General features: G+C 44.9%; 2 protein-coding genes across 2 annotated transcripts; one reads left to right on the top strand and one right to left on the bottom strand.

Annotated features, from left to right (window-relative positions):
- The first annotated feature begins 28,410 nt into the window (after nt 1–28,410).
- On the top strand, nt 28,411–35,460 carry LOC123053410 (disease resistance protein PIK6-NP). Its single transcript, XM_044476889.1, has 4 exons — nt 28,411–28,666; nt 28,769–29,686; nt 29,822–32,086; nt 35,034–35,460. The coding sequence occupies exons 2-4, from the start codon at nt 28,821–28,823 to the stop codon at nt 35,044–35,046; spliced, it is 3,144 nt and encodes a 1,047-aa protein (XP_044332824.1). The 5' UTR covers nt 28,411–28,666; nt 28,769–28,820; the 3' UTR covers nt 35,047–35,460.
- Nucleotides 35,461–36,555: 1,095 nt separating this feature from the next.
- LOC123053409 (histone H2B.1-like) lies at nt 36,556–37,305 on the bottom strand. Its single transcript, XM_044476887.1, has one exon. It carries the CDS (start codon nt 37,215–37,217, stop codon nt 36,759–36,761), a length of 459 nt encoding a protein of 152 aa, XP_044332822.1. The 5' UTR covers nt 37,218–37,305; the 3' UTR covers nt 36,556–36,758.
- Nucleotides 37,306–72,089: the final 34,784 nt, after the last annotated feature.

Raw genomic sequence — 72,089 nt, 5'->3', positions numbered from 1 at the left:
TTCTGAAAGACTGTGTCTCGGTCATCCGTTTCTCAAACATCATGAAGTGCGAGAAATCCAACGGAGGAGATCGAGTCTTGTGGGGAAAAGTGCACAAACCTCTGCAGAGTGTACAAACTAATCATGGTTAGCCGTGTCCCCGGTTATGGACATCTTGAGTATCTGGTTCTTGGATTATCATGTTGATCTCATCACGTTACTTAAATAATTTTTTGGGTTGTTAATGATTACTTTTAATTGGGGTTGAGAGGGGGTTTACCTTCTCAATATTTTCAACAAACTTTGTAGTTAAATAAAATATATTTCTTTGCAGTAGGGAAAATTTGGCTTTTCGCAAAAACCTTATAACCATAGAGCTTTTCCACCAGCCATATATGCATGTAGTAATAGCCTTTGTTCATCATTTCTCTATGGTGTGAATTTGCCAGTACATTCAATGTACTGACCCTTTGTGGCTGCAACGTCTCATGTTGCAGGATTCTTACGACGAGTAAGTGATACGTTAGGGTTACGATTTCTACGCTCAACTTTGTCGTTGGTGTTGATGGGAATCCACAACCTTGTTACTTCCGCTATTTTGGATTGAGGTAATAGTATTTACGTTACTTTATACATGTGATTTACCTCTATTATAAATCCTCGAGTACTGTGTGTGTCAGCATACCGATCCAGGGATGACACTTAAGCACAGAGACTTGATCCATTCGGGTCGGGTCGCTACAAGATGGTATCAGAGCACATGTTGACTGTAGGACGTGACCCTAGAAACTGGCAAGCCCATAGGGAAAGATTTTCTCTACAACTTTCTTTTCAAAAAGGATATTTTACCTCCCTTCTCTTCTGAGCTTATTCAAATATTCCTTTTTAGTGAGACCATACCCCTTTTCCCTTTTGACCACTCGAAGATTCGACTGATGAGACCACTCCAAGAAGTACAAGATATCGAACAACCACGACCACTACGGAATGAAGGAGATTTTACCGTGCATCTAAATAATGGAACCTACAACGGTTGAAGACTCGGAAGACTAGGAGAATTTGAAGGCCCTGAAGAATTCCCAGATTTTTTTGTGACCTAGGAAGGCTACCCTTATGGAACTTGGCAGATTATGGAAGTTGTCAATACCCGAGATCAGGGTGTATCGGAGAAAGACCGGAGCATGGAGAGTTAAAAACTCAAAGTTCTGTCAAGGAAAACCCTAAGGCAGGAGATATCAACTATGGAGAGATAGCTCATGGAAATGACAAGAGAAGAAACAGGGCTATCCATGATGTTATCGCCTGCTTATGCTATTGTCACCGTGCTGAGTTAAGCATGCATATGCATGGAAGGATTGGATGGTAGAAGGCTGATGGAGCATCTATCAGCAAGATGAAGTTTTAACTTTAGCCGGTGTATCACCAGGATCTATAGTAGTACATCAAGAATGTTAAGATGGATCTCCAGGAAGCAGTATATGATAAGGAAGCGTTTCGTGAAGAACTTAGGACCCCGAAGCTGAAGTAGCCAAACTGGAGGAAGAAAACCTCGAGATACCGGAGATTTCATCAAGAACTGAAGGACAGTAGGATCATGGTTCATGTCGAGGTTGATGAAACCCAGAAGTTTGGAACGCAACTCCAGAAGTATTAAAGGACGTCATGATAGACTTTGCGACAACAGAGATGATCTGGCAAAAGAACTTGAGAAGGACAAGCACGATGGGAAGAAGCCATCAGGGACATGAACAAGACTTGAAGAGTTTTGCGACTTTGAAGATTTATTGACCTTTAGAAGACCAAACCCCCGTTATATACCCACGTTAGATGCGACGATTGTGAGTTGTCATTTGTTTGATGTTTTCCGACAGCCACAATAAAAATCTATCTTTTCAAAACTATTGTTTGCATTGTGTGTATCCCTCTCTATCCCTCTCATCACACCCCAAAACCCATGGACCCAATAGAAGATGAATGGAGATGAGCTTATATTTTCTGGATCGATGAGTCAATTGGAGACGGGCCGATGGATTCAGAACATGGAGGATCACATGGAGAATAACCCTATAGCCGGAAAGGATATGACCCAGCGTACTCTTGAGTGCTTTGAAAGAGGTGCCACTACCTGGTAGAGGATGTACCAAACCATCAATGCATGGCAAGGAGTAACCACTTGGAAGGAATTTAAGTGGACTTTGTTAAAGTCTTGGCTTGTGTCCCAGAAATTGAGGCCTTATGGAAAGGATATGAAGAAACCTTGTGCATACAAGCTTTGTGGAGAAATAGGACACAACCATAAAGAAAATAAGGATGAATACCCTCATAATCGGAGGATTACCAAAGGAGTTAGTCGAGGATCTCAGGGAACTTCGGTTGGAGATTGTTCCCAAAGGTTTTGTTGCAGCAAGGGAAGTTCAGTCTACATTGTTGGGAAAGATCCGTGAAGCTCAGAAGGATGACAAAGAGATTGCTGAGGTAAAAGAGAGGATGAGCAAAGGAAAGGCCAAAGGTTTTCGTAAGGATGAGCACGACACCTTATGGTTCGAGGACCGTGTATATGTGCCCAATAATGCAAAGATCAGGAAGTTAATACTTCAGGAGGCTCATGACTCACCATACTCGATTCGCCCTGGAAACACCAAGATGTATTTGGATTTGAATGAGCGTTTCTGGTGGACTAGTATGAAGAAGGATATTGCAGAGTATGTAGTCGTAGGTGATGTATGCCAGAGAGTAAAGGCAGAGCATCAGAAGCCAGCCGGATTACTACAGCCTATGCCGATACCCGAATGGAAGTGGGATAAGCTTGGCATGGATTTCATTACTGGATTTCCCAGAACCCGATCGGGATATGATTCTATCTGGGTAGTAGTTGATTCGCTTGACCAAAGTGGCTCACGTTATCCCAGTGAAAACCACTTATACAAGTGCGAAATTGGCCAAGATATATTTGACCAGGATCGTATGTCTGCATGGAGTTCCGAGGACCATCGTATCAGATAGAGGAACACAATTTACCTCAAAGTTTTGGAATCAGCTGCACCAGACTTTGGGTACTAGGCTAGAGTTCAGTACAGCCTTTCATTCGCAGACAGATGGATAGACCGAGAGAGTCAATCAGATTCTGGAGGACATGTTGAGAGCGTGTGCGCTAGATTATGGATCTAGTAGGGATGATAATCTACCTTACGCGGAGTTCTCATACAACAACAATTACCAAGCCAGTTTGAAGATGGCCCCTTTTGAAGCTTTGTATGGGAGAAGGAGCCGGACACCGTTGATGTGGGATGAAGTTGGAGATCGTCAGTTGCTTGGACCAAATGTGATCAAGGAGTCAGAAGAGAATGTTAAGTTGATTCGAGATAGACTGAAGGTAGCTCAGTCCAGGCAAAAGAGTTATGCAGACTCAAAAACGCAAGGAGGTAGTCTATGAAATCGAAGACAGAGCATATCTTCGTGTGCCACCTCTGCAAGGAGTTAAACGATTTGGAGTTAAGGGAAAGTTAGCGCCGAGATTTGTAGGACCATACCGAGTTTTGGAGCGTATGGGAGAAGTGGCCAACAAGTTGGAGTCACCCGAAGGACTGTCAGGAGTTCATGATGTGTTTCATGTTTCCCAGTTGAAGAAGTGCCATGCAGAGATGGCCAATATTCCCCTGTAAGGACGCTTGACCCTGGAAAGGATAATGATGTTCCACGAAGTGGAGTATGGACAAAATAAGTACAAGTTTTATCTCGATATGTGGGATATCCCAAGAATATGAAGGGAGGTAGTACTATTGGATATAAAGGAGGTATGATGTTGGAAATAGGGAGCAATTGCAACTCGATGATGAGTCTGAGTAATCACGTCGTAGTTTGGTACCAATAGAAGGAAGAGAGACAGTACCATTGGATGGATTTTAAGTATGCTAGGAAGTTGGATGTTGAGAGAATGATCAGTTGGCCCCAATGATGAGTTCAAGGTTTACAAGTGATGAGATGGGCCATAACCCACAGGCCCCAGGACCTGCCAAGAAGCAAGCACACTCTTGCTGAAGGAAAAACCCTGGAAGAAGTTACGATTTTATCGATAGACGATCTTATAGGAGTTTACGCAAACCTGAGAGTTGTGAAGGAACGATAGATGTTTGTTTGGATTGCAAAATCAATGGATTTATCCGAACTTAGTTCGTCGACAAGAGAAATTCTGCAATGCTTGTGAGGATGACCGAGTGTTAGAATGCGAGATTCGCTAAACCATATACAAGGTAATGATTTGGGTGCGGGGTGGATTGATCACCATACCAACTTACTCTTATTATTCGCCTTGTTATGTGGGATGGTAAATCTGAGTGACTTACCCATAGTAGAGAGACGACGATGAAAACCTTGTTTAAACCTTAGAATGGTATAAGTATTTTCCCTTGTACAAGGCAGTTGTTGCCAATCGTAGGATATACGGTGAGGTTCAACCCAGACCCATTTCCTGCAGGACAAACCATAAATTGTTGACCACCATGAGATATCGATAGTTGTTTAGTATTGGCGCCAGACCTATCAGCTATAAAGACCCAGTCTCGGAATAACCTTACCAAGATGAAAGGACAGAAAATTGAGGAAAAGGTTATGCCGCTACCCAAAGAGCCAGAGAAGAAATTTTCCTGAAAATCTGAGAAGACCGACACTGTCAGGGATAAGGATGGAGTATATGAGTTTTGATGGAACCGTAACCATGCTTTTTAAGGGTGGTAGCACCCTAGTACCCCGGAGATGATCGATGGATTTTGAGAAGACCCCCAAACCTAACCTATTTCTTTCTAGCCTCTCCGAATATCGAGGACGAGATTCATTCTAAGGGTGGTAGGTTTGTAACATCCCAAAATTATAAATTTTGGAATGTTATAATAAATAGATAGTTATGATTGATTGTTTGATTGATTGTGTGAAGTTGAGTGAAATTCGAAACTTTTTGAAAGTTAAATGAGAGGGAATAAAATGACTTTCCCAAACTTTCATTTTTGCATTTATGATCTTCGTGAATTCAAATTCTTTTCAAATACAAAACCCTAGAGAGAAGATGACATGACTTCTTCCATTTAAATAAATGAAAAGGGATTTGAATTTTATTTGGAAATATTTTCAATTCAGAAAACTTTAAGCAACTCAATGATTTTCATGAGAGAAGATAAAATGACTTCTTCAAAACATATGAAATATGAGTTGGAAGTTTAAAAGGATCAAATTTAAAATCCTTTTGAAATTATTTTCAATTTGGAGTTATTTGATTATTATTCAAATTATTTTTCTCCAAAAATAAAATATATGGAAAATAGGGTAACATGATTCCCTACATCAAAAAATTGGACATAAATAAATTTGAAATTATTTTTGTATTTTAAAACGATTTTTTATTGGATTAGGGCAGTAGCACTCTTTGAATTATTTCCAATTTTGTGGATTTTATTTGACTCTAGGAAAATGTGTGTCTCGTAGAAAATCTTTTTCTGAAAATTTTGATATATTATATGCCTATATAAAAATTTATTTTATTTTTATTTATTCAGTTTTTCTTTCTGTTTCTATTTAAAATACAACAATACGTGCGGCCCGTAATTATTTGTCGCTCACATGCGCTGCATAGTGGCATCGGGCGCCCCATCATTTTATTTTTTTCCTCTCTCCTACATGGGCCAGGCCCAGCCGGCCCTATTCCTCCCCATATTTTTTTCCATAGTTTTTTTCTTTTCTTTCTTTTCAATTGCTCAAAAAAAACTGCATTGCGCGCGGCCGGCCGAACCGCCTAAGGCCTTTAGCCCATGCGAGGCGCCTCCCCGTTTCTTTTCTTTTCGTCTATGTTTAGTCCCACATTGCCTAGCCTTTGACCCATAGAGCCTTCAAAAATCATCCGATTCGGGTTAAATCAATATTTTGGTTTGACTAGATTCATTAAATAAAAATATATCTCTCCTCTCCGGCGGGACTTTTGGAAGTTGTCTCCTCACTCCGAAGTCGTCTTTTCTATACCTTATAAAGGTATATTTATTCGTTCTCTGTATTTATACGTTAGACCTAAAATTCTTTTAGCCGTAGCTATTTTTCTTCTGTAAAATAGCTTGGCCCTGATTTTTCAACTAGCCATAACTTTTTACTCGTTCATCCAAATTAGATGAAACCAGCGCCTATAGTTTTTTTTTGTTTTCACCTATCCAGTGAACCTGTCACATCAACTTTTTGAAATTTTCAAATTTCGAAATTTGTTCAGATTCGTATTCAAATTCTTTTGATCATAACTTGAGTTTTATAACTCCGGTTTAGTTGATTCTTTTTGCTATTCGAAGCTCTTGACCTAAACTTTCTGATAAGGCCAAATACACATAATTTTGGTACTGTTAGAAATTGTTTTATGTTGCAAGAGTTATTTGCTTGGTTTTGATGCTTTCCGAATTGTTCTTCGTTCTTTCCGACCTTTTGAGTGATTGCTTATGTGTGGTTACTATTGCTTGCCTATGATAGACTGAACGAAGTGTGACGAGTAGAACCATCAAGAGTTATGAGTGTGAATCACCTTCATCAACATTGCAGGCAAGTTCACACTTTGATCATATCCCTTTCATACCCAGTTTTTATGCATTAGTTTCACCCTCAAACATTGCATGGTTAGGAATTGATAACATGTGGGTATCGGGAAGTAGTTGATGAGGTAGGAACCTATTGCCCTGCATTCAAACCTTGGGAGTTACTATTACGTTATGCTTATATTGCCATGCTATGCTCGTAGACGTGGATTGGGTTTGAGTGTATTCATGACAGATGTGAGTATTGTTAATTAATGGTTCAACTTAAGGTGGCAACTTTAATACACATCTGGGTGGATTGAGGCACCTGGGGAATTCCAGTGATTGCCTGTATTTTTTTGGAAATCCCGGGGTACCGTGTGATTCTCCTATGGACTGCCACCCAGGCTCAAAGGGATCATGAGATTATTCATACTAGAAACTTCCGTGTGCAGCCACAGGCTATTATGGGCTCTAGCATAGTTGATTAAGTCGTGTGAACTCTTACAGTGGTAGACTAGCGGATGTAGGGGAAAGTAGGTGTAACTGTCTACCCATCGTAAGGTGCTAATGCTTCTGAAAGACTGTGTCTCGGTCATCCGTTTTTCAAACATCATGAAGTGCGAGAAATCCAACGGAGGAGATCGAGTCTTGTGGGGAAAAGTGCACAAACCTCTGCAGAGTGTACAAACTAATCATGGTTTGCCGTGTCCCAGGTTATGGACATCTTGAGTATCTGGTTCTTGGATTATCATGTTGATCTCATCAAGTTACTTAAATAATTTGTTGGGTTGTTAATGATTACTTTTAATTGGGATTGGGAGGGGGTTTACCTTCTCAATGTTTTCAACAAACTTTGTAGTTAAATAAAATATATTCCTTTGCAGTAGGGAAAAATTGGTTTTTCGGAAAAACCTTATAACCATAGAGCTTTTCCACCAGCCATATATGCATGTAGTAATAGCCTTTGTTCATCATTTCTCTGTGGTGTGAATTTGCCAGTACATTCAATGTACTGACCCTTTGTGGCTGCAACGTCTCATGTTGCAGGATTCTTACGACGAGTAAGTGATACGTTAGGGTTATGATTTCTACACTCAACTTTGCCGTTGGTGTTGATGGGAATCCACAACCTTGTTACTTCTGCTATTTTGGATTGAGGTAATAGTATTTACGTTACTTTATACATGTGATTTACCTCTGTTATAAATCCTCGAGTACTGTGTGTGTCAGCATACCGATCCAGGGATGACACTTAAGCACAGAGACTTGATCCATTCGGGTCGGGTCGCTACAATACAACTCTTCTTTAAAATTCCATTAAGGAATGTAGTTTTGACATCCATTTGCCAGATTTCATATAATGTGGCAATTTCCTAACATGATTCGGACAGACTTAAGCATCGCTACAAGTGAGAAAATACCATCGTAGTCAACACCTTGAACTTTGTCAAAAACCCTTTTTGACAAGTCTAGCTTTGTAGATAGTAACACTACTATCAGCGTATGTCTTCCTCTTGAAGATCCATTTATTTTCTATGGCTTGCCGATCATCGGGCAAGTCAACCAAAGTCCACACTTTGTTCTCATACATGGATCCCATCTCAGATTTCATGGCCTCAAGCCATTTCGCGGAATCTGGGCTCATCATCGCTTCCTCATAGTTCGTAGGTTCGTCATGGTAAAGTAACATGACCTCCAGAACAGGATTACCATACCACTCTGGTGCGGATCTCACTCTGGTTGACCTACGAGGTTCGGTAGTAACTTGATCTGAAGTTACATGATCATCATCATTAGCTTCCTCACTAATTGGTGTAGGAGCCATAGGAACAAATTTCTGTGATGAACTACTTTCCAATAAGGGAGCAGGTACAGTTACCTCATCAATTTCTACTTTCCTCCCACTCACTTCTTTCGAGAGAAACTCCTTCTCTAGAAAGGATCCATTTTTAGCAACGAATGTCTTGCCTTCGGATCTGTGATAGAAGGAGTACCCAACAGTCTCCTTTGGGTATCCCATGAAGACACATTTCTCCGATTTGGGTTTGAGCTTATCAGGTTGAAGCCTTTTTCACATAAGCATCGCAGCCCCAAACTTTAAGAAACGATAGCTTAGGTTTCTTGCCAAACCATAGTTCATACGGTGTCGTCTCAACGGATTTAGACGGTGCCCTATTTAATGTGAATGTAGCTGTCTCTAATGCATTGCCCCAAAATGATAGTGGTAAATCGGTAAGAGACATCATAGATTGCACTATATCCAATAAAGTACGGTTATGACGTTCGGACACACCATTATGCTGTGGTGTTCCAGGTGGCATGAGTTTGTGAAACTATTCCACATTGTTTTAATTGAAGACCAAACCCGTAACTCAAATATTTGCCTCTGCGATCAGAACGTAGAAACTTTATTTTCTTGTCACGATGATTTTCCACTTCACTCTGAAATTCTTTGAATATTTCAAATGTTTCAGACTTATGTTTCATCAAGTAGATATACCCATATCTGCTCAAATCATCTGTGAAGGTCAAAAAATAATGATACCCGCCGTGAGCCTCAACATTCATCGGGCCACATACATCAGTATGTATGATTTCCAATAAATCGATTGCTCGCTCCATTGTTCCGGAGAACGGAGTCTTAGTCATCTTGCTCATGAGGCATGGTTCGCAAGCATCAAGTGATTCCAAAAGCCGATCAGCATGGAGTTTCTTCATGCGTTTTACACCAATATGACCTAAACGGCAGTGCCACAAAAAAAGTTGCACTATCATTATTAACTTTGCATCTTTTGGCTTCAATATTATGAATATGTGTATCACTACGATCGAGATCCAACAAACCATTTTCATTGGGTGTATGACCATAGAAGGTTTTATTCATGTAAACAGAACAACAATTATTCTCTGACTTTAAATGAATAACCGTATTGCAATAAACATGATCAAATCATATTCATGCTTAACGCAAACACCAAATAACTTTTATTTAGGTTCAACACTAATCCCGAAAGTATAGGGAGTGTGCGATGATGATCATATCAATCTTGGAACCACTTCCAACACACATCGTCACTTCACCCTTAACTAGTCTTTGTTCATTCTGCAACTCCTGTTTCGAGTTACTAATCTTAGCAGCTGAACTAGTATCAAATACTGAGGGTTTGCTATAAACACTAGTAAAGTACACATTAGTAACATGTATATCAAATATACCTTTGTTCACTTTGCCATCCTTCTTATCCGCCAAATACTTGGGGCAGTTCTGCTTCTAGTGACCAGTCCCTTTGCAGTAGAAGTACTTAGTCTCAGGCTTAAGTCCAGATTTGGGCTTCTTCACTTGAGCAGCAACTTGCTTGTCGTTCTTCTTGAAGTTCCCCTTCTTCCCTTTGCCCTTTTCTTGAAACTAGTGGTCTTGTCAACCATCAACACTTGATGCTTTTCTTGATTTCTACCTTCGTCGATTTCAGCATCACGAAGAGCTTGGGAATCGTTTTTGTTATCCCTTGCCTATTATAGTTCATCACGAAATTCTATTAACTTGGTGATAGTGACTAGAGAACTCTGTCAATCACTATCTTATCTGGAAGGTTAACTCCCACTTGATTCAAGTGATTGTAGTATTCAGACATTCTGAGCACATGCTCACTAGCTGAACAATTCTCCTCCATCTTGTAGGCAAAGTGCTTGTCAAAGGTATCATACCTTTCGACATGGGCATGAGTCTGAAATACTAATTTCAACTCTTGGAACATCTCATATGCTCTGTGGCGTTCAAAATGTTTTTGAAGCCCCGATTCTAAGCCGTAAAGCATGGTGCACTAAACTATCAAGTAGTCATCATATCGAGCTTGTCAAACGTTCATAACGTCTGCATCTGCTCCTGCAATCGGTCTGTCACCTAGCGGTGCATCAAGACATAATTCTTCTGTGCAGCAATGAGGATAATCCTCATATCACGGATCCAATCCGCTACTAACATCTTTCAACTTAGTTTTCTCTAGGAACATATCAAAAATAAAATAGGGGAGCTAAACGCGAGCTATTGATCTACAACATAGATATGCTAATACTACCAGGACTAAGTTCATGATAAATTAAAGTTCAATTAATCATATTACTTAAGAACTCCCACTTAGATAGACATCCCTCTAATCATCTAAGTGATCACGTGATCCAAATCAACTAAACCATGTCCGATCATCACGTGAGATGGAGTAGTTTTCAATGGTGAACATCACTATGTTGATCATATCTACTATATGATTCACGCTCGACCTTTCGGTCTCAGTGTTCCGAGGCTATATCTGCATATGCTAGGCTCGTCAAGTTTAACCCGAGTATTCTGCGTGTGCAAAACTGGCTTGCAACCGTTGTATGTGAACGTAGAGCTTATCACACCCGATCATCACGTGGTGTCTCGGCACGACGAACTTTCGCAACGGTGCATACTCAGGGAGAACACTTGTACCTTGAAATTTAGTGAGAGATCATCTTATAATGCTACCGTCGATCTAAGCAAAATAAGATGCATAAAGGATAAACATCACATGCAATCAATATAAGTGATATGATATGGCCATCATCATCTTGTGCCTTTGATCTCCATCTCCAAAGCACCGTCATGATCACCATCATCACCGGCGCGACACCTTGATCTCCATCATAGCATCGTTGTTGTCTCGCCAACTATTGTTTCTACGACTATCGCTACCGCTTAGTGATAAAGTAAAAACAATTACAGGGCGATTGCATTGCATACAATAAAGCAACAACCATATGGCTCCTGCCAGTTGCCGATAACTCTGTTACAAAACATGATCATCTCATACAATAAAATATAGCATCATGCCTTGACCATATCACATCACAACATGCCCTGCAAAAACAAGTTAGACGTCCTCTACTTTGTTGTTGCAAGTTTTACGTGGCTGCTACGGGCTGAGCAAGTACCGTTCTTACCTATGCATCAAAACCACAATGATATTTCGTCAAGTTAGTGTTGTTTTAACCTTCCACAAGGACCGGGCGTAGTCACACTCGGTTCAACTAAAGTTGGAGAAACTGACACCCGCCAGCCACCTGTGTGCAAAGCACGGCTGTAGAACCAGTCTCGTGTAAGCGTACGCATAATGTCGGTCCGGGCAGCTTCATCCAACAATACCGCCGAACCAAAGTATGACATGCTGGTAAGCAGTATGACTTGTATCGCCCACAACTCACTTGTGTTCTACTCGTGCATATAACATCTACACATAAACCTGGCTCGGATGCCACTGTTGGGGAACGTAGTAATTTGAAAAAAAATCCTGCGCACACGCAAGATCATGGTGATGCATAGCAATGAGAGGGGAGAGTGTTGTCCACGTACCCTCGTAGACCGTAAGCGGAAGCATTATGACAACGCGGTTGATGTAGTCGTGCATCTTCACGATCGACCGATCCTCAGTACCTAACGTACGGCACCTCCGTGTTCAGCACACGTTTAGCTCGGTGACGTCCCGCGAACTCACGATCCAGTAGAGCTCGAAGGAGAGTTTTGTCAGCACGACGGCGTGATGACGATGTTGATGAAGTTACCGATGCAGGGCTTCGCCTAAGCACCGCTACGATATGACCGAGGTGGATTATGGTGGAGGGGGGCACCGCACACGGATAAGAGATCAATGATCAATTGTTGTGTCTCCAAGGGGTGCCTCCCTCCCCGTATATAAAGGAGTAGAAGAGGGGGAGGGCTGGCCCTCTCTAGGGCGCGCCATAGGGGAGTCCTACTCCCACGAGGAGTAGGATTCCCCCCTTCCAAGTTGGAGTAGGAGAGGTAGGAAAGAGGAGGGAGAGAAGAACGAAAGGGGGGCCGGCCCCCTCACCCAATTCGGATTGGGCTTGGGGGGCGTGCCCCCTCCTATGCTTCCTCCTCCTCTATGCCACTAAGGCCCAATAAGGCCCATACACTTACCGGGGGGTTCCGGTAACCTCCCGGTACTCCGGTAAATTCCCGAATTCACCCGGAACCATTCCGATGTCCAAATATAGTCTTCCAATATATCGATCTTTACTTCTCGAACATTTCGAGATTCCTCGTCATGTCCCTGATCTCATCCGGGACTCCGAACAACCTTCGGTACATCAAAACACATAAACTCATAATACCGATCGTCACCGAACGTTAAGCGTGCGGACCCTACGGGTTCGAGAACTATGTAGACATGACCGAGACACGTCTCCGGTCAATAACCAATAGCGGAACCTGGATGCTCGTATTGGCTCCTACATATTCTACGAAGATCTTTATCGGTCAAACCGCATAACAACATACGGTGTTCCCTCTGTCATCAGTATGTTACTTGCCCGAGATTCGATCGTCGGTATCTCAATACCTAGTTCAATCTCGTTATCGGCAAGTCTCTTTACTCGTTCCGTAATGCATCATCCCGTAACTAACTCATTAGTCACATTGCTTGCAAGGCTTTATAGTGATGTGCATTACCGAGAGGGCCCAGAGATACCTCTCCGACAATCGGAGTGACAAATCCTAATCTCGATCTATGTCAACTCAACAAACACCATCGGAGACACCTGTAGAGCACCTTTATAATCACCCAGTTATGTTGTGATGTTTGGTAGCACACAAAGTGTTCCTCCGGTATTCGGGAGTTGCATAATCTCATAGTCATAGGAACATGTATAAGTCATGAAGAAAGCAATAGCAACATACTAAACGATCAAGTGCTAAGCTAACGGAATGGGTCAAGTCAATCACATCATTCTCTAATGTTGTGATCCTATTAATCAAATGACAACTCATGTCTATGGCTAGGAAACTTAACCATCTTTGATTCAACGAGCTAGTCAAGTAGAGGCATACTAGTGACACTCTGTTTGTCTATGTATTCACACATGTATCATGTTTCCGGTTAATAAAATTCTAGCATGAATAATAAACATTTATCATGAATTAAGGAAATAAATAATAACTTTATTATTGCCTCTAGGGCATATTTCCTTCACAAGGCATCCCCAAGGTAATATTCAAGGATGATCCAAGCAACTAAGCTTGGGGATGCCCCGGAAGGCATCCCCTCTTTCGTCTCCAACAATATCGGTAACCTTACTTGAGGCTATATTTTTATTCGTCACATGATATGAGTTTTGCTTGGAGCGTTATTTTCTTTTGTTAGGATTTGCTTGCTGTTACTTAGAATAATTTTTTGCATCTTTATTTTCAATAAAAATGTCAAGGATAGCCTTCACCATGCTTATTTTGCAAGTATACGAGTTGCTATTTGAAAACAGAAAGTTTATCGCTGTTGCAAAATTTCCCTAGAAAAGTCAGAATATGATAAAATGTTGAAACTTTTTGCACAGGAAGCTCTGATAAATTTTCTACAGTGTGGTAAAATTTAATAATATTTGGAGTTAGGGAAGTATTGATACTCTTGCATTCTTTACAGACTGTACTGTTTTGGCAGATTGCTATTATGTTTGCATTGTTTGCATATGTTGGCTTGTTTAATGATTCTTTTTTAGGATAGGAGTATTAAATATGCATATTCATTTAGTATGCAATGTTGAATAATTTTTTTTGTGATTTGCTACAGTAGAGAATGATAAGGTTTTGCATTGATTTATACTAACTTATCTCACAAGTTCTTGTTGAGTTTTGTGTGGATGAAGTTTTTGACATTTAGGAAAACCGTGATATGAGAGGAATGAAGAAGACACAAGATCTCAAGTTTGGGGATGCCCAAGGCATCCCAAGTTAATATTCCAATAAGTCTCAAGCATCTAAGCTTGGGGATGCCCCGGTAGGCATCCCACCTTTCTTCTTCAACGATTATCGGTTAGTATCGGTTGAGACTAAGTTTTTGCTCCTTCACATGATGTGCGATATTCTTGGAATGTCATTTTGTTTTGTTTTGCTTGCTGTTTTTAATAAAATACTTAGATCTGAAATTTTGAATTAAGAGAGAGTCCTCAAATAGCTACCCATTTACATAACTACTCGTTTGATCTTCACTCATATCTTTTTTGGAGTAGCTTGTCATTTACTCTTGTGCTTCACTTATATCCTATGAGTAAATTGTTGAACAAATTGAATGTAATGAAGTTGAAATTATATGTTCATATCATGCCTAGTGTAGCTTCACATTGGGTTTAGAAAGTGAAATCTTTTGAGGCTTGACAATCACAATATTGGTCATAGAAGCAATTCTTGAATGATTAGTAGAAGGAAGAGAACTTTCCCATGCAAATACACTATCTTGGAAATCTTTTGTGATTGTGAGCCCCCATCAAAATATTATATGCAAAAATTGTTGACGTTGGACAAGGAATACAACGTAATGATTTATGTTTGTTCATATTCACATAGAAGTTATATTGTCATAGATCCTTCAACATGTGGTGCTTCCCCCCCCCCCCCATCTTTGCTAGCCAAAAACTCCGCACCAAGTAGAGATAATACTTGTGCATCCAAAACCCCTTAAAACCCAAATCTTATTTTCACGAGTCCACCATACCTACCTAAGGATTGAGTAAGATCCTTCAAGTAAGTTGTCATCGGTGCAATAAGGCAATAAAAATTGCTTCTAGAAGTGTGAGATCATTTAGTGTAACAGAAAATTGAGCGTTGTTCAAACTTGTGATGCTAAAGAATAAAAGCGACATACTGCATAATAAAGGTTGCCATCACAAGGGGCAATATAATGTGACGTTCTTTTGCACTAAGGGGTTGAGCATACAAACAAATAAGCGCATGGCAACCTCTGCTTCCCTCTGCGAAGGGCCTATCTTTTACTTTATGTATTTACTTTTATGCAAGAGTCAAATTTTTTCTCTCTATTCCTTTTTATTTTTCTCCTTTGGCAAGAATCATGTGGTGAGGAAAAGATCTAGGCACATATGTCCAGTTGAATATGGGTAACATGAGTTATTATTGTTGACATCACCCTTGAGGTGAATACGTTGGGAGGCAAAACTATAAGCCCCTATCTTTCTATGTGTCCGGCTGAAACGTTTTGCTCATGTGTATGCGGTGAGTGTTAGCAATCATAGAAGACTATATGATTGTTGAGTTTGTGGAGCTCTTACTTAGACTCTGTTGAATAAGGTGAATTGCAATTGCTTGGTGACTAAGAATATAGGTTGTTGAGTTTCAAGAGAATTCGTTGTTTGAACCTTAACATGTGAATTGGTTGCTACTTTGTCATGATGAGTTTTATAAGAAAGAATTGTTGTTATGATGCTAGGAAAAGTGATTTAAATTATCATTGATCAAACTTATGCACTTTGCTAGCATTCACACTTCATAAATTATTTCTTTTATCATTTACCTACTCGAGGACGAGTAGGAATTAAGCTTGGGGATGCTGATACGTCTCCAACATATCTATAATTTATGAAGTATTCATGCTAATATATTATCATTCTTGGATATTTTACAATCATTTTATAGCAACTTTATATCATTTTTGGGACTAACCTATTGACCCAGTGCCCAATGCCGGTTGCTGTTTTTTGCTTGTTTTTTACATCGCAGAAAATCAATATCAAACGGAGTCCAAACACCGCAAAAAATTTTGTGGATTTTTTATGGACCAGAAGACATCCAAAGGGCTAGAGCAGCACCTGGGGGGTGCCCCGAGGGGGGCACGCCTGGGGGCCCAGGCGCGCCCAAGTGGGTTGTGCCCACCTCGGTGGCCTCCCGCACCCGTTCTGAAAGAACATGCGGTGCCCCCATGTTTGGTTTTGGTAATTGATGACAATCTCTATGGACTAATGGTTGCCTTGAGTTATATTTGAAGGGTTTGTCCATAGGCTTTTCTTGGAGTCCATTTGTTGGTTTCAAGGAGAGTTTGTGATGACCAAGGTGCTATTAAGGAATTATCCAAAGATTGGTCTTGTGAGGGTTGAACTTATTGCAAGCATGTCTTGAAGAAGAAGAGTGTGTGATCATTCATGTTTACCTTCAAGACATCATCCAAATGAAGAGTGTTGGAAAGATTCAAGGTTGATCAAGACTAAGTCAAAGAGTGAATCAAGTTGATCAACACACAAAGCGTAGAAGATGTACCAACAGGGATCAAGTGATCCCATGGTATGGTAAGCATTGTCCATTACGCTTTGTGTACTAACCCATGGTCTACTTGAGAGTTTGTTGTGGGGTTAGGTTTGTTTCCATGGGCTTGCATCAAGAGAAATATATTATACAACCCATGGAGGATGACATCAAGTGGTGATCATCATCAAGATTGCGGTTTGCAAGTTCAAGTGGAGCATCACAAAGAGATCAAGTGCTTGAAGCTTTCTGTCCATTGTGGTGATAATGGCCTTGTGAAGATATGCCGAAGAGTGGCTCACCCATAGTGGAGTATGGGGGAGCAATCTACTAGTCTTCAGCGAGCCAACACAATCAAGAAAGGTGGTCCAGCTTGAGGGAGTCAAGATCGTCATCATCCAGCTCAAGTGGATTATGTGCAAGTCAAAGGTTTGCCCTTGATAGGTTTTCTATTTTACCGGTCTCATGGTAGTTGTGGGAGACCGGGTTATAGGATCGATTGCCGTACTATCAAGGGGGGCTCTCGATGAGTAGCCTGATCGTATCGTTCGTAGAGAGCTCGAACCATTGCACCCTTGCATCATCTTTATTGGTTCTTGTTTGGTTCTTCTCCTTATGAGTTTTGGAGCTTATGGTCATCTTGATGACAATCTCGAGTTCATCGAAAACGGAGTTCACTCATGCATCCTCTATGATGTTTTCGATGTTGGAGGTTATGTCGGTTCTTCTCTGATGGAGTGTTCACTCCTCTATATCCTAGCCATACCTCGCTGTGTTGGTGCTACTCGTCTTCCTCTATCCAACAAGCTTGAGTTTGCTCAATTCGGAGCTCATTTGCAGAAGTTATGGCAGTTCAGGGTTTTCTTGTTGCTCCAGCGGTAGTACCGCTGGTACTACCACCCTGCTGTGGTCTCGATTTTTCATGTCGGGTTTCCGTAAAGGACCACGCAGAGGAGCGGCAGTAGGGCGCGGTAGTACCGCTTCTACTGCCGCCCCAACTGCTACTCTGCACTCTGCCCTCCTCTACTTCCCAGCGGCTATAGGGAGCAGTAGTACTGCCTATAAGCGGTAGTACCACCCTCAGGGCGGTAGTACCGCAGTAGTGCATCTACTCCTCTTTCCTCTGTCCTGGTTGCCCTATGCCTGCTTGCCATAGCGGTAGTACCGCTGTGGCAGCGGTAGTACCGCCCAGATGCTTTGAGCTCGTGTTCTTCCCCCATTGTTGACCTTCTTCGAGCTTGCTATCTCTCAATCCCTCCATGGATTCTTGCTAGTTTTGGGGGGAAAAGAGAGAGGAGATCTAGATCCACATTTCCACCAATCACTTTCTCCTCTAGGTGAGGGGAACCCCTTGGATCTAGATCTTGGAGTTCTTGGTGTTCTCCTTCCGTTCTTCCTCTCATTTCCCACCCTAGCATTAGTTGCTTTGGTGGGATTCGGGAGAGAAGAACTTGGGCACTCTGTGTGCCCTTGCCATTGCATTTGGTGCATCAGTTTGAGTTCTCCACGGTGATACGTGGAGGTTACAAGTTGAGAAGCTTATTACTCTTGGGTGCTTGGTACCCTTGAGCTTGTTCCTCTTGGGTGCTTGGGCGCCCTAGACGGTTGAGGTCACCTTGGAGCCATATTCCATTGTGGTGAAGCTTCGTGGTGTCGTTGGGGAGATAGCCCCAACCTTTGTGGTGCTCGGAGCTCAATCATTGTGGTGTAAAGCTCCGGGCAAGCGTCGGGGTCTCCAATTAGGTTGTGGAGATCGCCCCGAGCAATTTGACGGGTTCCGGTGACCGCCCCCAAGGTTTGCCAAAGTGTACGGGTTCGGTGACCGCCCCCAAGGGTTGCCATTTGTACGGGTTCGGTGACCGCCCTCAAGGGTCCCTTAGTGGAATCACGGCATCTTGCATTGTGCGAGGGCGTGAGGAGATTACGGTGACCCTAGTGGCTTCTTGGGGAGCATTGTGCCTCCACACCGCTCCAAACGGAGATTAGCATCCGCAAGGGTGTGAACTTCGGGATACATTATCGTCTCCGCGTGCCTCGGTTATCTCTTACCCGAGCCCTTTACTTATGCACTTTACTTTGTGATAGCCATATTGTTTCTTATCATATATCTTGCTATCACCTAGTTGTTTATCTTGCTTAGCATAAGTTGTTGGTGCACATAGGTGAGCCTAGTTATTGTAGGTTTTGTGCTTGTCAAATTAACCGCTAGGTTTATTCCGCATTTGTTCAACCCTAAACCGTAATTATTTTAAAGCGCCTATTCACCCCCCCCCCCCTCTAGGCGACATCCACGGTCTTTCACCTTCTTCGCGCTATAAATTCCCAAATATTCCAACAACCCTTGGGGTAACCCTAGATCGGAAGTTCCGCCGCCGGAAGCCTCTGTAGCCACCGAAAACCAATCGGAAGCCCATTCCGGCACCTGCCGGAGGGGGAAATCATCACCGGTGGCCATCTTCATCATCCCGGCGGCCACCACGCTGAGGAGGGAGTAGTCCACCCTCGGGGTTTAGGGTTTGTACCACTAGCTATGTGTTTAATCTCTCTATCTCTCGTGTTCTTGAGATGTCACTATCTTGATGTATCGCGGGCTTTGTTAATATAGTCGGATCATATGGTGTTTTCCCCTCTCTATCTTGTTGTGACGAATTGAGTTTTCCCTTTGAGATTTCGTTGTTATCGGATTGAATACTTTTATGGATTTGAGAACACTTGATATATGTCTTGCAGTTGAATACTCGTGGTGACAATGGGGTATCATATTGATTCACTTGATATATGTTTTGGCACTCAACTCGTGGATTCCCTAGGTGACATTGGGGTAATCTATGCATAGGGGTTGATGCATGTTCTTGTCTTTGTTTCTCCGGTAGAAATCTTGTTTGAAGTTCTTTGTGTTGGATTGAGTATTATGAATATGAATTTTCTTTGGTGTTATTTTAGTACAAACTCTAGAATAGATCGAACGGAAAGCTTTGTGTTATTTTAGTATGAACTCTTGAATAGATCAAACGGAAAGAATAGCTTTGAGGTGGTTTCGTACCCTACAAACAATTTATTCTTATGTTCTCCGCTAGATAGAAACTTTGGAGTGATTCTTCATCGCACTTTGAGGGATGGTTATATGATCCAATTATATTAGCATTGTTGAGAGATTGCACTAGCAAAAGTACGGACCCTAGGCCTTGTTTCTAAGCATTGCAATACCGTTTTTGTGCCCGTTTACTATTTGCTACCTTGCTGTTTTTATTTATTCAGATTATAAAAATACATTTCTACCACCCATATTACACTTTTATCACCATCTCTTCGCCGAACTAGTGCACCTATACAATTTGCTATTGTATTGGGTGTGTTGGGGACACAAGAGATTTCTTGTATTTGGTTGCAGGGTTGTTTGAGAGAGACCATCTTCATCCTACGCCTCTCATGGATTGATAAACCTTAGGTCATCCACTTGAGGGAAAATTGCTACTGTCCTACAAAACTCTGCGCTTGGAGGCCCAACACGAGTCTACAAGAATAAAGTTACGTAGTACACATCAATGCGGTCCTGTCGCTGGGGCCTAGGGTTGTTGGTGCTGGGCCGCGGGCCGAATCGGCACCCAGTGGGCTGGGGACCATGGTGGCGGGAGACGGCCCGTTGGTTGAAGGGGAGCCCAGTAGGGTAGGTCAGTTGGTGGGAGGTGTGGCCCGGGCGAGCGAGGGGCATGCTAGGCCTGGCCCATCTACCCCACTGATCAGGCCAGCGCCCGGCTATAAGTGGGTGAAGAGGGGCAGCCTGGAGCCCTGGTTAGGGTTTCCCGCAGCAGCTAGGGACGTGCGGCACTGGGCTCACTCAGCACGCCACTTCCAGATCTCTCCCCCTCCCTCTCCTCTCCTCATCTCGTACGCGGCGGCGATGATGGGGGCTCGGGGGGCAGAGAAGCGTCCGATGGAGGCGGCGGATCTGGAGGCAGAGCGCAAGTGGGAACGCGAGCTGCGCGACAAGCGAAGAGGGCGATGCGAGGCAGGTACGGCAACAGAGATGAGCGGGAGGCGCGGGGTGCGTCTCAGGATCAGATGGGCGCGAGGGGGATTCGGGTACTCCTCCCTCATGGTGGATCCAGCAACAAGAAAGGAAGAAGAAGAAGAAGGCGGTCCAGCGGCGGCGCGAGCTTGAGCGCAAGGAGGTGGAGCATCCCTATTGTGGTGGGGGGCATGGGGATCCCCTTGCCAAGAAGCCGAGGGCGATGGCGGAGCCGCTCGCGGTGGCTTACCCGTCCTTTTCCAAAGGGACGGCGGGCGAACCCATTCCAGTGGAAGATGTGCCGGAAACCAAGTGCTTCAAGTGTGGCCTTCTTGGACACTTCTAATCCAAGTGGACCTTCAAGCCTCTATGCGTCTTGTGCAAGGAGGAGGGCCATGCCTCCGCCAACTGCCCGACGCGCGGCTGGGCGCTGATGTCTACAATGGCAAATTGTATAGGTGCACTAGTTCGGCGAAGCGATGGTGATAAAAGTGTAATATTGATGGTAGAAATATATTTTTATAATCTGAATAAATAAAAACAACAAGGTAGCAAATAGTAAACGGGCACAAAAACGGTATTGCAATGCTTGAAAACAAGGGCTCGGGTCCGTACTTTCGCTAGTGCAATCTCTCAACATTGCTAATATAATTGGATCATATAACCATCCCTCAAAGTGTAATGAAGAATCACTCCAAAGTTCCTATCTAGCGGAGAACATAAGACGAAATTGTTTGTAGGGTACGAAACCACCTCAAAGCTGTTCTTTCCGTTCGATCTATTCAAGAGTTCGTACTAAAATAACACAAAGCTATTCTTTCCGTTCGATCTATCCTAGAGTTCGTACTAAAATAACACCAAAGCAAATTCAGATTTGTAATATTCAATCCAACACAAAGAACTTCAAAGAGTACCCCAAGATTTCTACCGGAGAAACAAAGACAAGAACGTGCATCAACCCCTATGCATAGATTACCCCAATGTCACCTCGGGAATCCGCGAGTTGAGTGCCAAAACATATATCAAGTGAATCAATACGATACCCCATTGTCACCACGAGTATTCAATTGCAATACATATATCAAGTGTTCTCAAATCCATAAAAGTATTCAATCCGATAACAACGAAATCTCAAAGGGAAAAACTCAATTCATCACAACAAGATAGTGAGGGGAAAACACCATATGATCCGACTATATTAACAAAGCCCGCGATACATCAAGACCGTGACATCTCAAGAACACGAGAGAGAGAGAGAGATTAAACACATAGCTACTGGTACAAACCCTCAGCCCCGAGAGTGGACTACTCCCTCCTCATCATGGTGGCCGCGGGGATGATGGAGATGGCCACCGGTGATGATTCCCCCCTCCGGCAGGGTGCTGGAACGGGGTCTAGATTGGATCTCGTGGATATAGAGGCCTTGCAGCGGCGGAACTTCTGATCTAGGGCTACCCCCAAGGGTTTTGGAATATTTGTGAATTTATAGGGCGAAGAGGGGGTGCGGGAGGCCACCGAGGTGGGCACAACCCACCTGGGCGCGCCTGGGGGCCCAGGCGCGCCCTGGTGGGTTGTGCCCCCCTCGGGGCACCCCCCCCCCCCCAGGTGCTGCTCTGGCCCATCCTGGGTGTTTTGGTCCATAAAAATTCTCCAAAAAGTTTCGTGGTGTTTGGACTCCGTTTGATATTGATTTCCTGCGATGTAAAAAAACAAGCAAAAAACAGCAACTGGCACTGGGCACTGGGTCAATAGGTTAGTCCCAAAAATGATATAAAGTTGCTATAAAATGATTGTAAAACATCCAAGAATGATAATAAAACAGCATGAATACTTCATAAATTATAGATACGTTGGAGACGTATCAGGCGCCCAAGTTGCAGATTATGGGCAGCGCCATCTCGGGGGAGGGATTTTTCTGCCTGGAATTTGTGGAGGATTCGGAAGAGGAGAGGCCTGTGGATCAGAAGGTGGAGAACGCGGCCATCCTCTCAGCGGAGTTGGGCAAGCTTAACCTGCAGGTCCTCCAACAGGAACTCAAGCATATCGTCGCAGGTGAGTGGGATTGGCAGGTGATTCAAGTGGGAGATGATGATTTTCTGGTGGTGTTCCCCTCGGCTGATCTTCTGCACATGGCCAAGTTGAGTGGAAAACTCTTTCTTCTTATCCACGACATCACTGCTAGGGTGCGTGACATGTGGCATGAGAAGATCCAGCCGATGGTCGTGACGGAAACGTGGGTGAAGTTGCATGGCATCCCTCAGAAGCATCGTAGAGAGGATCGCATCAAGGAAGGTTTCAAGATGCTGGGGCGGACGATTGTGGTCGACGAGCTTTCACTCATTCTGTTGGGGCCGGTAAGAATGAAGATTGCTTGCAAAGCGCCTGAGAAGTTAAATGGCACGGTCTAAGTGTGGTTCAATCATGAAGGTTACCAGGTCAAGGTGGAGGTTGAGCGCCCGCTTCACCGTGGGGGAAGGGGTGGGGCTGGTGGTGCTGGTGCGTCTAACGCCCCCTCCTCCTCCCTCCAACCCGGCCTCCCATTGTGGCCCTGGCAAGCTGAGCGGTGCTGTGGGTAGCAAAGCGAAACTGGGTGAGGATGGCCATGGCGCTAAGCAGGATGTGGAGATGGGAGTTAAAGGGGAGGAGCTGGAAGACAGTATGCAGGACACATCCATTGATACTGAAACTTGGGACAAGCTGGGGGGCGTTAGAAGGACGTGTGATGGTGGTGGCGACCCAGGACACAGCAGTGAGCGTTCCTGCCCTGGCGCGCGACCTGGCAGGGGCCTTCGACGAGTACGGCTCCAACCTAGCGCTGCAGGTCACTGTCCCTACACGAATCCAGGAGCCGGTGGCGATGAAAGGTGTCCGTCGCAAAGTGGGGAGGGCCCCAAACCCCTCTTCTCCGGTGGCTACGGCAGCTGATGCTGGCTCCATGCTTAATGAAGCTGTCATCACGCCGGCTTCGGGCAAGCGTAGCTCCGGGAGCTCGGGCAGGCAGCCCAAGAAGACGGCGGGCAGGAAGCCGGGGCCCAAGAGCTCGACTCATGCGGTTCTCAGCACGGCGGCGGCTCTGCGTGGCAAGCTGTGGACGGAGCTGGCGGTGGTGGACGTGAGATACAAGGCCAAGCGGTCCAAGGCGACACCAGTGGTGTAGCGGGAGCCGAGCGCTAGGGCGAAGGCCAAGCTGGGAGACCTGTCTTCCACGGAGAGCGCCAAGCTTCGCGTCGCTGACAAGAATGTGGACGTTTTAGGTAACCCACTCCCCTCTTTCAGGATCCTTAATGCTTTCTCGGACGATCATCTAGCGTCAATTTTGAGCGATAGTGGGGTTGCGGTGGCGGCTAGTACTGATGATATTGTCACGCTAGTACGTGCGCACGAGGAGGCGCAAGCTGCTTTAGCCGCGGCTGCTGCGAGATGTATAGCGGCGAGCGCGGCGACCACGAGCCCAGGGGGGCAGATGGTGGTATCTAGGCCCGAGAGGGAGGCAGAGGCGAGGGAGGCCTCTGACATCCCCACTTCCAGCCGTGGCCCGGCAAGGAAGCGAGTGCCAAAAGCGATGAGCTCCTGTGGAGTTCGCCTCCGTAATCGGATTTTATAATGAGATACATTTTCTAGAATATCCGGGGCTGCGGACACGTAGGGCGGCGTATGCAGCTTAGGGAGTACATGGCCAAGGAGCGATTAGACGTTGTTGCGCTGCAAGAGACTATTAAAGCGGACTTTACCTTTCGCGATTTACTTGCTTTAGATCCTCTGCAAGGTTTTGATTGGCGCTGGGTTCCTTCTTCTGGTCACTCGGGTGGCCTTCTCATGGGATGTAAGCATGATGTATGTGATGTAATTCTCTGGGAATGTGGAGTGTTTTCCCTTGTGGCTACGGTGCGGCACCACGCTTCGGGGCTCATTGGGTGATTGTGTGCGTCTGCGGCCCAGCGGATCACTCGCGATCCGCTGATTTTCTGGAAGAGCTCACCACGCTGGTAGGGGCCAAGCGGGCAGCCAACCTCCCAGTGATAGTGGGAGGCGACTTCAACTTGATCTGCTCGGGACCGGACAAGAATAATGCAAATGTGGACTGGTCAAGGGTGACTATGTTTAACACAGCGATTGCGGCGGCGGCCTTGCGCGAGGCCGCCCGTATGGGTGCGAGATTTACATGGACGAATAAGCAGCTATGTCATGTCCGTTGTGTGCTTGACAGGGTGTTCTTTACGCCGGAGTGGGAAGTGTTGTTTCCCTTGTACTCTTTGGTGGCGGAGACTAGGATAGGCTCAGACCACATCCCCCTCATCTTTTCCTCAGGGGAGGAATCAATACGGTGGGGTAGTAGGTTTTTCTTTGAAACGACATGATTTGAAACAGAGGGTTTCGAGCTCATGCTTAAGGAGCGCTGGGCACTCATCTCGCCGCATGTAGGACCCCAGCGGGGCCCAACCGAGTTCTGGACTGCGGCGGTGGCCAAGATGCATGCTTTCCTCAGGGGTTGGGGGGCAAATCACGGTAGCGAATCCAAAAAGGAGAGAGCTAGGCTGGGTGAGGAGATCGCGATCTTAGACCTCGTTGCTGATGTGAGACCGTTCTCCGAGCTTGAATGGGCACATAGGTATGCGTTAGAAAACCAAGTGCTTAGTATCTTGAGAGCGGAAGAGGAGTACTAGCGCCGTAGGGGCGGCGTGAAGTGGGTGACTAAGGGAGATGCGAACATGGGCTACTTTCATGCGTACGCAAATGGGCGGAAACGGAAGAGTTCTATTTTGTTCCTTAACTCCGATGATGGTATCTTGGTTACCTAGAATGAGATCGTGAGACACATTTATGATTTCTTTATTGGGCTGTTGGGAACGGCCGAGGAGAAAAAGTTGTGTCTTCGGGAGGATTTGTGGGATCCTTCCGAGCGCGTGTCCCAGGTAGAGAACGACGGGCTCGCCCTGTCCTTCCTCCCGGAGGAAGTGGATCGGGTGTTGACTTCCATGAAAACGGACACAGCTCCAAGGCCCGACGGGTGGCCCGTAGAGTTCTTTAAGAAATTTTGGCCGTGCTTTAAGCATGTGTTCCACGCGATAGTAAACGGTTTTGCGCTTGGTCAAGTTGACCTCTCCTGCCTTAACTATGGGGCGATTAGCCTTATTCCTAAAGTTAAAGGCGCAGACAACATCAAGCAGTTCAGGCCTATTATGCTTATCAACGTGCCATTTAAACTATGTGCCAAAGCGTACACCACCCGGTTGGCTCTAGTAGCTCAACGGGTGATCCAGAGGAGTCAGACCGCTTTTCTCAAGGGACGCAATATTTTGGAGGGCCCAATTGCACTCCTTGAGATTATGCACGAGCTGAAACGTACCAAGGGGAAAGGGGTTTTGCTCAAACTCGACTTTGAGAAGGCCTATGACCGTGTGAACTGGGAGTTCGTGCGGGAGGTGCTTCTCAAGAAGGGGTTCGAGGCGGGCTTTGTGCACCGTATAATGCACCTGGTCAGTTGTGGGCAGACCGCGGTGACGATCAACAAAGAGATGGGTAAGTTCTTTCATAATAAACGCGGGCTTCGCCAAGGAGACCCAAGCTCTCCGCCGATCTTCAACTTCATGGCGGATGCGCTAACGGCTATGATTACTAAAGCTAGAGTGGCGGGTCACGTTAAAGGGCTGGTGCCACACCTCATCCCGGGGGGTGACGCATCTGCAATATGTAGACGATACGATGCTGCTGTTCAAGCCGGACAACCATAGCATAGCATCTATCAAGCTGCTGCTCCTTGCCTTTGAGATTCTATCGACGCTGAAAATTAACTTTCTCAAGAGTGAAGTTATTACTATGGGTTTGGACTAGCAAGAGAGTCTGCGGATTGCTAATTTACTTAATTGCAAGCTTGGGAGCTTCCCGATTAAGTACCTAGGGCTCCCAGTCACGCACCAGAAAATCTCTATTTCTGAATGGGAGCCTCTATATGGCAAAGTGGCTAACAGAGTTAGCCCGTGGTGAGGGGGATTCATGTCGTCGGCAGCTAGATTGATCATGACCAACTCTAGCCTTTCCTCCCTCCCACTTTTCACAATGGGGATGTTCCTATTAGCGGATGGGGTCCATGTGAAGCTCGACACACCCCGTTTCAAGTTCTTTTGGGAAGGAGCTGGAACGAAGAGGAAATACCATTTGGTCAAGTGGGCGGCGGTGTGTAGACCCAAGAAATTTGGTGGTCTAGGGATCACTAATTCAAAGCTTATGAATGTTGCCTTAATGACCAAATGGTGGTGGAAGCTAGCCAATAACGAGTCCAGTCTATGGGCGGACCTGCTTCGTGCGAAGTACTTCCTGGACGGTAACGTGTTCAACGCCAAGCCCTCGGGATCGTCGTTCTGGAACGTTATCCAGGCGGTGCGTCCGGCGTTTGTGTTAGGCGCGAGTTTTGAGGTAAAGAACGGCATGTCAACGTGATTCTAGTTAGACAAATGGCTTGATGATAGGCCCCTTTGGCAAGTTTTCCCGCAGCTATACAATGTGGCCTCGGATACCAACGTTTTGGTGGGGGACGTCATGCGTTCTGCTCCACCGGCGATTCACTTCTTGCGGCCTCTAGTGGCAACAGAAGCGGCGAGTTGGGACTCGCTGCAGGCCCAGACCGCTCATCGCCAACTCAGCTTGGGAGCGGATAAGGTGTCCTGGGACTTGTCTGCGTCCCAAAAATTGTCGGTCAAGTCTATGTATAGCAAACTCACTGAGGGAAACACGCTAGACATAGCTAGGGGGCTATGGAAGGCGGGGCTCCCGCTCAAGATTAAAATCTTCCTCTGGCAAATGTTTCGAAATCGTCTCCCGACGGCCGATAACGTCGCCAAGCGCAACGGCCCGTCTGATGGGTCATGTGTAGTGTGTGAGCTGCATGAGGATGCGAACCATGATGTCTTCTAGTGCGCGTTACATAAGTTTGCATGGTGTGCCATGAGGGAAGTGTTCCAACAAAATTGGAACCCTAGATCGGGAGCGGATCTTTTGGCGGTGTTGCAGTCGCAACACGGGGCCAACGCTAGGGTGTTATGGCGATGTGTGGGAGCATTGCTTTGGTCCCTTTGCACGATCAAAAATAAAATGACAATTGAGAAAAAGTTTCATGCTCACCCGGCTGACGTGATATTCAAATGCCATCTCTTTCTTCAGATGTGGACACCTGTGGGGAAACAACGCGATACTGAGCTCATGAAGATCACGATGGAGAAGATCGGCAACAGTATCTCGCGACTCCGGCAAGCGGCTTGAGCTGTTTCATGTCTCTTTTGGCTTTGACGGATGGAGGTGACCTGCTGCGTTGGTTCTTTTATGGTCGCTTCGGTTGGGGCCGTGTTATGCTTATGGCCGGTGAGGCCTAACTTGAACTTGATTTGATTTGGCTGTAAGATGTTTGAACCTTGTGATGCTGCCAGGTGGCTTTATTAATTTAAAATCGAACGTTTCTAGCGTCTTCGTTCAAAAAAGGGGAGAGCTGCATAGAAAAGATAATAAGAGAAAAAAGGCGTCGTATAGAGTGTGTGGGCTAGAAAAACTTACAACTGCACGGCTTCCCTGGTCGTTCGATCCAGCTGGATTACGTGGCCCGCGCGCGACCGGCGGTCGTATGTAAACGTTTCCCTTGCCTTTTAGATACAGTTTTGCTAAAACTCATCTAGATGAGATATAATTTGGTCTCATTCATATTTTATAGCTATTGGATGTGATGCTATAAGATGCGTGTGTGCTGACGTGGGTTGTATCGTGAATGAGACCAAATTATGTCTCATCTAGATGAGTTCTAGGGATACAGGGAGGGACCTGAAAGGTTTTGACTTCATGCTCCTTTTCACTCGCCAACTGAGCGCCGTGGTCGTTCCTACGCACCCCTCGAATATCCACCGTTCCATACCCACCAATTCTAGCAGATCCAGATCCAGATCCGGTATCACCATCTCCATCTACGGATTCATCTACCACCGCGCTGCACGAGAAAAAGGTTCTGCTCTGCCTGGACTGCCGACGGGCAGCAGTTCGTCCTCCCTTAAACACGCACAGGCCAAGATGGTGGAGTGAAACTTCCATTAGAGCTGCCAAGTACGGCGAGTTTTCTCTTCCTTTTTTCTTTCAATTCTCGACTTTGTAGACCTCAGTTATAGACTTTTTACCAATCGCACTGCACTTGCACCTCATATGCAGAAAGATCTACTATTCCCTGTTACTATTTGTCCCAAGCAAAGAGTCTGCTACGATGGATCTCATCGTTGGCGCCTCGAGCAACGCCGTGAAATCCCTCGTCGGCAAGCTCGGGAGCCTACTCGCCCAGGAGTACACCCTGATCCAGGGCGTCCGCGACGACATCCAGTACATCAACGATGAGCTGGCCAGTATGCAGGCTTTCCTCAACAGGACCAAGCGTGCTGGCAGCCACGACGAGCAGCGGCAGGACTGGATGAAGCAGGTGCGCGAGGTGTCCTACGACATTGAGGACTGCGTCGACGACGTCAACCACCGGCTCGGCCACGAGCCCCGAGGGAACGGCAAGCTGATGTACATCCGGAAGAAGTGGTATTTCCTCACGACGATGTACGTGCGCCGGTGCATCGCCGCCGAGATCGGCAACCTCAAGGTTCGGGCGCAGCAGGTCAGCGACCGGCGCACGAGGTACGGGGTGGACAACCTTAGGGGAAGTAGCAGTGAGCCCGTGGTAGCTGACGCTCCTACAGACCGTGTAGCTCCGCCTCCCGAACTCATTGGCACGAAGCAACCGGTGGGCGTGGAAGATGCCATGAACGAACTCGGGGGATGGTTTAAAGCAGAGCAGCGCACCACTCAGCAGAGCACTGAGAAGCGGTTCCTTGCCATTTTTGGGTTTGGTGGCCTTGGGAAGACCACGCTCGCCATGGAGTTGTACCGCAGGTTTGGAGATGATTTTGACTGCAGAGCGTCGGTGCAGGCCTCGCAGAAGTTCAATCTTTTGATGATTCTGAGGAGCCTTGTCAAGCAGTTCCATGAGCAGCAGGCCGGTGCTTCTCTGAATGACCCCCTTGAGGGAATTGAGGAATGGGGAGAAAAAGATCTCAGAAAGAAGCTCGTTCACCAACTGAAAGATAAGAGGTACTACTCGTATACTTCTGCTCTTGTTATACTAGTACTTACTTTACGTGCACAAGTCAGTCCATTATACTAGTATTTAATTGTGATGTTGCTATTGCAAATACTTACTTTGTTTTTCAACAATTCTTGAATTAGGTACCTTGTCTTGATAGATGACATATGGTCTGTATCAGCATGGGAAAACATTAATGATTCTTTGCCTGAAAGAGTGAAATGTGGGAGTGTAGTGGTGACAACAAGGTTTAAATCTGTAGCTGTTGCCTGCTGCCGTCGAAATGGTCGCTTGTATGACCACAAGCCACTTCTTGAAGAAAATTCCTACAAATTATTCCGCCAAATTGTCTCAAGTGCTCCTGATAATGCATCTAAAGCTTCATTATATGGTCAAATTCTCTCCGGCACTCCTGATAATCCAACTAAAGCTCCATCAGGTGATCACATTGTCACCTCTGCTTCTGATAGTCCAACTGAAGCTGCATCACATGGTATAATTATCTCGGGTGCTGTTGGTAATAATCCAACTAAAGCAGTAGCACATGGTCAAATTATGTCTGGTACTTCTGACAATCCCATTGGAGATGCTCAAGCTCTTTTAAAAAAATGTGGAGGTTTGCCTTTGGCCATAATTGTCGTAGCAGGGCTCGTGGCTAGTAAACTGAGATCAGGCACTAGCTCGAAGCCAATAGATAACTACTTAGCTGAAGTGGACAAGGCTTTGAGTGGAGGGTTGGAAACTCATCTCAGTACGGAAGGAGTGACAAAAGTACTTGACCAATGCTACAATGATTTGCCGGCTGATCTCAAGACCTGTTTATTGTACTTGAGCATGTTTCCAAAGGGCAGCTTTGTTAGCAGAAAGCGTTTGATTAGAAGATGGATAGGAGAAGGCTTTATCATTCAAAAGCATGGGAAGACTATTGAGGAAGTTGCTGAAGATTACTTCAACGAACTAATTAGCAGAAACTTGATTCGGGCAGTCGACAACAGCAGTAATGGCAAGGTCAAGACCTATCAAATTCATGACATGGTTCTTGAGTATATTGTTTCCAAGTCCAGCGACGAGAATTTCATCACTGTAGTGGGTGGTCACTGGCAGACACCATTTCCAAGCTACAAGGTGCGCCGACTCTCTATTCACAGAAGTGCCCGGGAAGAAAAAGAAACTGTGGAGAGGATGAAATTGTCACATGTCCGATCATTGACAGCATTCGACAGCTTTAAAGCACTGCATTCTTGTTTGCTGAAGTTTCAGATACTGCAAGTGCTGGATCTTGAATCTTGTAGAGATTTATCGTCCCATCAGCTCCAGAAAATATGCAAAATGCACCAGTTGAAGTACTTGAGCTTGCGTCGGACAGACATTGAGGAGATTCCAGCTGAAATAGGGAAGCTGGAATATTTGGAGGTATTTGACATAAGGGAGACAGAAGTAAGTGAACTGCCTCAGTCAGTTGGGGGGCTAAAGCGGATGACCCATCTGCTTGCTGGCAATAAAAGCAAGCGGAAAGCACTGATAATGACAGAAGAGATCACAAAGATGACAGCCCTTAAAACGCTATCTGGTATGGGGATATGTGGAACCACAACTGCAGGCATGGTCAGATTCACCAGGAAGACAACGGCTACTGGCTTATTCAAATCGGCTAGCCGCGGCTCATGTAAGCAAGTGCTCCAAGCCTTAGAGAAGCTCACAAACCTGAAGAAACTCAGCCTTTACATACTTGGGAAGCTGGAAGAAGAAGATGAGATACTATTGCTCTCTGCCATTGAGCACCTGAGCAGTTGCTCGCTCAAATTTCTTGCAGTTGATGATGGCTTCACTGGCTTTCTTGAGGAATCACTCAGTTCTTCAAAAGCACCGCCAGAGCACCTGCACACCCTGGAGCTTTGCGGCAATTTATTTGAAGTGCCCAAGTGGATCGTTAGTATGCATGGCCTTGAGAAACTAACTTTGTCCTTAACTTCACTGAGGACAGATACTTTGATGCTTCTAAGTGAATTGCCTGAGCTATTCTCTCTCACTTTCTCTCTAGATGCAGCAAAGTCCAAGAATGGAAGTGCTCTTGAAATTCTGCATAAGAATACAATGAATTCAGGAGGAGAGATATTTGTGCCGGATGGTGGTTTCGGCAAGCTTAAGCTACTGCGCTTATTGGCACCATTTCTGCCACCTTTGAGTTTTGTGGAAGGTGCCATGCCAACGCTCCAGAGGCTTGAACTGAGGTTCAGAACTGCGTATGGTGTTCATGGCCTGGAAAATCTTGCAAGTCTCCGTCAGATATTTCTTGCAGTCAGCAGCAAGGCCCCTAAGGCGGCCGAGGAGAAAAAGCGATTGGCGAACAAGATTGAGAAGAATCCCCCTACTGTGATTGTCGACGAGTACAACGAATCATCAATGGAGTAAGAGATTGTCTGGTCTAGCTATTCTTAATACTTAGTATCTTTGTATTGTACGGATATATATAACTTAGCAATAAAGATAGTTCCGTGTACGGTGTACCAACCGATGATGCAGAGGCCTGGGTTTCTCGCTTTATACCATCAAGCCTGGTGATAAGCGCGTGTCTATATTGTGTCGTGGCATTCTTGCTCCGCATTGCTGGTGCTCTTAGAGCATCTCCATCGGATGATGTAAAACAACCGTCGTGCCAAAAAAACTGCTGTTTGAGGGCATTTTGAGCCAAAAAAAACATATCCCACAAATGCCCTATCTCTATTTGTTGCCAAAATAATTTGCAAATGCCCTAAATTTTTGTTACAAGTGGTGTATATTTGCAACACCATTAGAGCATCTACAGCCGGACTTGACAAATTCGGTCCCTCAAATGCCTGCAGACCCGCATGCACTAACTGGTCATCCTCAAATTGCGTCATCCACGTCCACGTATCTCATATCTGATCCTCTATATCCATACTAAATCATGCAACGTCGATAAAAACTACGTAGATCATGAGCGGACATAGAAACGGACATACAAGTGCACAATCTGTTCCCCAAACGATCACAGTCGGATCTTCAAAAGATCGTCACAGTTCACATAATGCACATAACACGACGGACAAGTTTAAACTACATCTAAAACCTTGAATTTAAAGTGGGGAAGGCAGATCTTCACCACTTCCTAGTTGGCCCTTTCCCCTTCTGGTCGCCAGCGCAACTATAAGCGTCGGCGTCTGGTGGAGGATCGTCTGAGTCGTCGGACGAGGCGTCGTGGTCGTCGCCGTCAGAGGTGTTGGAGAGGAGGATGAGCCCTTTGAGCCGCCGAGCGGCGCTGTCCTACTGCCTCTTGAGCTTCGCTAGTTCAACCGCCTCCGACGCTGCCACCGTCGCGTCGCGCTCAGACTGCTCAATGGCAATTCAGAGCGCCTTGTCCTTCTTCCGGCGGAGCCGCCAAGCGTCTGTCTCCGTCGTCATAACCGACCGGCGGTAGACCCAAGCGAGGAGTCGCTCGTCCTCGTCGGGCTCTGCTTGCATCCCACGGCGGCGCACGGACTGCTCCGCCGTGTCCCTCTCCCTTGTCTGCTACCTCTCGCGGCGGGCGGTGCGCGCCTCCGATTCCGGCGTGCACGTCCGGGCCGGCGGGGCGGACACAAGCACCCACAGCTGCCCATGTGGGGGTGCAGCAGCTGGATGGGGCAGGGGACAGCGTGGGGAGGCGCGGGCTGTGCAGCCCTCGCGGAGCTCTACGCGGGCCGGGAGGGGCCTACACCGGCTAGGGAGCAGCGGCGACGCTACAGATCCAGAGCTGCCTCCGGTGTCCACCTTGGCCTGCTCCAAGGCAATACGGAGGGCCAGCTCCTCATCGACGTCAACGTCGGAGTCGGAGCGGCTGCCAGAGCTCGACATGGTCGACATATTGGATCAGAGTCAGAGAGGAGAGAGGGGAGGACAGAGTGAGAGAGGAGAGCAAGTGAGCTAGGGTTTCGAGCGAGGAGACAGATTGGGGTTTTTGTGGGACACTGGTGGGGTTAGTGGTGGGCCCGGCCTGTCAGGAGGACGTGCCCGGGCCACCCCATATCCGTCGGCTGGATATGGGGGGCACCGGACAGCCCGGGCGTTTGAGGGTGGTTCGAGGCGTCTGGTGGGGTCATTTTTTTTGTGACCGGTCCGCCCGCCCGGGCATTTGAGACGGGTTTGGGGCACCTGGTTGTAGATGCTCTTAGTGTTGCCCCAAAACAAAAACGGTTGTGGTGGGAACCCAACCGCCAGTGTAATCTTTCACCGCTGCCATGCCGCCTCACCCTGCCTCCGCAACGGCCGATTCAAGCCGCCGCCACAACTACTTCATCGACCACCGTGAACCCCACCACCCCTCGGCGACCTCCGTCACTGAGCCCCGACCCCGTCGAGCTTGTAACACGTTCGTCCCATCCCGCTGACGTCGACCTCCCCATCCCACCACTCGGCACCGTTCGCCGCAACCGCCCATGCCCGTTGAGCTCGCAACGCGGACGGCCTATCCCGCTACCGTCCCCGTGCACCATGCCGCTGTCCCTGAGAACCTCGTCATCGTCCCCGAGCTCCGTCAGCCCGGGCGTTTAAGGCGTCCGTCTGGGTCGAAATTTCATGATCGGTCAATGACCGGGCGGGCCGCCCGGGCGTTTGAGGAGGGTTTGGGGCGCCTGGTTGTAGATGCTCTAATCATCTGCTTCTGCTTTCTTACTTTTTGCTAGTTGTGCAGCAATGTAAGTTGTCTACTTATTGAACTCACTGCTCTCTTAATCTAGCAGTTCACATATTTTACATTACATGGAAATTTAATTTTATTCATTACGGTTTGAGTGCATGCAATAAAAAAAAGTATATGTCGTGTTTGAGTGCATTACGGTTTGTTCACATATTGGGTTCTCTTATTTAATGTTGCAAACCCAACTTGCATACCTTATCTAGTTTCCTGGTGGGCATATCTGTGAATACTATTTTCTTGCATGCATTTCCAGCTTCAAGTTTGCTGTTGTACTCTGTACTTGCTGAGCAATGAGTTGAGCACTGAACTATTTCAACAAAAGATGTGCATAAGTAACTACTATAAGAGAGGGAGGATAGATTGCTCTATCCCATATACCTATGAACAGCGGACTAAGTAACAAGCATGGAGTTCCAAAACGAAGAATTTTGTGAGTAGGCAAGCAGATTATTGTTATCATCCGGGTTTTTTTTTAATTTGTACCTGCATTCTTCTGGTTTGTGCTCTCATCTTGAAATTTAACACCATTGTGCCCCTTATTTTGTGAGTATGACTTATTTTTCATCAGAATTGTAAATGTTTCCTGTTAGCACATGGGAATGAAAGTTGCCAACACGTTTTGTATTCGATATATCCTGATGCATATTCACTTTTGGCAGGGTATATCAGTAACTGATGTCTATTCCAGTGACGGTCATGGCAAGGAGAACGAAGATGAGAGGCCGACATTGGCTTTATTTATTTAAAGCCGGGCGCCGCTTGTGCCTGTTTTTCTGAAAAAAGAGCATCTAGCATTAATCATAAATTTGTGGGGCACTCCTTGTTATTGCATCTGTTTCGTTCTGAGATCCTGTAACATGTACAAGGAGACTCTTGTTCCCTTGGACAAATATCCTGAACCATTGTTCGCGCACCGATTCGGCCTCTTCCTCTATCACTTGCTTGTCAGCAGAGCACTTTCAGGTTTCTAGTTCTTAAGAGACATCCAGCGCACAATGCTGCTTGGCCCTAGAGATCCAACAGGGGCAGTGGCCTTGACTTAAACAGAAACGATGGTGTAAATTTCTGAACATATTTTAAGCAGTTTACCAAGTTTAAAATTTTGAGATGCACCACCAGTCTGCATGTTGGCTTCCTGTGCTGATGTTGGTCTAGTTCTCGTGATATGCACTTGATATCGTGAATGATTAATTTGCCAACATTTGTCCAGACTCTGAGATTTAAACTGCCGTTCGTCATCCTGTGGCACGATGCGGTAGATCGGCACAACCTCCTTCTGAAACCCTGAGGAATCTACAGTTATCTAGTGGTAGGAAGTGACCTGAAATTGAGTGGGTTGTGTCAGGATTTTTATTTTTATTTTATTTTTTTTGCTTTTTCATCATGGGAAAGTCGAATCCTTCAATTCAGTGCAGATATTTCTCATTCAATTTCAAGTCCAAAACACACAAACACAGTAGCCAGTTGACAATTATTACCACGTGATACCGCCAAGAAACTACTAGAGCCCAGAAGACCATTGCTTCACCAAAAGTGCACAAAAATCAGACTTGTAACTTGTAGTCAATAAACAGGGAGGCAGGCAAGTAGTCCAGATCTCCGCTGTTGTTCAGGAAACAACTGACGATAAGCAATGAACATCAACTCTAGAGCTTACGTTTTAATCTAGTGAAACATTGACTTCACGCAAAGTTAATCAAGATAGGATGACTAGTTGACTGATACTATTTGCTTAAGGACACAATTGACCTCTACACATTCACAAACCAGAAGAGAGCATTTCCACAGAGCAGTTACGATTAGAACACATCTGGGTGATTTAGGAATCTGAAACATCATTTACGATTAGAACACATCTGGGTGATTTAGGAATCTGAAACATTGAGTACCAAGGCAATGCCAGGAGTACCATAACAAGAACAAGCCAATGGCAAACAAATCAGACGGTTTGTTCCTATTCATCAGCACCTCAATTATGACAGCGCCAGTGGCCAGCAGTGGACAGTAACGAGGCAATTAAGACCGACATGTAAAACACTGGGTTCTGCACAAACTGAAGAAACAAAAACCTGAAAACACCGGGCAGGAATTTTAAGCAAAACTTCATGTTTGAGACGTATAAAAAAACTAGAACATCTATTAGTAAACCACCGCGGAAATCGGTAAATAGAACCAACAACGTTTCCGAAATCTTCATTTGCCAATTGAAGCGGACATAATTCAGTTCTTGCAGGTGGCCGACGAGCCAACAAAGCATTTACAATGATTCGGCAATTTTCATCCAAAAGTAGGACTACTATTACTTGCAGATAACCAGAGTCCACGGACAAGCACTAAGCCAACAGTATAGAACTACATTTGCTACTAGATACAGGCGACGCAGTCTAAGAGGAGGTGAACTTGGTGACGGCCTTGGTGCCCTCAGAGACGGCGTGCTTGGCGAGTTCCCCGGGGAGGACGAGGCGGACGGAGGTCTGGATCTCCCGGGAGGTGATGGTGGGCTTCTTGTTGTAGCGGGCGAGCTTGGCGGCCTCCCCGGCGAGCTTCTCGAAGATGTCGTTGATGAAGGAGTTCATGATGGACATGGCCTTGGAGGAGATGCCGATGTCGGGGTGCACCTGCTTGAGCACCTTGAAGATGTAGATCTTGTAGGTCTCGACGCTCTTCTTGCTCTTCTTCTTGCCCTTCTTCTCGCCGCCTTCCTTGGAGGCGGTCTTGCCCGCCGGCAGCCGCTTCTCGGCCTTGGGCTTCTTCGCCGCCGGGGCCTTCTCGGCCTTCTCCGCCGCGGGCTCCTCCTCTGCGGGCTTCTTCGCCGCCGGCTTCTTCTCCGCCTTGGGGGCCATCGCTGCTTCGGGAGGGGGAGAAAAGTGGGTGGGTTGCTTCGCCGCCGGAAGGTGTTGGGACTTGGAGATGGAGGAGATGTGGGGGAAAGCAGAACGGGGGTGATGGGCTTATAGAGGTGGAGAGGCGAGCGCTGATTGGTGGAGGGGTGCGTGTCCCGGATCGGTGATGTTGAACGGTCAGATGCGTTCGGCGCTATTGGACGTGGACGTCCGGGATGCGTTTCGGCGCGGATCGCGGGCGTGGGGCGCGGTAGTGCCATTTTGGAAAGAGCGGGACCGGGAAGACGAGAAGAGCGGGTCAATTTTGGAGCGCCGGGACGGTGAGAATGTTTTCCGATTTCGCGCTTTAGAGAGAGATCCATTTCGCGGTTAATTTTGGCACTGGGACGGTGGGACCCATGGCTGTATCCGGGAGTATAAATTAAAAAAAAAGAGCAACTCTAACGGGGCGACCCATTTCGTCCATCGGCGTCCTTTTGGGTCGGCGCAGACACAAAAGTCGGTCCAACGCGCTGACCCAAACGGACGCGCGTCCGCTTGGCGTCCGCCTGCCGACCCATTCTCGACCCATTTTTTAGTTGCATTTGCGTCGGCGCGGACACGAGACGGACGCGTGTGCGCCTTCTCCTCCTCCCGGGCCCGCTGATCTTCGAGGGTGGTGCGTCGGCCGCTGGCTACAATCCCGACGAGACACAAAGCCAGGACGGCCGAGGGGCGTTCACGCCGGCCGCTGGCTACGATCCCGATCAGGCGGCCTTCATGCGTGATCAGGTCGGCATGGACCTGGATGGCTTCCTACTTGACCATGAGTTCCGGACGACTACGGGCAAGAGGAAGAGGACGAGTGCGACATCGAAGGGGAGCCTTTGTTCAAGGACGAGCTCGCCAACCAAGCCGCCGGGCCGAAGCCGAAGCGCAAGAGCAAGCGGACCAGGGCATACACGGCGGCCGAGGACAAGCTTCTTTGCGAGTGTTGGAGAGACATTGAGCAAGACCCCAAGACGGGCGCCGAACAAAAGCATTCAACTTTTTGGATTCGTGTCCACCGTGAGTTTCATGAGCGCAAGAAGATTCTGCCTTACCAAATAGTGAGCACGCGCGGGTGGGTGTCCATTTCGAAGCGATGGAGGGTGATCCAACAAGAGTGCAACAAGTTTTGTGCCACTCTTGAGAGCGTCAAGGCCCGCCCCGTGAGCGGCATCAACATGCAAGACATGGTATGCTAGCAAGCCGCCCTCTTTTGTGTCTTCAAGTTTATGCTTGCGTGTTCTTTTGCATACCATTTACCAATATACTTGCATAAAATATATTTGTAGGCATTTCATGCTTTGGAGGCATTCAAGGTCCAACATAATGGCAAGTGCTTCAACCACTCCCATTGCTTTAGGGTCATCAAAGACGAGGAGAAGTTCAAGGCGCAATATGCTGCCCTCAAGTCGCATGGGAGGAAGCAAGCCGTGGAGGAGGTTGGGGACGGTGAGAAGGCACGGCCGCGGGGGAAGACCAACTCCAAGAAGGAGGACAAGAGGGATGCGGCATCGAACGCCTTGATCACAAGCGTGGAGGGCATGATGAACAAGAAGGACTCAAGGGAGAAGGAGCGTCGGCGTTACAAAGAAGAGCAAATGAACGCCTTCATGGAGATCCAAATGAGGAGGCTTGAGATGGACGCGGAGAAGCAAGCGAAGATGCTTGAGATGGAGGCGGAGAAGCAAGCCAAGATGCTAGAGATCGGGGCCGCCAACGCCAAGACCAAGACGAAAGAAGTGGCTCTCGCGAGCATGATGACCGGGGTGGAGATCATGAAGGTGGATCTCAACACCGTGTCGCCAAGGAAGAGGCCGTGGTTCGAGAAGATGCGGGCCGACATGCTCAAGTTCAATGACAAGTGATCTCGTGGCGGCGAGCGCCATCCTTTTTTTGTATGCCGGCAGGCGTGCTGGCATGACCACAGGGGCTGCGATGGCGTGGTCGAACTCAAGTCCCACCTCTTTTGTGTGCTGGCATGTGTGCCGGACGCTGGCGAGTGCGCCAACATGAACTATATGGTGATATTTTTTGAAGCCGACATTGTATGCCGGCGCTGGCATGGTGCCGGCATGAGACATGGCTGCTGGCATGATCGATGGTCGCGGGCCTTTTTTAAAAATTGAATGCGGACATGAAATGGGTCGGCGCGTTGGTCGCACTGCCGAGCTAAATCTAAAACAGGGCGGACGCTGGGCGGGCGGCCGACCCAAACAGACAAATGCGCCGTCCGTTCGGGTCGCCCCGTTGGAGTTGCTCTAACATAGTTAACTGGGAATGAAAACTCCAATGTGGATCACCTAATGAACATCATCAGATATTCACAGACACAATCGGAAGTATGCATGGATAATGAACGGGGCAGAGGCCATTCAACCGGAGTCATCAAATGTTCGTCCTTGCCATCCTCTCCATTTGACAAAAAAATTACATTAAAAGCAATTCAATCATACATTTAAATAGTTGCAAACAAAATGCAACTACTATGAAAAGCAACCTGTGGTCGCTAACATAATACTAGTAGTATGTCCGTGTATTGCTACGGGCGACAACATAAGTAATATGAATGAAAAGAGATGATGAAGTGACATGGATTGGGTCAACGGAATACAGAACTCGATGACATACATACCTCTTGAAATGTGGGAATATGATTGAATAAATATTCAATATGCTTGGGAGTGAAGAATTATAATAAAGTAAAAAAACAGAACCATATATAGTAGATGAACGGAAGAGTGGCCATATAGGCATGTCAATGCAACAAGGAGGTAATTTTTAAAAATAATATAGATATATATAACTACTATTCATCCAAAGAAACTTTGCAAACATATGGTGTGCATATGGGATGTAGAAATCCTACATAATTCAATTCTTGGTCAGAATTAGAAAGGAGCCACGTGAACAACTATTACTTTCAAGAGCAAACCTACGTGTTCTGGTTACTAAACAAACACCTAGATAGTATGGTTACCAGTCAAACTAGTTATTTTAGGTATGTTGATGAAAGTTGTGAATTCCTCATGAGACAGGCAATATTTACCACATTGCACAACAAAAGACCCAATAAATGTGAATGCTCAGAATGTAGAGAACCCGCAATGGAGGCAGTAGAGCATAGACCCCTTAATCATGATCTTGCTCCTTGGCCCCAAAGAAGTTCATATAGTGGTAGCAGAAATTCCTAAAACAGATTTGATTGATGCTCATCACCAACCATCATCCTTTTTTTGAGAGGCACCAACCATCATCCTCATAGCAATCCTGGCCCTTGCGTATAATCCTGCAATGAGCAAAGCAGGATCTCACGTCGGCTGTTGCATCCTCTTATCCAACGCCAACATCTGATGTCCACATTGCAAAAGCTTTCCCGTCACGTTTCCTCTTGCAAGGTCCAGCAGAACCACCTCAACAAAAATCCTCCCAGCCATCACGGTGTGTTAACGAGTACCCACCACCACAAATGGATGTCCCAATCCACCCCTCCCCCCTTATCAAAGTAATAAAAGGGTTATAGGCCTGCACCTTGTGCGCACAGCTTGTTTTTTGAAAGGCCGCACAACACTATTGATGTTTTCTAGCCCTCCTATGTTGTATCAAGTAAGAAAAATAAGTAGTGCAACCTAGCAATAGCCATATAATATGTGTAGGTATTACAAAAGAAAATGCCACATCTCAAGTGCAATCTCCCTCTATTGTGTCAAGTATAAGGCATTTTAGTCCAATCAGGAAATGGAATTATGTATCATAGGAATTCTTCAGTTATAATTCACTCTTTGTTTTTTGTAGCTGCACAACTCTTAATTGTCAACAAACTACAAATAAGCAAACAAACAAACACACGACCATTGACTAGTAGTAAACAAAGCGTCCAGGTGAAAATGGCATCGACCCCATATTTCTTTCCTTTTTCTGGTAAATGCATCAGAACTTTGTATCACTATCCTCTTTGAGTGAAAATGGCATCTTGATGTTAATAAAAAATGACTACAACCCAAGTGAGTGATGCTCTGGTATTGTATGAACAAAATTAAAAAGTATATTCCAATATAGCCGTTGAAGGAAAAGTATATTGCCCAGTTGAGATCACTAGCATTTTAGGAAGTGTTAGTAATTAAAGACCATATTGGAAGAAATAATAAGATATACTTGAATCATGATTCTACCTAGAATTCTAAGTCAAACTAAAATGACCTTAAAAACGATTAAAGGCAAAACACAATGACTAACTTAAAGTGGCTAGCGAAAGATGGGATAAACTGGAATGGGGAATAGGGGATCAACACCCTACACATGCTCTTGCTCTAAATTTAGCTTCTCGAAGCGTAGATTCTCATGAGTTCTTAGGAGCTCTCTATGATCTTCTTGCGTTGTTTCATTAACTAACTTAAGAGTGTCTGGTTCTTTAGTTAAGAGCTCAATCTCTCTCATAGCATTGTCATCCGTCTCGTCTTGTCCATCTTGATTACTAGCAAGTTCATTATAGCTAACATCACTAGTTTTATCATTGAGCAAGTCATCCTCACCTAGCAAAATCATCTTCGTCGCTATTAAAGTCAATGAATTCGGGGTGTGATACCTTGGGGACTTTAGCCATGAAGCATCTTCCAATTTCCTTCATTTGGTGAATCAAATAGGTCATAGGAGTTGGAGGATACGAGAGCTAGTCCGGCAACACCTTCATCTTGACTATAGTCGGAGTTGGAGTGATAGCTTCTCCCAGATTGGCTGTTGGTTTCGGAACCGGAAACCCATTCACCAACATGAGCTTGATGTCTTCCCCTTTAGTAGCTCTTGGTTGACTTATCTTTCCTCTCTGAATCCTTACTTCCCTGAGAAGGTCTTTGTTCATAAGGATCATCCCTACTCATTCTCTCTCTACGAGGTGATTAATCTCTTATACTCCTTCTAGATGACTCGTCTATTTTCTTGATAGGTGTCGTACACTCATTGGAGAAGTGTCCGGGTCTTCCACAATTGTAGCATTTATGGTCACGACTTGAAGATCTTTGCTCGTAGTGTCTTTGAGTTGGAGCTTCTCTCTTTGCCTCTATTCTTGTATAACTTGTTGAAGTTCTTGACCATTATGTTTATCTCTTCATTGGATATGATCTTGTCACTTGATGTTGTGGGAGAATCACTTGAAGCTTTGTAAGCGCCACTTGACTTGTTGTGGAGCTCCTTTTTGTCCTCGAGATACATCTCATGACCAACAATCTTTCCAATGACTTCTGTGGGCTTGAGATCTTTGTAATTTTGCATTATTTGGATCAATGTGCACACGGTATCATACTTTCCATCCAAGGCTCTAAGGATCTTCTTGATGATGAATTTGTCAGTCATCTCTTCACTTCCTAAGCCGACAATCTCATTTGTGATGAGAGCGAGCCTAGAGTACATTTCGACGACTCCTTCACCATCCTTCATCTTGAACATGTGAAGTTGACTTTGAAGCACATCCAACTTGGATTCCTCGATGGACTCAATACCTTCGTGCATATCAACCAAAGTGTCCCAAATTTCCTTTGCATTCTCGAAGCGGCTAATCTTGTTGAACTCCTTGCGACACAAACCGTTGAAAAGGATGTCACATGCTTGAGCATTGTATTGTAACATCTTCAACTCTTCCATGGTTGCTTCATGATCCGGTTCTTTTCCATCCTCAAAGAATTCACCTTGCAAGCCAACACAATCAACAACCCAAACAACAGGGTTATGACCAAGAATGTGCATTTTCATCTTATGCTTTGAACTAGCAAAGTTTGTGCCATCGAAATATGGACCTCTAAAGTGGTAATTTCCCTCACTAGATGTCATACTCTTCTAGGTTGTGAAACCAATGCAATGGAGGCCAATGCTCTGTTACCACTTGTAGGATCTAATGTAGGTCTAGAGGGGGTGATTATACTACTTGAAAAAAATAAAAACCTCACATTTTCCCAATTTTAGTTGTAGGCGAGTTTTAGCACTTCTACCAAGTCAAGCAACACCCTACACATGCAAATCTAAGAGTTGAGCAGCGGAAAGGAAAGACTTTGCATATGAACATAAAGGAGGGGATCAGAGAAATCAAACGCAATGAAGACACGGTGATTTTTGGTGTGGTTTCGATAGGTGGTGCTATCGTACGTCCATGTTGATGGAGACTTCAACCTACGGAGGGTAACCAGTGTGTGAGTCCACGGAGGGCTCCACCCACGAAGGGTCCACGAAGAAGCAACCTTGTCTATTCCACCATGGCTTGTGTTGATATTTTGAAAGGCATGGTTATTTGTTGGTATACTTGAGAATTTATATCTTTATGTCAAACTAGAGACCATTGCCTTAAATCATTCGAATCTCAATATTCATGCCACAAAAGAAAGAATACATGATGAATATGATAGGTACCATTCCACATCAAAAAATTGTTTTTAATTGCTACTTTATCTAGCTTTATATGAAAGAGTTGTTGTTATAATGCTAGGAAAAGTGATTGAAATTATCATTGATCAAATTTATGTACTATGCTATCATTCACACTTCATAAATTATTTCTTTTATCATTTACCTACTCGAGGACGAGCATGAATTAAGCTTGGGGATGTTGATATGTCTCCAACGTATCTATAATTTATGAAGTATTCATGCTATATTTACATGAGTTTTATATGGTGTTGGTGCACTTTTATATTATTTTTATGGACTAACTTATTGATCTAGTGCCCAGTGCCAGTTCATGTTTTTTGCTTTTTTTGTTTCGCATAATTAACATACCAAACGAAGTCCAAACATGATAAAAATTTACGGAGATGTATTTAGGAATATATGTGATTTTTGGGAGGAAGAATCAACGCAAGACTATGCTCGAGGGCCCCACAAGGCACCAGGGCACGCCCAGGTGTGTTGTGGTCACCTCGTAGGTCGGTTGATGCCCCTCTTTCATCGCAAGAAAGAGAATATTTGGATAAAAATCCCCTCAAATTTCAGGCCAATCGGAGTTATGGAACTCCGGGAATTTAAGAAACGGTTTTCGGCCAGAAATAGAGTCGTAGAAACAGAAGACAACACAAAGATCCAATCTAGGGCAGAGCATCCTCTCCCCCCTGGAGGGCCAAGGAAGAAGAAGACGGAGGGCCCCTTGCCCCTATCCTCCGATGGCGCCGGAACACCGTCGGGACATCTCCTCCATCACCATCACCACCAACTTCTCCTTCGTTCTCATGGTGATGTGTGAGTAGTTCACCCTCGAGGCTAGGGGTATGTACAAGTAGCTATGTGTTTGATCTGTCCCTTTTGTGTTCTTGATTTGGCATGATCTTGATGTACCGCGAGCGTTGTTAATATAGTTGGATCATATGGCGTTTCCCCCTCTCTATCTTGTTGCTAAGAATTGAGTTTTTACCTTTGAGGTTTCACCATTATCGGATTGAATACTTTTATGGATTTGAGAACACTTGCATATGAATACCCGTGGTGACAATGGGGTATTATATTGATTCACTTGATGTATGTTTTCACACTCAACTCACGGATTCCTGAGGTGACATTGGGGTAATGTATGCATAGGGGTTGATGCACGTTCTCGTCCTACTTTCTTTGGTAGAAATTTTTGGGCACTCTTTGAAGTACTTTAAGTGTTGGATTGAATATTATGAATCTGAAGTTGTTTAATGCGTATCGTATAATTGACTCACGGATATTTGTGGTGACACTGGAGTATATAGGTGACATTAGAGTTGGTTGATGCGTATCATATGGTGTTATTTTAGTGCGAACTCTAGGGCCGTTCGTGACACTTATAGGAATAGCTCAATAGATTGATCGAAAAGGATAACTTTGAGGTGGTTTCGTTCCCTACAAACAATTTCATCTTATGCTCTCCGCTAGATAAGAACTTTGGAGTGACTCTTTGTTGCACGTCGAGGGATTGCCATATGATTTAATTATGTTAGCACTGTTGAGAGATTGCACTAGCGAAAGTATGAACCCTAGGCCTTGTTTTTAAGCATTGTAATACCGTTTATGCTCATTTTTATTGTTTGCTACCTTGCTGTTTTTATCTATTCAGATTATAGCAATATATTTCTACTATCCACACTACAGTTGTATCATCATCTCTTCGCCAAACTAGTGCACCTATACAATTTGCCATTGTATTGGGTGTGTTTGGGACACAAGAGATTTCTTGTATTTGGTTGCAGGGTTGTTTGAGAGAGACCATCTTCATCCTACGCCTCCCACAGATTGATAAACCTTAGGTCATCCGCTTGAGGGTAAATTGCTACTGTCCTAAAAAACTCTGCGCTTGGAGGCCCAACACGGGTCTACAAGAATAAGTTGTGTAGTAGACATCAAGCTCTTTTCTCGCGTCGTTGCCGGGGAGGTGAGTGCTTGAAGGTATATCTTTAGATCTTGCAATTGAATCTTTTAGTTTCTTGTTTTATCACTAGTTTGGTTTTTAAAAGAGAACTACAAAAAATGGTATTGAGGTTTCCTCATATTATTCATCTTTATAATGTCTTTCTTAAAAATGATGTATCAAAAAATTGTGCTCAATTGATAGAAGAAGAATTCAATAAAATGTTCGACATAAAATCTTTGAATGATGAGCATGATTGCAATGTTGCTAGTATGAATTATTTGAATATGCATGATGCTAATGATATGCAAAGCCATAAGCTTGGGAATGCTATGTTTGATGAAGATGATATTTTTAGTCCCCCAAGTTTTGATGAGAACATTTATTATGATGAAATCATGCCTCCTATTTATGATGATTATATTGATGAAAGTGGGTTTGGAAGAGTGTCAACTCTAGGTAGTATTGATCCCACTATTTTGGAGGGTGTTGAATCTTATTAAAGTATTGATAAAAGTGGATTTGATGAGGTCATAACTTTATTTAGTGATGAATCCACTACTTTGGACGAGGTTTCAATTGATTATTATGAGAAGAACGTTGCTATCTATGATGATTATTGTGATGACACTTGTGATATAAAGAATAATGATAACCATGAAACTTGTCATCATGATTTTAATGTTCAATTTGATTATGTCAATCAAGTACCTCATGATAGTTACTTTGTTCAGTTTGCTCCCACTACTATTAATGAGAATAAATTTGCTTATGTGGAGAGTAATAAATTTCTATGCTCGTGGATCATGAAAAGAATGCTTTATGTGATAGTTATATTGTTGAATTCATTCATGACGCTACTAAAAATTATTATGAGAGAGGAACATATGATTTTACATATCTCAATAATATCAAGTTTCCTCTTTATGTGTTGAAAGTTTTGAAGTCATGCTTGTTTTGCCTTCCTATGCTAGTTGATTCTTGCTCCCATAATTTGTTTGATCAAAAAATCCCTATGCATAGGAAGTGTGTTAGACTTAAATGTGCTATTCATATGTTTCATGATGCCCCCGTTATGTTTCAACTCTTCAATTTTATGCGAGCATCATTGGAATCATCATGCCTAGCTAAAAAGGAATTAAAGAAAAGTGATTGTTGGGAGAAACCCAACATTTACCCCTAATATTTCTTGTGTGCTCACATGATTAAGCTATTGTAGTAATCATGTTTTATAGCTTTTGTTTCAATAAGGTTCCAAGTAAAGCCTTTGGGATAATGTGGATGATAGTTGACTTAATTCTGTGCAAAAACAAAAACTTTTGCGCCCAGTTTTGGAATTACCATAATTCACTGGGATGTGATAAAATTCTGAAAATATTACACATGATTTATAGATAAATTTCCTACATTTTCCTAATTTTCCAAAAAAATTGGAGTTACAGAAGTGTGCTCATTGGTCAGATCATTACAGGCTATTCTGTTTTTGACAGATTCTGTTTTCAATGCATAGTATGCTTGTTTTATAGTTTCTATGGTTTATATTGGTGAATATAAATTGTGGAAATGATATAGTATAGTAGGAATTATGTGAGAATAATTATGAATCTTGTCTTGACAGTACCAAAGTGAATGATTTATCCATTATCATACTAACCCATCTCACGAAGTTCCGTTAAGTTTTGTGTCATTGAAGTTTTCAAGTTTTGGGTGAGATATCGATATGAGGAGAATGAAGAGGGGAAAGACCATAATATTTGGGATTACCAAGGCATACCAAGGTAATAATAAAGGAAGATCCAAGCAACTATGCTTGGGGATGCCCCGGAAGGCATCCCCTCTTCCGTCTTCAACATTATCGGTAACCTCATTTGGGACTATATTTTTATTCGTCAGATAATATGTGTTTTGCTTGGAGCATCATTTTTTTGTTGATATTTGCTTGATGTTATTTAGAATAATGTTTTGTATATTTTATTTCAATAAAGTGTCAAGGATAGCCTTCACCATGCTTAGTTTCAAGTATACGAGTTGCTGTTTCAAAATCGAAATTGCACGCTATTGCATGGATTCTCTACAAAAGTCAGAATGTGATAAAAGCTTGAAATTTTGACACAATAAGATATGATAAATTTTCTACAGTGTGGTAAATATTCAGATTTTTTTATTTAAATAAGTATGGATCCTTCTTCATCCTTTACAAACTGTTCTATTTAGAGAGATTGCTGTTATGATTGCATTGTTTGCGTATGTTTGCTTGTTTAATGATTCTATTTGAGGATAGGAGTATTAGATATGCAGAGGCATTTAGTATGCAATGTTTAATTATAATTTTTAGCAATTTGTTACAGTAGGTAATAATAAGGTTTTGCATGGATTTATACTAACTTATCTCACGAGTTCTTGTTGAGTTTTGTGTGGATGAAGTTCTTAAGATTTAAGGAAACCGTGATATGAAGGAATTAAGGAGACACAAGAGCTCAAGCTTGGGGATTCCCAAGGCATACCAAGTTAATATTTCAAGAAGTCTCAAGCATCTAAGCTTGGGGATGCCCCGGTAGGCATCCCACTTTTCTTCATCAACAATTATCGGCTAGTCTCGGTTGAGCCTAAGTTTTTTGCTTCTTCACATGAGATGAGCTATTCTTGGAATGTCATTTTATTTTGTTTTCTTTGTTGTTTGAATAAAACACTTCAGATTTGAAATTTTTAAATGAGAGTCCTCACAATCACATAACTACCTATGTACTTACTACTCATTTGGTCTTCACTTATATCTTTTTGGAGTAGTTTGTCGAACACTCTCATGCTTCACTTATATTATTTTGAGAGTTGATAATAGTGATGAAACTTTGTACAAGCTATGAAATTGATCCTAATATGATGGATATTCAAGAAGGATATAATAAAAACTTTCATGTAGATCACCGAATATGATAAGTTTGATTCCTTGCAATGGTTTTGCGATATAAAGATGATAATATGTGAGTTATATTCATGAGTAATTGTGGTTTAGTAAGAATATTGGTGTTAAGGTTTGTGATTCCCTATGCATGCACGTAAAGTCAATAGTTATGCAACAAAGTTATATCCTACTTATGGTGCATTATTCAGTGTTAGTTATGTTCAATGCATGTTTATGACCGTTTTCGTTTTCTGGTTGGTCGCTCCTCAATCTATTTGCTAGCCTCCATTTGTACTAAGCACGAATGCTACTTGTGCATCCAATTCCTTAAACCTAAAGTTGTGCCATATGAGTCCACCATACCTACCTATATGCGGTATTTACATGTCGTTCCAAGTAAATTTGCATGTGCCAACTCTAATCATTAAAAATAATTTTCTATTCTATGTGCCCATACCGCTCATGAAGCGGCAGGGGGTGGCCAATATCTCCCATGTTAGGCGGGTTATTCTCACGATGAGTGTTTATTCACTTGTCATTGCACGAGAAAGCGACAGGTAATAGGGATGCCCAGTCCCATAATGAAAAAATAATAATAATAAATCCTTGGAAAGTTGAAAGTTTGGAAGGCACCCGTGGATACGGCTAGCTATGGATTGTGAAAGGATGGTGGAAAGGAAATGAACTTTATTTTCTGTTTGGGAAGCACCTATAATATGTCTAGCATGGAAGATTTTGGGAACTCCCGGTCGTGATGTTGACAGGAAAAGCATGCCTCTCAAAATAAATTTATCTCTATTTTAAGCTTTGAGGTGTGGCACCTCTACAAATCTCTGCTTCCCTCTGCGAAGGGCCTATCTATTTTACTTTTATGCAATTTTTATTTTATTTTGAGTCTTCACCTTCTCTTATGAGCACCAACTGGAGAGCACTATTGTCATACTTGTGCATTGGGTGTAGCTAATATTGAGTGTCTTTCATGAATCGATCAATGATTGAGCATGACGGGCTAGGGATAACTTTCTTTACCGTTGATATTTGAAAGGCATGATTATTTGTTGGTACACTTGAGTATTCATATCTTTATGTCAAACTATAGACTATTGCCTTGAATCATTCAAATCTCAATATTCATGCCATAAAAGAAAGAATACATGATGAATATGATAGGTAGCATTCCACATCAAAATTTCTGTTTTTAATTGCTACTTTATCATGATGAGCTTTATGTGAAAGAGTTGTTGTTATAATGCTAGGAAAAGTGATTGAAATTATCATTGATCAAATTTATGCACTATGCTAGCATTCACACTTCATAAATTATTTCTTTTATCATCTACCTACTCGAGGACGAGCAGGAATGAAGCTTGGGGATGCTGATATGTCTCCAACGTATCTATAATTTATGAAGTATTCATGCTATATTTACATGAGTTTTATATGGTTTTGGTGCACTTTTATATTATTTTTATGGACTAACTTATTGATCTAGTGCCCAATGCCCATTCTTCTTTTTTGCATGTTTTTTGTTTCACAAAATTACCATACCAAACAAAGTCCAAACGCGATAAAAATTTACGAAGACTTATTTTGGAATATATGTGATTTTTGGGAGGAAGAATCAACGCAAGACTATGTTCGAGGGCCCCACAAGGCACCAGGGCGCGCCCAGGTGTATTGTGGGCACCCCGTAGGTTGGTTGATGCCCTTCTTTCGCCGCAAGAATGAGAATATTCGGATAAAAATCCCCTCAAAATTTTAGCCCAATCAGAGTTAAGGATCTCCGGGAATTTAAGAAACGGTTTTCGGCCAGAAACAGGGTCGCACAAACAAAAGACAACAGAGATATCCAATCTAGGGGAGAGTTCTCTCTCCCCTGGGAGGGCCAAGGAAGAATAAGAAGTAGGGCCCCCCTACCCCTCTCCTCCGGTGGCGCCGGAACGCCGCCGGGGACATCTCCTCCATCACCATCACCACCAACTTCTCCTTCGTTCTCATGGTGATGTGTGAGTAGTTCACCCTCGAGGCTAGGGGTATGTACAAGTAGCTATGTGTTTGATCTCTCTCTCTCTCTCTCTCGTGTTCTTAATTTGGCACAATCTTGATGTACCGCGAGCTTTCTTAATATAGTTCGATCATATGGTGTTTCCCCCTCTATCTTGTTGCGATGAATTGAGTTTTTACCTTCGAGGTTTCAGTATTATCCATTGAATACTTTTATGGATTTGAGAACACTTGATGTATGTATTGCATATGAATACCCGTGGTGACAATGGGGTATTATATTGATTCACTTAATGTATGTTTTGTCACTCAACTCGCGGATTCCTAAGGTGACATTGGGGTAATCTATGCAAAGGGGTTGATGCATGTTTTTGTCCTACTTTCTCAGGTATAAATTTTGGGGCACTCTTTGAAGTTATTTGTGTTGGATTGAATATTATAAATCTGAAGTTGTTTGATGCGTATCGTATAATTGACTCACGGATACTAATACGTCTCCATCGTATCTACTTTTCCAAACACTTTTGCCCTTGTTTTGGACTCTAACTTGCATGATTTGAATGGAACTAACCCAGACTGACGTTGTTTTCAGCAGAATTGCCATGGTGTTATTTTTGTGCAGAAATAAAAGTTCTCGGAATGACCTGAAACTTCACGGAGAATAGTTTTGGAATAAATAAAAAATACCGGCAAAAGAATCAACGCCAGGGGGCCCACACCCTGTCCACGAGGGTGGGGGCGCGCCCCCTGCCTCGTGGGCCCCCTGAAGCTCCACCGACGTCAACTCCAACTCTATATATTCACGTTCGGGGAGAAAAAAATCAGAGAGAAGGATTCATCATGTTTTACGATATGGAGCCGCCGCCAAGCCCTAATCTCTCTCGGGAGGGCTGATCTGGAGTCCGTTCGGGGCTCCGGAGAGGGGAATCCGTTGCCGTCGTCATCATCAACCTTCCTCCATCACCAATTTCATGATGCTCACTGCCGTGCATGAGTAATTCCATCGTAGGCTTGCTAGACGGTGATGGGTTGGATGAGATTTTTCACGTAATCGAGTTAGTTTTGTTAGGGTTTGATCCCTAGTATCCATTATGTTCTGAGATTGATGTTGCTATGACTTTTGCTATGCTTAATGCTTGTCACTAGGGCCCGAGTGCCATGAATTCAGATCTGAACATATTATGTTTCCATGAATATATGTGAGTTCTTGATCCTATCTTGCAAGTCAATAGTCACCTAGTATGTGTTATGATCCGGCAACCCCGAAGTGAAAATAATCGGGACCACTCCCGGTGATGACCGTAGTTTGAGGAGTTCATGTATTCACTAAGTGCTAATGCTTTGGTCCGGTACTCTATGAAAGGGAGGCCTTAATATCCCTTAGTTTCCAATAGGACCTCGCTGCCACGGGAGGGTAGGACAAAAGATGTCATGCAAGTTCTTTTCCATAAGCACGTATGACTATATTCGGAATACATGCCTACATTACATTGATGAACTGGAGCTAGTTCCGTGTCACCCTATGTTATAACTGTTGCATGAGGAATCGCATCCGACATAATTATCCATCACTGATCCAATTCCTACGAGCTTTTCACATATTGATCTTTGCTTAGTTACTTTTCCGTTGCCACTGTTACGATTACGACAAAACTGCTATTGTTACTTTTGCCACCGTTACCGTTAGTCCCATACTACTTTGCTACTAAATACTTTGCTGTAGGTATTAAGTTTTCCAGGTGTGGTTGAATTGAAAACTCAACTGCTAATACTAGAGAATATTCTTTGGCTCCCCTTGCGTCGAATCAATAAATTTGGGTTGAATACTCTACCCTCGAAAACTATTGCGATCCCCTATACTTGTGGGTTATCAAGACTATTTTCTGGCGCCGTTGCCGGGGAGCATAGCTCTATTCCTTGAGTCACTTGGGATTTATATTTGTTGATTACTATGAGGAACTTAAAAGACAAAAAAACCAAGATTTATCCCTCAACTACGAGGGGAGGTAAGGAATTGTCATCTAGCTCTGCACTTGATTCACCTTCTATTTTGAGTAAACTTGCGACACCTAAACCTACTCCTGTTATTGATTCTGATATGTCGCATGTTATTGATGATGCCACTTCTGCTTTGCATGATACTTATGATGAAACTACTTCTATTCTTGATAATACTATGCCATTAGGTGAATTTCTTGATGAACAACTTGCTAGGGCTAGAGAGAATGAAATTATTGAAACTGATAATATTGATGAAAGTGATGATGGAGATTCTCCCCCTAGATATGAATTGCCTGATGTACCTGAGAGTTATGTTATTGATGAAGAAACTGCTAGAGACTTTTTTGCTTGCAAAGATAGATATGATCTTAAGCTGAAAGAAAAATCTCTGAATGCTAGAATGAAATATGACCCTGCTTTTGCTACTTCACCTATCTGTATCGCTGATAAGGATTATGATTTCTCTGTCGATCCTGAGTTAATTACTTTGGTTGAATCTGATGCTTTCTATGGCTATGAATCTGAAACTGTTGTGGCACATCTTACTAAATTAAATGATATAGCCACCCTATTCACTCATGAGGAAAAAAATTCATTACTACTATATCCTTCAGTTATTTTCGTTCTCATTAAAGGGTGATGCTAAAGTATGGTTTAATTCTCTTACTCCTGGTTGTGTGCGTAGTCCCCAGGATATGATTTATTACTTCTCTGCTAAATATTTTCCCACTCATAAGAAACAAGCTGCCTTAAGGGAAATATATAATTTTGTGCAAATTGAAGAAGAGAGTCTCCCACAAGCTTGGGGGAGGCTTCTCTGATTACTTAATGCTTTGCCTGATCATCCTCTCAAGAAAAATGAAATACTTGATATCTTTTATAATGGACTAACCGATGCTTCCAGAGACCACCTAGATAGTTGTGCTGGTTGTGTTTTCAGGGAAAGAACTGTTGATCAAGCTGAATTGCTACTGAATAATATGTTGAGTAATGATAATAATTGGACACTGCCTGAACCAACTCCGAAGAAAAGGGGTATTCTATTTCTCAGTCCTGAAGATATGCAAGAGGCAAAGAAATCTATGAAAGAAATGGGTATTAAAGCTGAAGATGTCAAGAATTTACCACCTATTGAAGAAATACATGGTCTTGATAACCCGACACAGGTAGTAAAGGTAAATTCTCTCTAAGGTTTGTTGAAGGTGATATTCCTCGTTATAAGTCTGCTAGCCAATGCTTGGATGAGTTTGATAATTTTATTGTTAAACAAGAAAACTTCAATGCTTATATTGGTAGACAACTGAAACGTAATGCTTATATGATTGAACACTTGAGTGATTATATGTCTAGAGTTAAAGGTGACCTTAAACTTATTAGTAAACATGCTTCAATGGTTACCACTCAAGTAGAACAAGTGCTTAAATCTCAGAATGATTTGCTCAATGAATTAAATAATAAGAAAAATGATAATGCTGTTAGAGTTGTGACTAGAGGGGGTAAAATGACTCAAGAACCTTTGTATCCCGAGGGCCACCCTAAGATAATTGAGCAAGATTCTCAGAGAACTAATGTTGATGCACCTAGTCCTTCTAAAAATAAGAAAAAGAAAAATGATAGAACTTTGCATGCTTCTAGTGAACCTGTTGTTGACACACCTGAGAATCCCAATGATATTTCTATTTCTGATGCTGAAACACAATCTGATAATGAACATGAACCTAGTGATAATGTTAATGATGATGTTCATGTTGATGCTCAACCTAGCAATAGCAATGATGTAGAGATTGAACCTGCTGTTGATCTTCATAACCCACAATCAAAGAATCAACGTTATGATAAGAGATACTTCGTTGCTAGGAAGCACGGTAAAGAAAGAGAACCATGGGTTCAGAAACCCACGCCTTTTCCTCGGAAACCATCCAAGAAAAAGGATGATGAGGATTTTGAGCGCTTTGCTGAAATGATTAGACCTATCTTTTTGCATATGCGTTTGACTGATATGCTTAAAATGAATCCTTATGCCAAGCATATGAAAGATATCGTTACAAATAAAAGAAAGATATCGGAAGCTGAAATTTCCACCTTGCTTGCTAATTATACTTTTAAGGGTGGAATACCAAATAAACTAGGAGATCCGGGAGTACCAACTATACCATGCTCCATTAAAAGAAACTATGTTAAAACTGCTTTATCTGATCTTGGAGCCGGTGTTAGTGTTATGCCTCTCTCTTTATATCGTAGACTTGATTTGAATAAATTGACACCTACTGAAATATCTTTGCAAATGGCCGATAAATCAACTGCTATACATGTCGTCATTTGTGAGGATGTGCCTGTTGTGGTTGCAAACGTTACTATTTTAACGGACTTTGTTATTCTTGATATTCTAGAGGACGATAGTATGTCGATTATCCTTGGTAGACCCTTTTTGAATACTGCAGGGGCTGTTATTGATTGCAACAAAGGCAATGTCACTTTTCATGTTAATGGTAATGAGCATACGATACACTTTCCGAGGAAACAACCTCAAGTCCACAATATCAATTCTATTGGAAAAATTCCAACGATTACTATTGGAGGTTTCAAATCCCCTCTCCCTACTGTCAAGAACAAATATGATATTCTTATTGTTGGGGACGTGCATATCCCCGTTGAGGTAACCTAGTGCTATTCGAAAATTCTCCTGTTTCATGCGATTCGAAATGAGTTTGTTAACAAGACTTGATCAACCTTGTTAGTGGATTCCTTTTGATGAGCATGAGATGGATGAAGTTAGAAAGCACAACTTTCTGTACCCTCCTTTTACTTTCTGTTATTTAGATTAAATAAAGGAAAATTAGCACTTTCTGTCTATTTTCTGAATTATCCTTGCAATAAAAAAATACCCCAAAAATAAAAGTTCTCCAAATGTCCCGAAAATGAAATATGATTTTTTGTGGAATATTTAAGAATATCTGGCACTAAGAACACATCAGAGGGGGCCACCACCTGGCCACGAGGGTCCAGGGCGCGCCCCCTGCCTCGTGGACCCCACGTGGACCCCCTCCACTTATTCCAGCACCCACTCACTTTGTCTTCCTCCAGAAAAAAAACCCTCCCATAGCTCAAACCCGTGTTCTAGCTCATTTTGCTGCCATTTTCGATCTCCTTGCTCAAAGCTTCATTCATAAAACTGTTTTAGGGGATTGTCCTTCGATATGTGACTCCTCCAATGGTCCAATTAGTTTTTGTTCTAGTGCTTTATTTATTGCAAATTTTTGCTGCTTAGGTGACCCTGTTCTTGAGCTTGCATGTCAAATATATATTGTCCCAAGTAGTTTTAATGCATGATATTGTTGCTGCTTAGGTGACCCTGTTCTTGAGCTTGCATGTCAAATTTTTGTCTCTAGGCACTTGTGGGAGTAGTTGCTATCAATTTTGTTTAGTTTTGTTCACTTTTATTTTGAGTCACTAAAAATTTCAGAAGGAGAAAATGTTGAAGAGATTGTTGAGAGGCTCCTCAAGTCGGAGTTCGAAGGGAAAGGAGAATGAAGAGAATGAAAAGCCCAAGTACAACCTTCCTCACACCGCGGAGGTTCGGCCGTGTGAATGGCCTTGTGATCCATTCTTGAAGGCCGCCGGAATTTACGATGATTTTTATTACTTGGCTGAGAATGCAGGCCTCATCGACTTCCTCCACGACTAGCTCGAACAGTATCTCCTACTCACTAATATTTTTGTGCAAAATTTTCATTTCCATGCTAGGAGATCACCACCTTCGGTAGATTTTTATTTATATGATGAGTTTAAGGAGATGTCACTCTATGATTTTTGTGCGGTTTGCAAGTTGCCTTTTGAGGGTAGCGTCAAGGAACCACATCCTAGTGATGTGGCAGAGTTTATTGATGAAATTGCTGTAGGGGAAAAGAGAAAAGTGTCAGATGCAAGAACTACTAGTATACATTTTCCTGTTCTACGTTACTATGCAATATTTGCTAGTAGATGTTTAATTGGTCGCGGGAACAGTGGGGGCCTCAGTGCTCCTGACCTCGCCATTTTGCGCCATGCTTTACTTCATGACAGAACTTTCAGTTTAGGCGCTATGGTTGCTAAACGGTTGAGTCTAAACCGTACAAAGGGCCCCATTTTTGGAGGTATCTTTGCTTCGCGTCTTGCTAAATATTTTGAGATACCTATTAGACACTATGAGAAAGAAGAAAAGGTGCTGCCCCCTATTTTCTTAGACTATAAAAGTATGGTAGCACATGATTTTATTTGCAATGATAAGGAGAAGAGACTCATTTATAACTTGGTATTTAGTGAAAATACTTGTCAGATTATTACCCTGCCTGCACCTTCTTTGTTTAACATTTATTCAGGCACATACATCATCCTGCCCGATGACATTTATGCATATTGGGAGCGAACACGATCCCCAGAGCCTGAGCCTGAGCCATCTCCTGATCCATATCAGGAGTCTATTTATCAGTGGGATCCGCAGGAACTCGCTAACCAGTGGCACCCCGAGGATCCTCCTCAATACACTGGAGAGGACCACTTTGATCCGTGGGCATAGACCAACTCAGGCCGAAAACCTAAGCTTGGGGGAGTATGTATTTCTCACCGATATTACATTCATGTTCACACACTCATGCCAGTTATCGGTGCTCATACTTTTTCATTGTACTATCCATGCTAGTTTATTTTCTTTTCTAAGCCTTCTTCTTGTGTGACTGAAAAACCTTAAGAAAAAACCAAAAAAAATTAGTTGTAGCTTTTAGCTAGTTTACTTTTCATGCCTGTAGTAGTAGTAATTAAAAGAAAACCCAAAAAGATTTCTCGTTCTTCTTTTGCTTGTTGGGAGCTTTCCCGTGTAAATAGTTTTATTTCTTTTCTTTGGGGGTCGAGAGGAGAAGACCATGATGAAAATGTTGAGTGGCTCTCATATGCATTATTGTTGATTTAACCAAGAGCCCATATTACCTTGTCTTCTCCCTTGTATTAAATGCTTGCAGATTCCAGCTTAGTCCAATGCACGTGGACTATTATTATTATCCACACCGTTCGGTCATGCGAGTGAAAGGCAATAATGACGATATATGATGGACTGATTGAGATGAGAGAAGCTCGTATGAACTCGACCTATCTTGTTTTTGTAAATATGATTAGTTCACCGTTCCTGATTCAGCCTATTATGAATGAAACATGTTTGCAATGACAATTAGAGATTATAGTTGCTCATGCCATGCTTAATTTTCTAAGGAGTTTATAATGGTTTACCTTGCATGCCAACATGCTATTAAAATGGTTGTGATATGGTATGATAGGGTGGTATCCTCCTTTGAACGATTCGAGTGGCTTGACTTGGCACATGTTCACGCATGTAGTTGAAACAAAATCAACATAGCCTCCACGATATTTTATGCTCATGGTGCTTTATATCCTACTCATGCTTGCACTCATTGTTGATTAATCTTAATGAATATTCATGACTGTTGTCGCTCTCTAGTTGGTCGCTTTCCCGTGTAAATAGTTTTTTTTTCTTTGGGGGTCGAGAGGAGAAGACCATGATGAAAATGTTGAAGTGGCTCTTATATGCATTATTGTTGATTTAACCAAGAGCCCATATTACCTTGTCTTCTCCTGTGTATTAAATGCTTGCAGATTCCAGCTTAGTCCATTGCACATGCACTATTATTATTATCCACACCGTTCGGTCGTGCAAGTGAAAGGCAATAATGACGATATATGATGGATTGATTGAGATGAGAGAAGATGGTATGAACTCGACCTATCTTGTTTTTGTAAATATGATTAGTTCATCATTCCTGATTCAGCCTATTATGAATGAAACATGTTTGCAATGACAATTAGAGATTATAGTTGCTCATGCCATGCTTAATTAGCTAGGAGTTTATAATGGTTTACATTGCGTGCCAACATGCTATTAAAATGGTTGTGATGTGGTATGATAGGGTGGTATCCTCCTTTGAATGATTCTAGTGGCTTGACTTGGCACATGTTCACGCATGTAGTTGAAACAAAATCAACATAGCCTCCACGATATTTATGTTCATGGAAAATTATATCCTACTCATGCTTGCACTCAGTGTTGATTAATTTTAATGCATGTTCATGACTGTTGTTGCTCTCTAGTTGGTCGCTTCCCAGTCTCTTTCTAGCCTTCACTTGTACTAAGCGGGAATACTGCCTGTGCATGCACTTCCATAAACCCCAAAGTGCTAATGCTTTGGTCCGGTACTCTATTAAAAGGAGGCCTTAATATCCCTTAGTTTCCAATAGGACCCCGCTGCCACGGGAGGGTAGGACAAAAGATGTCATGCAAGTTCTTTTCCATAAGCACGTATGACTATATTCAGAATACATGCCTACATTACATTGATGAACTGGAGCTAGTTCTGTGTCACCCTATGTTATAACTGTTGCATGAGGAATCGCATCCGACATAATTATCCATCACTGATCCAATGCCTACGAGCTTTTCGCATATTGATCTTTGCTTATTACTTTTTCGTTGCCACTGTTACGATTACTACAAAACTGCTATTGTTACTTTTGCCACCGTTACCATTACTTCCATACTACTTTGCTACTAAATACTTTGCTGTAGATATTAAGTTTTCCAGGTGTGGTTGAATTAACAACTCAACTGCTAATACTTGAGAATATTCTTTGGTTCCCCTTGTGTCGAATCAATAAATTTGGGTTGAATACTCTACCCTTGAAAACTGTTGCGATCCCCTATACTTGTGGGTTATGAGATACTTGTGGTGACATTGGAGTATCTAGGTGACATTAGAGTTGGTTGAGGCATATCATATGGTGTTATTTTAGTATGAACTCTTGTAGGATCGAAAGTATGTCTAGAGGTGTTGGGGAACGCAGTATTTAATTTTTTTACCTACGATCACGCAAGATCTATCTAGGAGATGCATAGCAACGAGCGGGGAGAGTGTGTCCACGTACCCTCGTAGACCAAAAGCGGAAGCGTTTAGTAACGCGGTTGATGTAGTCGAACATCTTCGCGATCCAACCGATCCAAGTACCGAACGTACGGCACCTCCACGTTCAGCACATGTTCAGCTCGGTGACGTCCCTCGGGCTCTTGATCCAGTTGAGGACGAGGGAGAGTTCCGTCAGCATGATTGTGCGGCGATGGTGATGATGAAGTTACCAGCACAGGGCTTCGCCTAAGCACTACGACGATATGACCGAGGTGTGTAACTGTGGAGGGGGCACCACACACGGTTAAAAGAAACTTGTGTGTCTTTGGGGTGCCCCCTGCCCCCGTATATAAACGAGGGAGGAGGAGGCCGGCGGCCAGGGAGGAGGCGCGCCATAGGGGAGTCCAACTAGGATTCCCAATCCTAGTTGAAGTCCCCTTCCTTTTCCAAGAGGGAGAGAGAGGGAAGGAGGAAGAGGGGAGAATGTCGGTGTCAAAACCGGCGGATCTCGGGTAGGGGGTCCCTAACTGTGCGTCTAAGGTTGATGGTAACAGGAGACGGGGGACACGATGTTTACCCAGGTTCGGGCCCTCTCTATGGAGGTAATACCCTACTTCCTGCTTGATTGATCTTGATGAATATGAGTATTACAAGAGTTGATCTACCTCGAGATCGTAATGACTAAAACCCTAAAGTCTAACCTGTATGACTATGATTATGATTCTTGCCTCACGGACTAAGCCCTCTGGTTTGTATAGACACCTGAGGGGACTAGGGTTATACAAAGTCGGTGACAGAGAAAGGAATCTTCATATCAGGACGCCAAGCTTGCCTTCCACGCCAAGGAGAGTCCCATCCGGACACGGGTGAGAGTCTTCGGTTTTGTATCTTCACAACCCATCAGTCTGGCCCATGTCCAACAGGCCGGACGCCCGAGGACCCCTTAATCCAGGACTCCCTCAGTAGCCCCCGAACCAGGCTTCAATGACGATGTGTCCGGCGCGCAGATTGTCTTCGACATTGCAAGGCGGGTTCCCTCTCCGATGACTTCAAAGGGCTGTATTCGGCCTTCCATTTAATGTCGTTCCCATCGGCTTCCGTGCATCCGTAACTTCAGCTTCCATGTGTCGAGCGAATACGAGGGGTCAGGGTATTTTTTTGCATATAACACCCCGGCCATGTAAGAAAAGCGTCTATTTAAGGGGATTGGATCTCAGATCCGTTCCACATCATGTGAAAAATCCTCAGAGCTTGCTAGGAAAAACCATTCCAACATGGTGAACGCTCCCAGCTCTTCCTCCCGTCCCCACGGCCCAGAAAAAGGCGATTGGGGGAGATGTTCCGTATCTCACGGTCAGTTGGTGAAGCTACAAACACAGGGATTTCTTCCCCCTGCGGATCTAGTCCCCGTTCGAGCAGGATTGACTTTCTTCAACGGCGGGGCTCAGGCTGAGAATTTCCCCAATCCATCCAGGGGGAGCGAGTGTGCTTCGTCCCCTACTTGCTAAGAGGCGTCGGATTTCCAGTCCATCCGTTCCTCCAAGGGCTTCTAGAGTATTATGGCCTTCAACTGCACAACTTCACTCCTGCCTCCATCCTGCACATCGCGGGTTACGTCGCTCTTTGCGAGCTATTCCCGGGTTGCGAGGCCCATTTTGAATTGTGGAGGAAGCTATTCTGCCTCGTCCCTCGCAACCAAGATGGATCAATATTCGAAGTGGGCGGAGCCGAGGTATGGCATATCGCTGAGACCGGATACCTGTCCGGCACACCGAAGAAGGCATCCGAAGAGTGGCCTTCCGAATGGTTCTATATCGAGGACGTCGCCCTTCCTGACCCAGTTCAAATGGGTCTTCCCAAATTTACAAGTGTTCCGTTGAAGAAACGCCACAGCTGGCGTCCTTGGAGCTTCGAGGAGGAAGATAGTGCGGAAGTCCGTCAACTGATGAGCAAGATAAAGACGCTTGCCCAGTCCGGATTATCAATAGTCGAGGTAATGGCCACTTCCATAGTGCGAGGGGTGCAGCCACTTCAATACAGAGGGCTTCCCATGTGGCACTATAATGGAGAAGACGACGCCTCTCGCTGCGGTCGGAAGGGTCCGGACACCCCCGCCGCTTTGGCAATAATATTGGCCGAGCTGTTCAAAGGGGAGGAAGAGGAATTTATTCGTATCAAGCGCAGAGATGGATTCTCCATGTACAATCCTCCTAGCTGGGTGAGTTCCAACCCCGCTGATCCACTCATTCTACTCCCCGAATCGATTTTAATGAACATTAATCCGTCCATTTGTAATAGAAGTGGTGAAAGATCACCGAGGGGCTACACAACCCCGCCCCGCAGCCAGAGGATCACAACTGGTACCTTGATCCCGGATTCGAAGAGGATCCGAACATATTCGTGGTGCTCGAGGATGGGGTGTTCTACCAGGCGAGCTATGACGGCATGGAAGTGGCCATCACCGCCGACTATCCCGGTCTTCTCCCTGCCTCACACGTAAGTAATCAGGAGACATCTCCTCCAAAAGAGCCTCCTCGTTCTGCCTCACCCACCGCACTATCTCGTGCTCCAAAGGGGAGGCGTTCGGCGCGCCATGTTACACCAGAAGCCACTACAAAGAGAGAGACACCCACGTCGGGCAAGCCTTTGAAGAGGAATGCAAACGAAGGCCTGGCTGAGCCTTCATCAAAGAGGTATGGCGTCGTAAATAGGCCCCTTGGCAGTCACATCCAACTGTGATATTTTCCGTTTGTGCCTTACCAGGAAAAGCGTTCGCCGAACTATGTCCGGAGGCGCCGCCGGTCATACTCCCAACAGCCAGGTTCCAGACCCTGCCGTGAAGACAAGGACGGATACAGGAGTGATGCCAGATTGTCCTTTGGCCGAGGATTTGGATGATGTATCCGTCACAAACTCGGAAGTGGAAAGTGCCATGGGTCATCGGCGCCGGAGGGCCATTCTTCGTGACCCCGGTTTTACAAAAGAGGCATTCGATGCCTTTAGCTCGGCGGATGCATACATCCGAGCTGCTCGAGACGGGCTTACCAGAGCCGCAGACCAGCATTTGAAAGATATGCGGGTAAGTTTATATTATACAAAGCTGATAATTATATACCAGTAGCCCCCGAGACTTGAAGCAATTGATACAACTGATTTAAGGATCATTGTATAACCAGGTGCTTACGGAGAAGAACAACCTGTTGTCTCAGGAACTAGAAAAGTGTCGGACCCAGCTAACTGCTGCTACCGCCGAACTGGAGAAATCCAAGAAGGCGTCACCTGGTAATGTTCCCCTCCATCGAGAAAACATAATTATATACCAGCAGTGCTAACACTATTGCTCATCTTATGGAAGGATCGTTAGATCAACTGAATGAGCAATTGAAAGCCGCTCAAGCGGGAGAACAAGAAGCCAAAAGACTACTGGCTGCGGGCGTACGTGTGCTGACACGAGTCAGGGATGAGAAAAACAAGCTGCAGGATTCCAACACCCAACTAGGCGAAGAACTGAAAGATGTACGGGCCCAGCTGGCTGACTCCATGAAGGAAAATAAGAGGCTGCGCGGCGGCATATTTAGTATGTGGTCAAACTTACCTCCGTGTAATTCGGAGATGAAAGGGACTGACAGAGTTATGTCTGTAGGTATGCTGACTGGCCATCCCGAAGAGGAGATGTCCGGATTCTCGGGCGATCTGCTACAAGAGCTGTTGCAAATGCACGAACAAGCTCGGCAGGCGATGCGAAGTATTGCCAAGGCTTTATGGCCATCCGCCTCCCATCCAGGAAGGACGGAGGAACTTATACAACTATTCAAGGGAGCGCGGCGGCGCTTCCGATTATGGAAGATATCGGCCTGCCGGGAAGGTGCACGAGAAGCCTGGGCCATGGTGAAAACACGGTATACCAAGCTTGATCTGAATCATATGGCCCGGGTCGGACCTCTAGGGTCAGATGGAAAAGAAATTCCCGTTAATTTGGTATATGACCAGGTCGAAGTAGCCGCGAAATATTCCCAACAGGATTCTAAGTTATACAGCCTGTTAGACGGTATAGAGGAGGAAATTTTTGAGTCCAAGTGACTATGTACTTTCCTTGACATATTTGTCCCTAGCCGGAGTGTAAAACGATTGTCATGGCCGACCTTTTCGCTTCAACCTCTAGACCCGAAGGTGCGGAGTGTTTCCGAATACTTGAGCGGCAAAAATAGGCCGGGGTATACGTGGAAACTAGGCGTAGGGGTCATAGTTGCTTGAACAGACAAGTTGTATCCGGCTAGCTATGTTATATTACATTGTGATTGTAAGAAACATCTTCCAGAGAGAATAGTTCCATTAAGGGTTCCTTTCCCTGGGTGTACATGCGTTAATGTGCATGTCCGAACTGTGATTGAAAAAATCGTTAGTACATCTGGGGGTTCACATTGGGTGAATGAAAGAACATCTTTAGTCCGCTGACCGAATATTCCCTTAAGAACGCTAGCTTTCGGCTTCACCCAGTCTGAGGTACACATCCGGATGACCCGGCAGTAACAATCGCAGAGGTGCTCCCTTTATGCCCTAGCCGAAGTAACGGGAACATAGGGCATAAGCACAGGAGCCAGGCAACCCAGCTTGGCCAAAACTTAAGTCATATCGATGCATATAATGGCGAAGAAAAGGTACATATGAGGAAAAACGCATATGTGATGAGCTTGATGCTCGGAAAATAACAATAATAAGCTTCTGTCCAAGAAGCCCCCAGGTATAATGGACGTACATATTTGAGGATGTGTACGTCACAAGGTGCACGGTTTAGCCGCACGAAAGCTTTAAGGCTAAAAAAGAAAAAGCAAAAGAGAGGAAAAATAATGGAAACAATAGGGAGAAGGAAACGAATAAAGAGTTCGGTGCTAGGCATAGAATCTTCGGAGTCTGGCCGCGTTCTAGGGGTTCGGCTCTAGGCGATTGTCTGATGCATCACGCACGCGGTACGCTCCTCCAGTGAGAACTTCGTCAATGATGAAGGGACCCTCCCACTTGGGCTTGAGTTTGTCCTTTTTCTTCTCCGGCAAGCGTAGAACGAGTTCACCAACATTATAAGTCTTAGCCCGTACTTCTCTGCTTTGATATCTGCAGGCCTGTTGTTGATAAAATGCGGAACGGGCTTTTGCGACATCGCGTTCCTCCTCCAGGGCATCTAGGCTGTCCTGCCGATCAAGCTCGGCCTCTCTCTCTTCGTACATGCGCACTCGACGTGAGTCATGAATAATGTCGCAAGGTAACACAGCCTCCGCGCCGTACACCATGAAGAAAGGTGTATATCCAGTAGTGTGGTTGGGTGTGGTCCGCAGCCCCCAGAGTACGGAGTCGAGCTCCTCAACCCAGTGCTTGTCTGATTCTTTCAAAGACCGCACTAGTCTGGGTTTGATGCCGCTCATAATAAGACCATTGGGCCATTCGACTTGACCGTTTGTTTGCGGGTGATAGGCAGAGGCGTAATCGAGCTTAATGCCCAGATTGGCACACCAGGTTTTTACCTTGTCTGCTGTGAAATTGGAGCCGTTATCGGTGACGATGCTATGTGGAACACCATAACGGTGCACAACACCGGATATGAATTCTATCACTGGCCCGGCTTCGGCCGTTTTAACTGGTTTGGCCTCTATCCACTTAGTGAATTTATCCACGATGACCAGCAGATACTTTTTCTTATGGCTTCCTCCTTTAAGGGGTCTGACCATATCGAGCCCCCAGACCGCGAAAGGCCAAGTGATGGGGATTGTTTGTAGAGCGTGGGTGGCATATGGCTTTGGTTGGCGAAAAGCTGGCATCCGACGCAACGTTGGACCAGGTCCTGTGCATCTGCTCGGGCCGTCGGCCAATAAAACCTGTACGGAAGGCCTTGCTTACAAGGGCCCGAGCTGCGGCATGGTGACCGCGAGACCGGCATGAATTTCAGCCAAGAGCTGTCGCCCCTCTTCCTCGGAGATACATCTTTGAAGTAATCCGGTAGCGCTTTTCTTGTAGAGTTCTCCGTCGTGAACCTTGTAGGCTTTCGAGTGCGGGACAATGCGGCGGGCCTCATTCTGATCCTCAGGGAGTTCTCGCCTATTAAGGTAGGCCAAGAAGGGTTTAGTCCATGGGGCAATGACTGCCATGATAAGATGGGCCAATGGTGTTATTTTGGTGGTTGAGGCCCTGATGATATCGGTGTGTTTGAAATCTGGGGTTATAGTCGAATCCGGACTGGTGTTGCCGCTCTCCCCTCGCCACACCACGGACGGCTTAAAAAGCCTTTCCAGAAAGATGTTAGGTGGGACGGGGTCGCGCTTGGCACCGATGCGAGGAAGGACGCCCGCCGCTTGATTACTTTCTCAAGCCACATGATGAAACTCGAGTCCCTCGAACCGAGCCGAGATTTTGAGAACGGCGTTACGGTAAGCCGCCATTTTCGGGTCTTTGGCATCGAAATCTCCATTTATTTGAGATATTGCGAGGTTTGAGTCCCCGCGCACTTCCAGGCGTTGTATGCCCATGGAGACGGCCATCCGAAGTCCATGCAATAAGGCCTGATATTCGACTGCATTGTTGGAGTCTGTGTATAATATTTGGAGTACGTACTGAACTACGTCTCCAGTGGGGGACATTAAGACAACGCCCGCCCTCACCCCGCCAACATTTTGGAACCATCAAAGTACATAACCCAGTTGGAATACATGCCATACTCTTTAGGGAGTTCGGCCTCTGTCCATTCGGTGATGAAGTCAGCCAATACTTGGGATTTAATGGCTTGGCGTGGTTTGTATGTTATGTCGAATGGAAGGAGCTCAATGGCCCACTTAGCAATCCGGCCTGTGGCATCGCGTTTGTTTATTATGTCGTTGACTGGTACCTCGGAAGCCACCGTAATCGAGCACTCTTGAAAGTAGTGTCGCAGCTTCCGGGATGCCATGAAGACCGCGTATGCAATTTTTTTTGGTAATGAGGGTATCGAGATTTGCACGATGTGAGGACAGTGGATACATAGTATACTGGTTTCTAGAGCGAGAATTTGTGTCCGTCCTGCTCTCGCTCAATAACGAGCATGACGCTCACCACTTGGTGTGTTGCCGATATGTATAATAACATGGGTTCGCCGACGTTCGGCGCGTCCAGGATTGGGTTGCTCGCTAAAAGGGCCTTTATTTCCTCTAGTCCAGCTGTTGCCGCATCCGTCCACTCGAAGTGGTCAGTGCGTCAGAGAATGCGGTAGAGTGGCAATGCTTTTTCTCCCAATCCGGAGAAAAAGCGGCTTAAAGCTGCCACGCATCCCCGAGTTTTTGGACCTATTTAAGGTCTTTGGCGTAGCCAATTGTGACAAATCTCGGATTTTGGCTGGATTTGCCTCAATTCCTCTATTGGAAACGATGAAGCCCAGCAGTTTGCCGGCGGGGACGCTGAAAACACACTTTTCCGGATTGAGCTTGATGTCATATATACGGAGGTTGTCGAATGTGAGACGTAAATTGTCTATCAATGACTCGACGTGCCTGGTTTTGATGACGACGTCATCCACATATGTTTCAACTGTCTTGCCGATCTGTTTCTCCAGGCATGTTTGAATCATGCGTTGGTAGGTGGCGCTAGCGTTTTTGAGCCTGAAAGGCATAGTGTTGAAGCAGAAAGGCCCATATGGGGTAATGAATGCCGTTGCGGCTTGATCGGACTCCTTCATCTTGATTTGATGGTATCCGGAGTATGCGTCGAGGAAACACAGTGAGTCGTGTCCTGCGGTTGCGTCAATAATCTGATTGATGCGAGGGAGGGGGAAGGGATCCTTATGGCAAGCCTTGTTGAGGTCTTTGAAATCGACACATAGGCACCAGGATTTATCCTTCTTTGGTACCATCACCAGGTTTGCTAGCCAGTCTGGGTGTTTTATTTCTCTGATGAATCCGGCCTCGAGTAACTTGGCTAGCTCCTCCCCCATGGCTTGTCGTTTGGGTTCGAAAAATGCCGCAGTGTTTGCTTGACTGGTTTATATCCCTTTAATATATTGAGGCTGTGTTCAGCCAACCTGTGCGGGATTCCTTGCATATCAGAAGGGTTCCAGGCGAATATGTCCCAGTTCTCACGCAGGAACTCTCGTAGCACGGCGTCGACCGTTGGGTTGAGTTGTGCCTCGATGGATGCTGTCTTCTTGGGGTCCGTCGGGTGGACTTGAAATTTGACTATTTCATCTGCTGGTTTAAAGGAGGTGGATTTGGGCCGTTTGTCCAGGATTACGTCATCCCTATCCACAGTAGAGCGTAGCGCGGTTAGCTCTTCGACCGCGAGTATTTCAGACAATGCCTCGAGGGCCAGGGATGCGGTTTTATTTTTGGCGCAGAGTGCTATGTCCGGATCACTGGTAAGAGTGATGATACCGTTTGGCCCGGGCATCTTGGGCTTCATGTACCCGTAATGAGGTATAGCTTGGAAACGTGTAAATGCATCTCGCCCCAGTAGGGCGTGATATCCGCTGTTGAAAGGAGCCACTTGGAAGGTTATCTCTTCGGACCGATAATTCTCCGGTGTGCCGAATACCACGTCGAGCGTGATTTTTCCCGCGCATCGCGCCTCCCGACTAGGAATTATTCCCCGGAAGGTCGTGCTACTTTGCTCGATGCGGTTCCTGTCTATTTCCATTTTATTGAGCGTATCCTCGTAGATGAGGTTTAATCCACTGCCGCCGTCCATGAGCACTTTCGTGATCCGAAACCCGTCCACAATTGGATTGAGGACCAAGGCGGCTGGTGCCCGGATTGTCCGGAACTTTGGTTCGTCACTGGCATTGAAAGTTATGGCCGTGTCGTTCCAAGGGTTTATTGCTGCAACTTGGTAGACTTCAGCAAGGTCGCGGAAAGCCCTTTTACATCGACTATTTGAGGCGAAAGTCACGAAGACTGTCAATACGCTGGGGTCGTCATCTTCCAGGGAGTGTTGCGCTGGTGTATTTTTGGTGAGGATATCCTCGCCGCTCTTGGCCACTTGCCGGAGTATCCAACATGCTCTAAGGCTGTGGGTTGGTATGGTGTCCGGTGTTGCATGTATTTTGCATGGCCTATCGAGCCATCCCTCCAGAACGGTTCCGCGCCCCGTGATCTGCTTAGATTTCTTTACTATTGGATCTGGTGCGCCGTGAGGGTGCACCCTTTTTGCCCGGACGAATGGTTGAGTGGAAACCGGTGGTTCCTGGAGAGCTGCCTGAGTTTTCCAGGCGCTTTCCATTGCGCAGTACTTCTGGACGATGGTTGCCAATTCAGCAAAGCGTAATACGCGACGGCGATTGATGGCGTTGAGGAGTCCTTCGTCTGTGCAATTATTGCAGAATGTTGAGATCGCGTCTTCGTCGCGGCAATCTTTAATCTTGTCTTTGCTAAGGAGGAATCTGGCCCAAAAGTGATGGACTGTTTCCTGAGACTGCTGCCGTATGTACATGAGATCGCGTCTATCTGGGTGGGTGGGTGGCTTTAAACCTGAACCCTGACCCAATTTGGGATTCGGAGTTTGAAGAACTCCCAAACTTAATAGCTCGGGCTCCAGGATGTTAACTGATTTTTCAGGCCCGTCGTCCGATTCTAGGTCCGGAGGGCGGGCTATGTCTTTCCGAAGGCAGGTGTCCGGCTCTTCGAGCTCGGAAATCCAAACACAGTTCATCCTCAATATAGAGGAAGAGTTGTCGTCTTGCTCCTCAACTACCGCTATCTGGTGGGTGATCGGCGGGGATTTAATTTCTCTCTGGTCGGGTTTAAGCCCAGTCCGATCATAGTCTGTAGCGACCCCCAGGGAGGCGATGCGATCTAGGAGCTCGTTCAAAGACGATAACTCAACCGGATTCATCTGCTTAGAGTATTCGGAGCTAACACGGAGGGGTTTTTCGATGACCCGAGAAGTCATCATTGGCTTAATGGCCGTGGGGGCGGTCATGGTGATGCCACCCAGCCGGAGGGTTTGGCCTGAGGTCAGGGCACCTCCGGCGGTGATACCGTCCTTGATAACAAGGTGAGCCATCAATCCTGTCTTCGACGTCACAGCGGAACTCTCAATGAAAGCACCAATGTCGGTGTCAAAACCGGTGGATCTCGGGTAGGGGGTCCCGAACTGTGCGTCTAAGGTCGATGGTAACAGGAGACGGGGGACACGATGTTTACCCAGGTTCGGGCCCTCTCTATGGAGGTAATACCCTACTTCCTGCTTGATTGATCTTGATGAATATGAGTACTACAAGAGTAGATCTACCATGAGATCGTAATGGCTAAAACCCTAAAAGTCTAGCCTGTATGACTATGATTATGATTCTTGCCTCTACGGACTAAGCCCTCCGGTTTATATAGACACCGGAGGAGACTAGGGTTATACAAAGTCGGTTGCAGAGAAAGGAATCTTCATGTCAGGACGCCAAGCTTGCCTTCCATGCCAAGGAGAGTCCCATCCGGACATGGGTGAGAGTCTTCGGTTTTGTATCTTCACAGCCCATCAGTCCGACCCATGTCCAACAGGCCGGACGCCTGAGGACCCCTTAATCCAGGACTCCCTCAGAGAAGGAAAGAGGGGGCGCCGCCCCCTCCCTAGTCCAATTCGGACTGGCCATGGGGATGGGCTCCCTTGTGGCCCTCCTCTCCTTTCCACTAAGGCCCATGAACTTCTGGGGGGGGGGGGGTTCCGGTAACCCCCGTAATCCGAAACTCATCCGAAACAACCCGAACCATTCCGGTGTCCGAATGTAACCTTCCAATATATGAATCTTTTTGTCTCGACCATTTCGAGACTCCTCGTCATGTCCGTGATCTCATCCGGGACTCCGAACAAACTTCGGTCATCAAATCAGATAACTCATAATATAAATCGTCATCGAACGTTAAGTGTGCGGACCCAGCGGGTTCGAGAACTATGTAGACATGACCGAGACACATCTCCGGTCAATAACCAATAGTGGAACTTGGATGCTCATATTGGCTCCTACATATTCTATGAAGATCTTTATCGGTCAAACCGCATAACAACATACGTTGTTCCCTTTGTCATCGGTATGTTACTTGCCCGAGATTCGATCGTCGGTATCATCATACCTAGTTCAATCTCGTTACCGGCAAGTCTCTTTACTCATTCCGTAATGCATCATCCCGCAACTAACTCATTAGTCAGATTGCTTGCAAGGCTTATAGTGATGAGAATTACCGAGAGGGCCCAAAGATACCTCTCCGAGACACGGAGTGACAAATCCTAATCTCGATCTATGCCAACTCAACAAGCACCATCGGAGACACCTGTAGAGCATCTTTATAATCACCCATTTACGTTGTGACGTTTGATAGCACACAAGGTGCTCCTCCAGTATTCGGGAGTTGCATAATCTCATATTCAGAGGAACATGTATAAGTCATGATGAAAGCAATAGCAATAAAACTAAACAATCATTAATGCTAAGCTAACGGATAGGTCTTGTCCATCACATCATTCTCTAATGATGTGATCCCGTTCATCAAATGACAACACATGTCTATGGTTAGGAAACTTAACCATCTTTGATTAACGAGCTAGTCTAGTAGAGGCATACTAGGGACACTCTGTTTGTCTATGTATTCACACATGTACTAAGTTTCCGGTTAATACAATTCTAGCATGAATAATAAACATTTATCATGATATTGTTGGGGAACGCAGTATTTCAAAAAATTTCCTACGATCACGCAAGATCTATCTAGGAGATGCATAGCAACAAGAGGGGAGAGTCTGTCTACGTACCCTCGTAGACTGAAAGCGGAAGCATTTATCAACGCGGTTGATGTAGTCGTACACCTTCACGATCCGTCCCGATCAAGTACTGAACATATGGCACCTCCGCGTTCAGCACACGTTCAGCTCGATGACGTCCTCGCCTTCTTGATCCAGCAAGAGGGGCAAAGTAGTAGATGAGTTCTGGCATCACGACGGTGTGGTGACGGTGTTGGTGAAGAACAATCTCCGCAGGGCTTCGCCTAAGCACTACGAAAACTATGACGGAGGATAAACTAGAGGGGACAGGGTTGCCGACACACGGCTTGGTGTTTCTTGATGTGTCTTGGGTGCTAGCCCTGCCCCTCTATTTATATGTTGAGCCTTGGGGTCGAAACTTGGAGTAAAAGCCTCCACAAAGTCGGTTTCACCCGAAAGGCAAGAGTCCTTCTCGGACTCCAGGGCAAGACACCAGGGTTCCCGGTGTTTGGACCTAGACGCCAGGGACGCTGGCGTCTGGCCCCTGGACTCTGCAAAACTTCCTTTTGCACTTTCCAAAAACCTTGTGGGCTTTCCCCTTTGGCCCAAATAAAGTGTTCTCGTACCCAAACATTTCGGGAAACATCCGGAACCCCTTCCAGAGACCAAACACTATTATCCCATATATCAATATTTATATCCGAACCATTCCAGAGTTCCTCGTCATGTCCGTGATCTCATCCGGGACTCCGAACAACATTCGGTCACCAACATACATAACTCATATAATACTATATCGTCAACGAACGTTTAAGCGTGCGGACCCTACGGGTTCGAGAACTATGTAGACATGACCGAGACACCTCTCTGGTTAATAACCAACAGCGGAACCTGGATGCCCATATTGGCTCCTACATATCGGTCGATCCGCATAACAACATACGTTGTTCCCTTTG

The sequence above is a fragment of the Triticum aestivum genome, chromosome 2D (genome assembly GCF_018294505.1).
Source record: "Triticum aestivum cultivar Chinese Spring chromosome 2D, IWGSC CS RefSeq v2.1, whole genome shotgun sequence".
Lineage (NCBI taxonomy): Eukaryota > Viridiplantae > Streptophyta > Magnoliopsida > Poales > Poaceae > Triticum > Triticum aestivum.
The sequence above is the reverse complement of the archived record's forward strand: the minus strand, read 5'-3'. Positions and strand labels throughout refer to the sequence as shown.

Bases quoted from the DNA above. Each gene is read 5' to 3' on its own strand.
- LOC123053410 (XM_044476889.1), top strand. From the start codon at position 28,821: ATGGATCTCATCGTTGGCGCCTCGAGCAACGCCGTGAAATCCCTCGTC. The intron at 29,687-29,821 runs GTACTACTCGTA...TTCTTGAATTAG, and splicing joins CACCAACTGAAAGATAAGAG to GTACCTTGTCTTGATAGATG.
- LOC123053409 (XM_044476887.1), bottom strand. From the start codon at position 37,217: ATGGCCCCCAAGGCGGAGAAGAAGCCGGCGGCGAAGAAGCCCGCAGAG.